At 41.5% G+C, this 60,948-nt stretch overlaps 1 long non-coding RNA gene across 1 annotated transcript; it reads right to left on the reverse strand.

The window, feature by feature from the left end:
- Positions 1–41,151: 41,151 nt before the first annotated feature.
- Positions 41,152–60,714, reverse strand: LOC124231753 (uncharacterized). Its single transcript, XR_006886668.1, has 4 exons — positions 59,432–60,714; positions 44,982–45,075; positions 44,075–44,277; positions 41,152–41,602 (listed from the first exon to the last, which is right to left on the reverse strand). It is a non-coding gene; the product is annotated as an uncharacterized LOC124231753 (long non-coding RNA).
- Between the last annotated feature and the right edge of the window lie 234 nt (positions 60,715–60,948).

A 60,948-nucleotide genomic window follows, 5' to 3' on the forward strand; every position in this document is an offset into this window, starting at 1 on the left:
GAGATGCATACAAATTTGACCCTTTCATTAAACAGATCATCCAAGAAAGTTTATTTTGCACATTTTTATATGCCTTTGTTTAAATAAACAAGCTTAAACCTGCATATTAAAGATTTCAGATTTATTTTGAAATTGAGCAGAAGAAACAATTTGGGTTTTTGTTACATAAAATAAAATGGATTTTCTATTATAAAGAACTTTAGATATTTATTTACCATTTGAATCATAAATGACTCATTTGAAGGTTATCGTAATTCAACTGAGGTGGGTTGAGAAATAAGGAAAACAAAGTAAACATTAGAAATAGATTGTGTTTTAAAAACAAGTATAATTTCTATTTGTAATTTTGTTCAGCTTTGTAATGTCCTTATATTGTATCAGAAACTCATCAAATTGTTTTGAAAATTATAGCTTTTCTGTGATTACAGAAGTCATGCGTATTCAGTTAGGAAGAGAGAGAGATGCATTCCGCTGAGATTTTCACAGCAGCAGCGCCAGGTAGATATCCTCCTTAACGACGACTCGCAAGCTGTACAAGAAGTTAGTTCCTTGAAATGCCACCAGAGGGCGATCGATCCAAAAACTGCTCCACAGGCTTCTGTGCGGTGGCGGCGCCAACCGATTTTCAGTTTTAGTTTGGGAAGACAGCAAAAAAAAAAAAAAAAGGAATGAAACATTTCTAGTCAGTAGAAAATGTATCTGCATAGGTGTTCAATTTTTGAAAAGCTTCACCGCGACCCTTGTGGAAACTCATTATACATTCCTGAATATGGCAAACCTTTACTGAGTGCTTACTATTAACTGCGATAGCTGCTATTGATAAAACTTGGTCCTCACATTTTAAGATTAATATTTTCTCTGAGGAAAGAGGCATATATAAACAAATGGATTAGGATCCAATTTGTTGTGTACACCACTGGAAATTTTTGAAAGCAGTGAAGGACAGGATTAAGTCTGCTGAAGGCAAATGAGTCAGAAGGATGCCTTCTAGAACTGGACCTTACAGAATGTGTAGACGCATGAACCTCCAAGTTAAAGTGGTGGGTTGAACATGTGCATTTAATTTTCCTCCCTCTTGAACAAACATCAAATAGGAAGTGTTTTGTTTTAAGACCTAAACCCACAAGGATTAGGAGAAGAGGAGAGGAGAAACAGCAACAAAATTTTGGAAGCTGAAAAACTGATGGATCAGTGGTAAGTGATTTCACAGACCTAAGAAAACAGCATCCCAGGCTGTCAGTGGGAAAGCTGAGAACCAACCATATTTACACAGCAAAATCTTCAAAGGGCACAATTCTTGGGCTCTTTAAGTTGTGACCACGAGTCTTGGACTGGAGGTTAAACGGAGAGAAGAGCCAACAATATAAGGAGGACCAAGGGGAAAGCTGTTTGAGAAGAAATCAGAGCCCTGGACCCTCCTGACCACAGAAGAAGTCTGGATGTTTACTCTCATGGAGGGGGATTAAGAGATCACCCCACCCAAATCTCTTCTCCACTTGGTCCCCAGAATGCAGCAGCTCAATCTTTACTCTTGAGGTGGGAGATTAGAAGACTCTTCACTGGGGAATCTGGCCACCCAGAAAGAAAATGCTTAAAGATGCTGACATTGAGGTTTCCCCAACAGCCGCCTCACCGACATCACCCTATAGTGAAACTCACAAGCTCAGAGCTTCTAGTCCGCTTTTAAATTTCCCACTCTGAATTTTGAGCAGACCACCAATGATTACCAGACATCCAATGGAAACCTCGAATACAGAAGAGAGAGACCAAATCAAACAGGCACAAACAGAAGCAGCATCTGGGAGGAAACAGAAGTTACTTAAAATTTGAAAGCAACACCTGTAACCATATCCTCAGAGAGATAAGAGGGGACATTTCATCTATCAAATAAGAACCAAGGCTATGGAAATGGAAGATTTAGGAAAAAAACTAAAAAGAGCTCTTGGAAATTAAAAACATGGTGTCAGAAAACAAACAGTCTGCTGTCCCAGGTGGTAACCACTAGCCACTACATTTAAACTTAAATTACTTAAGATTAATAAAATTGAAAATTTAACTTCTTGTTTGCACTAGTTGCCTTTCAAATACTCAAAAGCTACATGTGGCTAGTGGCTAGATATTGGAAAGCTCAGTCACAGAACATTTCCATCATTGCAGAAAGTTCTATCGACAGCACTTGAGAAGGTAAATTTGAGGACTTCTCTTATAAAGTAGAAAGAAAGGATGAAAAAAATCAAAGGGCCATCCAGGAGATCAAACAATCAAATAATCAAAGTTTCAGAAGGAAAGAAGAAAGAAAATGGAGGGAAGAAAATACTCAAAGAAAATATTCAAGAAAATTTCCTGGAGCTGAAGGCTATAAGTTGCAGGATTGAAAGAGCCCAGTAAGTACGGAGTCTAATGCATCCACTCTGAGGCATGTTCTCGTGAAATATTAGAACACTAGGGGTAAAAAGAAGATATTACACATTTCCAGACAGGAAAATGTAGAGGATGTCTAGTATTAGGAGACAGCAAGGCTTCTGACTTCTCAGTAGTAACACTGGAAGCAAGAAAACACTGGAGCAATACCTTCCAAAATCGGAAAGAAAATTATTTGGAATTTAGAGTTCTATACCTCATCAATTCTTCACAGAGCATGAGAATAGGACAAAGCTATTCGGACTACAAGGTCTCAAAAATCTTTTCTTCTATGCCTCCTTTCTCAAAGTTTTACTGAGGATACGCTCCCCAAAATGTGAGAGTCAGTCAAGAAAGAGGAAGATGCAGCATTCAGAAAACAGGAGATCTAACACAGGACAAAGGGAGCAAAGGGAATCCCCAGGATGGCGAAGGAAGACCCCAGCATGACAGCTGTGCTCCAACAAGGGACACCAGTGAAGGTCAGAGCAGTGCAACACAAGAGTCAGGCATGCTGAGTGCTATTGTCCCCCAGATCCTTGATGCTAGTTAACAGGTGGTCCAGCGAACCTGGCTGGGTTTTTATCTGTACTGGCTTTGTCTTGATGACGAGCTGATGAAGTTACTACTCTCTCCTCCAAGTTGCACGGCCATGTTAAGTTAAGGGATTCATTTCACTCCACAGAAACATTCTGCTTTGAACTACTTGAGAGCTGGAAGTAGAACATGGTAAACTAAGAAGGAGAAAATACCGTGCGACTCACTCTCTCTAACCATGTTTCTTCTGGATGTCCTGGACTCCACTCCTCAGTTCTCTCAGATGCCCTAAGGCCCAAAGTTCCCAGGACTCATTTACAACTTTGCCCACTGACTTCCAAAGCGTTCGTGTCAACAGTCATAGAAGTTCAAGCCAGACTGCGACTCGAAACTGTTCAGATTATCGGGAGCCTTCATTAAATAGGGACGATTCTGCCTTTCCTCACACAGCGAAATTTGTGTTTGCCTCTTACTTTTTCAAAACTAAACAATATGACAGCTAGGTATATATCTCTATTTTTAAAAGGCAATAAAGGAGAGGTACAGAGGGGGCTTCTAACGAACTTTTACATTCTGTTTCTCATCCTGGATGGCGGGTACACAAGACTTTGTATTATTATTATTTCTAAGTCTTGTGTGTGTATGATACATTTCACAATTTTAAAAAGCACAGAAGAGAAAAACGTCATTTGCAAAAGATTATAAACATCTACTTTGCTTTTAAACAATATAAATAATTATAAATTTGTGTGTTTTATTAAGCCATGACAAAAATAATGATGAGGAGGGATTTTCCAGGCAAAGGAGACAAGAGTACATTTCAGGGCCATGCAGAACAGTATGAGAGAAGGTGAGGAGGCTTGAAGGTTGTCTGGCCTCTTTGATCCTTGAGTATCTTGAAGGTACTCGCCAGGCCAATAGTCAAAGATGCAATGGAAGGAAATTATCCTACAGTGAAAAACATTCTTAGTAATATAGGATATTAGTATTATACATTCTTACTGGTACAACAGACGTGATCAATGGCACATCTTGGCAATTTTTCAATTAAAATGATAAAAGATTATGGAAGTATCTAGGCAGAAAATTAATACTAGAACTCTAAAAACAGAACAAAAATTAGGCTGTCCCCAGTTTTCTCTGAAATATTAAATTCCAGAAGTCAGTTGACAATATTGACAGCATTTTTAGGGGAAAAGTTTGTATCCCAAGAATTTTACACTCAGTCAAGCTTTCTGTCATGTGTGATGTAAACGGAAATTTTCAGGTATGCAAGGGCCCATAGAAAAAATACTTGAATAAGTACTTCGAGCAACTGAAAAAGAATTAGATTTAAAATGAGGATTTCATAATACAATCGTGTGTGTCTTGAAGGCATTTCTTTGGTCTTTGTCAAAATTGCTGAGCTCAACACCATAGAAACCACGTGACAAGAGCTTTTAAATCTTAGTGTGCATAAAAATCACCCGGGGAGCGTGGTAATAGTGTAGATTCTTGGTCCTCATTCCAATTTTTTGACTTCATAGATCTGGGGAGCCTCAGGATGCTCATTTTTACCTAACCCTCAGAGGTTCCAAGTAGGTATTGACGCTGACCATATGTCACACTGGAAACAAGCCAAGAGGAAACTACGAGGTTTTAGACCTGGTAACCACACAGCTGATATTAAGATAAGGAATAGAAATTTAAGTAACATTGAAAATCTGTAATCAGAGGAGCACCGTGAATCTAGGACACTGTTCAGAGACTTGGTAGATGGTGAAACAGTTTTAGTACCTTGATAAATTTAGTTTTAAATAGTTCCAAATGTATAGGAAAGTTGCAAAAGCAGTTTAAAAAATTTCCACACGCACTTCACCCAGATGCCCCAGTTTTCCTTTGCTCTTGCTTTCTCTCCCTCTTCACTCCTACCCCACCTCTCTCTCGTCTTTAGTCTTTAGTCTGTTTGGAACCATTGTGTGCAAGCTTCAGACAGGTGCTCCATCATTCTACAGCCATAAATGTGGACCTCTCCCAGCAAGGACACGCCCAGATATCGCATCGCCATAGATAGGGATTTCACTTCCTTTGGATAAAAACCCAGGAGTGGGATTGCTGGATCATATGGTAGTTCTATTTTTAATCTTTTGAGGAACCTCCATACTGTTTTCCGTAATAAGTGTACCAGTTTACATTTATTTATTTGTTTGTGTATTTGTATCATTGTGGACTCATGGCTTCTTATTTTATTCAAGGGATTATAATCCATTACTATCAAATTTTTTTATGCCCAAATTGTCCCAAGGGAGTCCCTTCAAGCCAGTTCCTGTGTCCTTTTGACATGTTCCCATCATTCTTCAGCATTTCCCTACTTTCTTATGCAACAAAAGTTTGAAGCCCACCACATATCTACCCCGGCCTGGCCCTGGAATCTCCATTTTTCTAAGGTGCCCCGGTTCCTTTGAATGAAGAATAATATTGGAAACCAGTGCACTCATTTCCACTGGGATGTCATTGCTTAGGAGCCCTCTCATGAGCAGAGCTAAAGATATACACAGACACATGTTCTATAAAACCATTTCTCTATTTGCCTATCTTTATCTGTATTAACTTTGAGTTCACATCAATATCACCAGTTTCAACCCAACACCTCAGAGTTCACCTCCCCCTACCGTATTTGTCATCTCTCCTCCCACAGTAAAAACTCCAATGCCAGTTGTTCTTGATATAGTTGGCAATTTGCTAATTCCAGTATCCCTACCATGCTTGCTCAATCTCCATGGCCCCTGCTGTGTCGTCACTCAGCTATCTTATTTATTCATCTATGCAGGATCTACCACTTATTATGCTTATTGAGAAGGAACAAGGCAACCCATAGGACACAACTGTTAAAAATTTAGCCTCATTCCATTGCCTGGAAATGTGACTTTCACTCACAAAATGAGTGAGGACCACACTGTTATAAAACATCGAATTAATTTTTGTTCTAGAGATTGGGTTGATTGAAAAAATTGTAATTTGCTTACTAGAGTCAATGAACTCTCCAGGCTTGTGTTAACGGACTCCTCATGTTCTTATGTAGATTCTTCTATGAGTCAGAAAACTCTAGGCTCCCTGAGTCTTTGCTTTCTCTTTCAGGCTGCTCAATATAAAATGTATTTTCAGCAAGTCTAAATCCAGACTCAACGGGAAAACTAGCTACTTTGCTGCACTTATCAAGTACTTTCATTAATAATGAAATAATAGTATTACTATTTTTACACATATTGACGATCAAATCCTTAAAATAGGTTTGAGAGTTAGTCAAGGCAGGTCTGTGGTCTCCACTTGATGGAGGAGAAGTGGGTGCCAAGGATTCAAAGAGCTTCCATCCTAGGCTCTCACAGCTGGGAGTTGACTGGTCCAATCAGAACCACATCCTCTACTCCACATCCGGTCAACTTCTCATCTTTCTTTGGAAAACACAGCGTAAAAAAAAGGGACTGCAGTTATATAACCAAAAAATCATACCTTTCCCAATGTATGAAAAGATTTCAGTTTTAAAAAGCAATAAGCCAAGCCTGGCCTGGTGGCATAGTGGTTAAGTTCATGAGCTCCACTTCAGGGACCTGGAGTCTGCGGGTTCAGATCGCGGGCACAGACCTACACACCGCTCATCAAGCCACGCTGTGGCAGCACCCCACATACAAAACAGAGGAAGATTGACACAGATGTTAGCTCACCGACAATCTTCTCAAGCAAAAAGAGGAAGATGGGCAACAGATGTTAGCTCAGAGTCAATCTTCCTCACCAAAAAAAAAAAGCAATAAGCCTTTTTCCCTAGAAAAATCAACCACAGAGGAATTGCTCCAAGCGTATGAAAGCACCATTCAATTTCCCTACTACATCTGCTGGAGGAAATGACAGAAACTGTATTGCCAAAGGGGTTGGATGTTAATCTTTCCATATTTTCCTTTGCATGAAACACCGTGGCCCTGTATACTTGCTGGCCTCATACTGGCCACAGTTGTCACCACACATACCTTTGCTTGGTGTGGCTGAGTTTCAAGGCATCACTGACTACAAATAAGACATCACAAGTCCATTGCTCTTCCTAAGCTGAACTCTAGTTGATTCATTCCAAATAGAGGAAAATCTCTTCCACTCTGAAAATAAACTGGAAAAGATATTCCACAACATCAAATTGATTATCCCAGGGTATTTGTTCGAGAAGGACAACTTGAGTGATTCTTTTGTTTTGGTTCCACTTACTTATTTTAAACTAACCACGTGTCTGGTTTTACATCCAGGGTCGTAACAATACCTAACATTTATTAAGCACTGTTATAAATGCTCTTCACATGCAAAAGATGTAAAAATGAGTCTCTTCCTTTCCCAGTTTTGGCTAAGCCCTGAAGACAATAAATATTTAATACCAAAGTGAGTTTTAAGACAGACCACCCCAGAGGGCTTACGAAGTAGGATATAGTTGAAAACTATTTATACAACTCTTGACTATTTCAGCCAAGTCCAATATACAAAAGAGTTGAAATTGAGAGAAAAAATTGTTAAGCAAATGTATTTGGAGACAGGTGCTCTCTGGGTCCTTTTCCACATGCACCAAAGGGGCGCGATAAGGATGCTTCCTTCTCCATCTCAAGCCAAGAAGGGCTCCTTGGGACCATCCAGAGGTCGGCATGTGTCCCCTGCAGTGAGCAGGCACAGTGGGTTGCTGTCTGATGTGCACCCAAAGCATCTGGAGGGCGAGAGAGCAGGGCAGACTAGAAGCAGAGTGAAGGAGAGTTGCTGCTGGATTAAAATCAGCCTGCACTCCCAGAATGTCGGGACAGAGGCCACGCGTGGAGCACAAGGGAGAGACGGCTGGCTTGGAGGTTTCCTCAACCCTGGCCAAGGGACTGCCTGGAGGAATAACGGGTCTCCAACAGAGATTCTATGTGGAGTGGGCAACTGAACACACACACACACACACACACACACACACGCCTGCAAGCACACGTGGCTGAGGGGGCAGCAACCAGACAGCGGCTAGGAGAAGACATTGCTGTCAACATGGGAGGTGCAGTTGAATGTCATGGTGGGAAACTCTGAAACACCAGAAAAATAGTCACTTTTCCACATTTGCCAAGCCCAGAGAGCGGGATGCCATCTTCCAAGGGCGCCGATTATGTAAGAACTTTTCTGCCCACCCCCTGACCTTTCCTCCCATCTCCACTGACGAGAAAGCCTGCTTATTAAATTGGGAGAGCAAGATTGGAGGAAAGAGAAAAGAGAATCGTGCCCCTTATCCCTGGCTTCTCCGTGGAAGACCCCAGCTAGGGGGAACTCTGGAGGAAATGGGAAGCTTTTATTATTAGATGGAACCGTAACTTCCTAAGCATCAAAATGAGACTGGGTTTTGCATCTTAATGGGGTTGTAGAACTTTTTATCATCTAAAGATAGTGGAAACATTCGAGAACTGCCTGACTTTTCATTCACGGCAGGGAAAGACTTTCTTCCACGGAAGAACTTTTAAATGGACTATAAGAAACAAAATAAAGTGCTTTCTGATTATGTCACACGAATCTTGATTATCCAACATCTTGGTCGTGTATGAATTATTGCATTTGCATAGCAACCCAATGAGGTAGGTCTATTGTTGTTCCCATTTTACAGATGAGGAAACGAGGCACAGAGAGGTTAAGTAACTTGCCTAAGACAACCCAGCAATAAAAGGTGGAGTTGGGATTTGACTACCAACTTAAGCTCTTTATAGCCACCCTATACTGCTTCAGGATGACAACAGAGTATAAATATCTGTAAAAATAGGACAACCTGGTCTGGGAGAATGCATCATGATACAGTAAGGGCACTTTAAAAAAAATCTTCTGTCTTTTTTCTGTGTTCCAGAGAAATCTCACTACTCTCTACTTGTTTCCTTATGAGAAGCCTCTTATTTGCATGATCATAATACTTTGAAATTAGATCTTTATTAACCTTTAAGCAACCTAGTAACCATTACATAATGGATGCTCACAACAGTTCTGTGCGGTAAAAGAGGACAGGTCCTGTTATTTTTATTACTATTATTATTCCCATTCTACAGATGGGAAATCTGCCTTAGTCATTGTCCTTTCAGAAGCTGCTGCCCTCTCAGGGCCGGAGCCGCCGCATGCCTGGTGATGCTCACCCCACCCACCACTACCTGAGCCTCGGATGCTGTCTGGGCCCCCTGTTGTATGCAGTTGTGGGTACCGCCACTGATGGAGCCAGAAGTAGAACAGCTTTTCTCTTCCTTCCACCTGCTCATCTTCACCTGGAGGGAGGGAGCATGAGAAATGACACAAAGGAAAGCAGAGGCGGGCGGGAGTGGAGCCGAGAACCAACAGACGCTGTCTGGCGTGGACACAGGGCTGGTCTAGCATGGTAGGTAGCCTGAAGCTGCTTCTGTTTGAGGGCTGCTATGCTCCAAGAAGCAGAGGGGTGGAGAAACCACCTACAGGTGGACGGTGGCAGCTGGGGGGCCGCGTCAAGTTCCCAAAGAGCGGGCGCAGTAAAGCCTGCAGCCGCACTCACCATCTCGCGCCAGCACCAGCAGTGGGCAGGCTGTGGGGTCTAGTGTTCAGCGACAGCTCTGGCTTGTTGCTCTGGCTTGTGGCTCTGCCAGCCGCCCGACGCCCTTTGTGTCTGTCTCTAAGGCTGCTCCTCCAGCTTTCTCACATGCCTGGGAGCTCCCAAAGAGCCTTCTAATAATGTTCTTCCTTCCTAAGGTGCTGGAGTTGGAGTAGGTTACTTACAATAAGATCCTTGCCAGATGCGACATGCGGGGATTAAAGGCGCTCTGCTCTAGCTCCCAGGAGGGAGTGCATTCCCCTTGATGTCCTCAGCTTTGCCTCATCACCTCAGGCTGCTGGGGAGGCTGTGACTGGGGCTGGGCTTAGAGGAAAGAGGGCCGCTGAGGCCGCTCATCCCACTGCTGGGGTGCAGCCGCTGTGCCTGTCTCTAGCCTTGGCCAGATGAACCTTCACCTCATTTAGCCCATCTCACAACCCTCTAGAGGCCTTGAACCAATCTTGCTCTCCCCTGGTGGTGGGGAAGGACTGAAGTGAGTGGGAGCTTGGCTCTCCCAGCCTGTTCTTTCAAAGTCAGTACCATGGATCCCAGATCATTTTACCCCCTGACACCGGCCCGGGAGACTAGGCAATATACATGAAAGTCCTAGTCCATTTTTTGGAACCCTTTGGGCCAAGAAGTGCTGGATGCACAAGTCTAGAATGAGCATTTATAGAGTATAAATGGACAGAAATTACAGATAAGGGATATTATGAGACAATAAGTAAACCCTAGTATGGGCTTTTGTGCAGGAGAATTAACAAGATAGAGGTTCAAGGCTGGGAAGGCCAAAAAAGACTGGGAACAGATTCAATTACGAAAACCGAAAATCTGTTAAATTGCCGCCCCATCTATGTTCAAAGGAAAAACCCTCCAAGAATATGGCATGATTTTAAAAGATTTTTTGTTTACATCGTAGAATGTGCACTTCTTTGGGGAAGCATATATGCTGTGTATGAATGAATCTTCAATCCAATATTTTTTATTCCATTAAATAATAATATGATGATGATGCTGATGAAGAAATCCATCAAGCACAGTGCTAAGTGATTGACACATATCATCTCATTTAAGCATCATACCTGTGGAAGGCAGGTACTAGAACTAACCTCCTTTGACAGATGATGTTGAGTCTTAGATAGATTAACCAGCTCAAGGTCGTGCTGCTAGTTAATATTTCAGGATGAACACAACATTGTGGCCCAAACCTCCTTTGTGGAGGCTTCCCTACGTATTTAATTACCTTGTAAAGCCTCTGTCCTGGCAAAGGGGACAAAGGTTCACTCTTCTTTTGTCCCAGTTGCCAGATTAGTGTTCTCACCCTGACTGCACATTAAGATCACCTGATGAGCTTGTAAAATGATGCCGATGTCCCACCCTCGTCCCGCCAAGGAAGTCAGGATGCTGTGGGTGGATATCACCATGGAGCAGGTTAAGCTAACTGCATGGATTGAGATGGAAAAAGAAAAGGGACTCTCACTGCATTGCGAATGTGTCGGTAAGTTCATGTGTAGGAGAATTCGAGGGAGAAGGGGAGAGAACTACACAATTGCTTTCAGCCCCGGTGAGTGGGAGCTTAAGTGAAGGGGTAACGGATAATGAAACAAAATAGACTCACTAGTTTTCTGTTTCATAACAAGATGTGTAATAAGTATCCTGAACCCTGAATTCCGAAGGAGAAAACTATTGAGATATCAAAAATAACCTTACTGGGGGCAGCTAGCATACAAAAATAAGGACACAAAACTAGTAAGATTAGCTAGCATTTACTGCAAAAAAATGAATGCCAAAGAGATGGTCTCATCTGAACAGATATTTTTCAAAGAAGATACAGATGGCCAACAGACACCTGAAAAGATGTTTGACATCACCAATTATTAGGGAAATTCAAACCAAAACACGAGATATCACCCCAAGCCAATCAGAATGGTTATTATTAAAAAGACAAGAAATAACAAGTGTTGGAGAGGGTGTGGAGAAAAGGCAACCCTCATATGCTGCCAGTGGGAATGTAAACTGGTGAAGCTACTATGGAAAACAGTATGCAGATTTCCCAAAAAATTAAGTATAGAACTACCCTATGATCCAGCTATTCCACTTCTGAGTATTTATCCAAAGAACATGAAAACACTAATTCAAAAAGATATATGCACACCTATGTTCATTGCAGCACTATTCACAATAGCCAAGACTAGGAAATAACCTAAGTGCCTATTGACAGATGAATGGATAAAGATGTGGTATATACATACAATGGAATACTACTCAGCCACAAAAAGAAAGAAGAAATCTGACCATTTGTGACAACATGGATGGAGCTTGAGGGTATTATGCTAAGTGAAATAAGCCAGATGGAGAAAGCCAAATATCATATGATTTCACTCATATGTGGAAGATGAAAAAAACAGCAACAACAAAGAAGCACATAGATACAGAGAGCAGATTGGCGGTTACCAGAGCGGAAGGGGGTGGGAGGGCAAAGGGGTAAAACGGTACATTTGTACGGTGACAGATGGCAACTAGACTTTTTATAGACACAATGGAGTCTATATATAATGATGTACACCTGAAATTTATGTAATGTTATAAGCCAATGTGACCTCAATAATAAAAAACCAGAAAACAGAACAAAAAACAAAAAGATGGGCCCAGGCATCAATATTTTTTTAAAGACTTCCCAAGAGATCCCAGTGTCCTGCCAGGATTGAGAATTATTGCCTCGCTTCCTTCCTCTTAATCCAGTCTTCCTACCCTGCCCTTCTCCACGATTTGGTACACGGCATATGGAATCTGCCTGTGACACGTTATTTCCAGACAAGCAAATGGCATGCAGCCCTGCAGAAGGGATGCTGTGCTCCAGCCAGCTTGACAAGCTTTCTACAGAAGGCAGCTGTTTGAGACGGAGAAGCTGAGAATGCTGCATCTCATTCCCATTTCATTCAGCTCATCACTGGGCACAGATTTGCTACAGTGTTATTCCCCATAACTGGCGCCAGCTGCACTTATAAAATGCTCAGAACAGCTTTTGGTAGCCCTCACTCTTTTTGTTTGTGAATACCCTGGTCGTTGCAGTGCTCTCCCGAAGCAGCCAGCACTAGGAAAAGACTGCTTTCATTGTGGTCAGTTTCTCACTCTTTGATTTTAAGACAGTCTGGTTTTCGGCAACTTTGCCTTCCATTCTTTGATGCAAATCTCAAGTCAATGAATAAAATACGTTAACATTATGTTCCTGTTGGAGTCGGAGTTCTGTCTTTTAAAATGGTGGTTTAAAGGTGGAGTGTTTTGGAATTACCCCTGGGGGATGTTCTGGAAATCTGTGTGGGAGTGAGGATTCATTGTCACGGTATTGGTTCGCCCTGTTGGCACCGGACAGTTCTGTCAACTTCTGAATACCCCATCAGATCTTTATCTAAGAAGGTCGAATAAACCAAATACCCTATTTATGATTATCTGAGCCCAGAGCCCAACTCCATTTTACAGATAAACACAAAATATTTTTTGTTTGGTTTTAATATACACTGAATTCCACAAAAGCAACTACGATGTAAAAAGAGGGACGATGGTACTTTATTCTGCTTGCTTTACCGAGAGCTGTTTGCCATTTCAGGAAATCCTATCACCAATTTGGGATGTTTTACTTGCCAATATGAGACACCTGTGTTAGCCTTCATGTGTAGCTGTCACCTTCATATGCGACTCTACGTATAAAGGCCCGCATATGTCTACTTCATTACATCTTCTCTTGTCGTGCCCTCATATTCTATCATTATTAATTACTTTCCTTTTATTTCTCCTTTATATTTTAGTTACAGCATTTGTTGATTTTTTTTTAAGGTATGTTGTAGGTAAGTGATATTAACTATGAAACCTACTTTAGCATAGTTAAGAAGTGTTGCAAAATATTTGTTATAAAAACTGAGTATTGGAGGCTAATAGGGTTGAGAACTCTTCCTTTAGAAGGAAATGAAAGCCTTGCATTTTAGGCTGGATCTAGATGAATCTTAAACCTCAATTCTGTATTTAATATAAGAACTTAAACTTTGAAGTATAATGTGTGCAAGTGTTTTCCAAACAATATCTGCTTTGAAGTACAAAGTTTCAAAATAAATGGAATGTTATATAGTTACATCATATACAACACATTATATATTATATATACATCATACATTGTATGCATGTATGTGTAAGTTGTTTATATACATAAAACATCAAGGACAATGCATGCCATTGTATGAATATGAGCTAATGTGGAACACTTTCCCTTCATGTAATTTAAATAAGCATTAACTCTGAATTCCAGTATTTCCTACTAACCCAGAGAGTAGGGCATACTTAAAAAAAATTCCAGCTGAGTTAGCACAATGCAGAACTTACCATGAAAACACCGTTGTCCTACTGCTTTCCTTCAACGCCTGCTAACCAGGCCCTCCCTCCCCAACCAGGCCCTACCAGGGAGACCCACACCAGTGACTACAGTGCCCGCGTTCTTGCGAAGTTTCCTGTCCAGACCCCATGGAAGGCTGCTCCTGTTTTGCTGCGGTTGCCGTAGGAGCAGCCCGTGTTGCAGGGTGATTCCATCACTAAAACAAATACACGCCAAGAGCCGAGAAGCACATTTCTGCCTTCAATACTTCAGACACCAAGGAATGAAAACAATCTGTGCAATTTAAATAGAATAAATCCCAATGTCCCCAAGGGAAGTGAGTGTTTATTTTTAGGCTGTAAGCGCCACCACCCAGGCTTTACAAGGGACACACGGAACGTCCAGAGCGGTGTGTACTTGCGGCGCTTGCACTGTGGGTTTATGGCCCTGGGCCCTGAGCGGGGCCAAGGGTTCTGGAAAGCAAACCAGCCGCGCACGGGGCTTCTCTTCCCAGCCGACCGGCCCAGCGGCCGCCTGCTCCTGCACCCTTAGCCGCGGCCGCCCTTCGCAGGGAGGGCTCAGCAAAGCCATCCTTCGGCATCCCTGGTGCGGGGCGCGGCGCGGTGGAGATTCGCGGGGCCGGGCGCGCAGGTGGAGCCGGCGCAGCGGGGCGCGCGGGCGGGTGGCGCGGCCGCGGTGATCACCAACTGGGTAGAAGGGGCACGCGCCAGCACGCGGGAGCTGCCGGTGGTGCTCCACACCCTGGTGGGAGCTAGAAGGATCCTGGCGGCGGAGGGCGCACGAGGTGAGCGCTTGCCAAGGCCGCGCCAGCGAACGAGGGCGCCCCGGGTCCACGCCAGCAGGGCGCGAGGGAGGACCTGGACTGTCCCAAGACGGCTGCGCAAACGAGAGCGCGAAGAAAAGCCTTCCCGCGCCTCACCTTGTAAAACACCGCTTAGAGCATCATGATCCCGACTTGGTTTTGGAAATGCTAGTTTTTAATCATATTATGTTATTAGTGGTTTTTTATTATCACATGTAAATATTTTAAAACAGCATTAAGTTATTAAAAAGTTCATAGACTTTTTTAAGGGCAGCTATAGTTTTGCAGAAAAATAGAGCAGAAAGTACAGAGACTTCCCATGTGTCCCGCTCCCGTCCGCACAGATTCCCCATTGTTAACATCTTGCATTAGTGTAATACATCTGCTACAGCCGACCGGTCAATATAGATACATTGTTATTAACTGAGTCCAGAGTTTACATTAGGGTTCCCTCTTTGTATTGCACTGTTCTATGGGTTTTGACAAATGTATGTCATGCATCCGTCACTACAGTATCACACAGAATAGTTCGGCTGCCCTAAAAATTCTCTGTGCTCCGCTTACTCCTGCCTCCCTCCCTCCACCAAGCCCTGGCAACCACTGATCTTTTTATTGTCTCCATCGTTTTGCCTTTGCCAAAATGTCATACAGTTGGAATCATACAGTATGTATTCAGATTGGCTTCTTTCACATAGTATATACATTTAAGGTTCCTCCATGTCATTTCATGGCTTGATAGGTCTTTTTAAAAAATCACTGATAATTCCTTTTTTTGCTTTTTGAGGAAGATTAGCCCTGAACTAACATCTGCCACCAATCCTCCTCTTTTTGCTGAGGAAGACTGGCCCTGAGCTAAAATCCATGCCCATCTTCCTCTACTTTATATATAGGATGCCTACCACGGCATGGCTTGCCAAGTGGTGGCGTGTCCGCACCCTGGATTCGAACTGGCGAACCCCAGGCCACCAAAGCGGAACAGGCAAAACTAACCACTTCACCACTGGCATGGCCCTATAATATTCCATTTTATGGATGGATATGCTACGGTTTGTTTATCCATTCACCTATTGAAGGATATCTTGGTTGCTTCCAATTTTTGTCAATTAGCTACTGGCCCTTTTTATGTATCTGTAATAAAGAGATTACAAATCAGTAATTGATAGCAGTATTTATTAGCCAAGCATGATTATTAGTGACTTACTGGATCCAAACACATTTGGGCACCCTGACATCTCTCTCACATTGTTCTAACAACTCTTCTGCTTTCGCTCCTTGTGCAGATCAGGTACGCAGTGAAATATTTTTTTAAGTTTAATTATCATAAAAATGATACCCACTTCAGGTGAACAGTTTTTCAAACATAGAATAAAGCAAGAAGGAAAAACTCACTTCTACAGGGGTCCCCAGCCCTATTCCCATTCCCCAGAGGTAACCACTCTTAATATGTTTATACATATTTTACTAGCTATTTCCTCTTCATATACACGCATATGTATATACAATATTATCTGCTTTTTGGTGACAATATATATATATGCCTTTTGAAATACATGTGTGTAAATCATTTCTAAGGACGTCCTATTTTTGTCTTTAAGAAAGTACATTTGAAAATAAAGTCTAGTGGAGCACTTATTTTAAATCCTCCTTTTGGCATCTTCAACGAGAGACTTTTGATTCCTTTTCTCTAAGATGTTACCCAGCGCCATGGGGCTAGAGCCACACTGAGCAACACATCGATATCACTCCTGAGCAGCAGAGAGTTTGGAAGGGGGCGTCATTCGTCTCACCTCCAACTGCAAGTTCTCAGATCAGCCATTATTTGTATTCTTTCATTCTCCCGATGTTCTTGGTGATGTCACCCCTGCCACAGGGAGTGACTTGTCTCTTCCCTGGTGACGAAAGTTCCGTTCAGAGTTTCTCATATAGTTCTGGGAGTTCATTTTTTGGGGAGGGGGATGATGTAACTTCCTCATGTATGTACTAATAGCACACAGGCTGTTTTTTTTTTTTTTTTTGAGGAAGATTAGCCCTAACTACTGACAGTCCTCCTCTTTTTGCTGAGAAAGCCTGGCCTTGAGCTAACATCATGCCCATCTTCCTCTATTTTATATGTGGGACACCTGCCACAGCATGGTGTGCCAAGCGGTGCCATGTCCGCACCCGGGATCCCAACCGGCGAACCTCGGGCCCGAGAAGCAGAACGTGGGCACTTAACTGCTGCGCCACTGGGCCGGCCCCCAGGCTGTTTTTTAAAAAGCCTAGGCACTTCCCTCAGATATGTGTCCTGCCAAGTGCGTCTGCAATTCTTTGGAAAATGGGACTAGGAAAAATACAAGTTCCTAACTCCATTAGGGGAAATAATAACCACAGTAGGGGGTCAAAAGGTAACCAAATGTTCATCATTTCCATATAGAAAACCCAGTCACAAAAAACACTCCCTCTTACAATCGAAGAGGTTTTTTATAGCATAAAATAGTCGTGTTTTTGCACAGGATCTTTGAAGCTGTAGGAAGATGTTGTTTTCTTTTAAAAGCCGTCTTGATACTTGAGTTTGAACATCACTGTATTATTAGGCTGCTGGGAGAGGAACGTCCTCGCCGTGTGTGTGCTCTGACGAATGAAGGGGCACGCTCCTTGGCACTTGGGGGGCTTCCACTGACGGACCCTTTCACCGAGTGGGCTTCTCTCCTTATGTTTGGTATATGAGCCAAATCAGAGTTTAGGGAGAGACCGCTTTATATAAGAAACTCCTGCCTGAGAAATTCCATTCAGTTCTTGTTAGTCTATTTCAGGAGGCTCTTGAGCATCAACTAAGTAGAAAAATGAAAGTAGAAAGAAGCCAAATGAGGGGCACTAGGAAATATGAACTCTCTAGGGATTTAGCAGCAAGGGAAGAATGATGGTTTTCACCTGAAGCATGTGGAAGATTCAGATCTCACTTACCTAAGTTGTATAGATAAATGTGTATGCATCGGAGAGGTTGGGCAATCTATTTTTTCAGTCAGCCAGCAATGTTTCCAGCAAATGGTCACATTTGTTCTATTTCTGACCTGTAAATGTGTAACATAAGGGAACTAAAGTGGGAGAAAAGTCTAAGATGGCTAATCTTCCATCTGTAAAATTCCTAACCCACTTGTGCCATAAAGACTAGGGCATGTGGAAGTGGTGGGGTGCAGAGGTGTAGAGCTGACCCAGCACATAATCACATGGTCCTCTTAGATTCCTAAAGCCCTAAAATCAGGTGGGTTATAGGGACCATTTCCCAGGGCCAAGTCTCCCACAGGTAAGTTACTAAACACTGCGAATTACTTGACCAAATGTTGTATCACTATTTAGATTATGCTTTGAGATAGTAATTAAACGAACACCTAGCTCAGGGAACGGCTTATGTATAAGCATGTGCAGGCCATTCATTGGGAAGAAGATACTCTCCAGCTCTGAGATTCTCTGATACTCTTCAGTTTGCCCACGATGTCCACCCGCTTGGTACAGGCGGTCCAAAGGGGACAGCTAGCCAGCTGCTCTGACGACAAGCTCAGGGTACCACAGCAATTCAACCCAACCAGCATAAGTAACCTGAAGATTCGTTGCTACTTCTTATTTTGAAATATCTTCAGGTTGAAGAACTCTAGCCCTCCTGTATTCATACAAGGCCAGATAAACAAAATCAAACTCCTCCCCTTATTTCTTGCCATCCACCCTCTCGGCCATCAGCAGAGAAGAGATGTTCATCTCCGTTTTCATCTGACTGAGTGGGGTGACCCCCCAGATGCTGCTGGGAACCAGTTAAGTGGGTCAACAGGCTGCTACAATCAAATGCATGTTTTAAATTTTTGTGTCCATTGGAAGGACACAGACGAGTAGGTAGAGAAAATTCTTAATTTAATTTTATTTTACTTCTCAGGGTTTTTTTTTAAGAGGAGAAAAAAATTGGTTTAAAAAAAGTTTTGTTTTGGGGTTTTCCTTTTGCTATTTATATCTGTCAAGTAGATTTTACGTATCTTGTTATGGCAATAAACTGTTATTCATGAAAAGTTATGTTGTGTTTTCTGTGTGGCTATTTTTATTAATTTTGTTATTTAACATTCCATTGAGCACCAGAAATGTGACACCTACCATCCTAATGGAACTTACATATCATTTCTGATGATCCTATTTCAACCACTTAATTGTTTTATTAAGCAATTTTAAAGGCCCATTGGTTCGCTTTAAAATTCTATGCAATAATCTGATAATTTTCCTTTCAATGTCGCTAATAAAATTGCAGGAAGGGGTTAGATATTTACAGAAAATGTCCAAAGTAATTGGGAACAATTGGTGCGTTCACATTTTAACACTTTCCATTTGCAGGGAGGGTAATAAAACCCTAAGTAATTACAGCCAAATAGCCCTCCAGCTGTGTCATTCTGCACACATAAGTCACATGCTGTCAACACTCCATCAGTCAGATGGGTCACATAGCAGTAATACATTCACGAATTCTGTATAACTATTAACAGAATATGAACAAGTAAATCCAAAAGGATTCTATCTAGAATAGGATCTATTTTCATAAAAAGAAGTGAGAACTCCAACAAGGATCGAAAGAGTTTATTTCTTGCCATCCACCCTCTCGGCAGTCAGCAGAGAAGAGATGTTCATCTCAGTTTTCTTCTGACAGGGTGGGGTGACCCCCCAGATGCTGCTGGGAGCCATATTTCCTTATGAGGGTTAAGGGAAAGAGGCCACCCATTCATTCTTGGTAGAGTCAGAGCCCTTGTCCAGTTGTCAGGGGACATGCCAGGCCAGGCTAGGTGGCTTTAGGCAAGTTGGGTTTCATTTCCTCAGCTATAAATTAAGATATGTGCCAGATGAAAAAAAAATTATACAATTCAGCAACCTGAATGTCCACAGCTACACTAAGTCTATGGGTGAAAGTTAAGTTCATGTTCGTACTAGTGTCTGAACTCTGTTACTTGTTAGTTCCCACTTACATAGCTGCAGGACCTTAGTCCCCATGTTTAAGGTTCTAGTTGTTGACAGATGCATGATAGACGAAATGGGGTGTAGACATACAATGGAATATCATTCAGCCATAAAAAGGGAGGAAGTTCTGACACATGCTACAACATGGATGAACCTTGAAGACGGTATGCTGAGCGATAGAAGCCAGACACAGAAGGGCAAAGATTGAATGCTTCCGCCTACGTGAGGTACCTCGAGTAGTCAAATCCATAGAGACAGAAAGTAGGACAGAGGTTACAAGGGGCTGGGGAGGGGGGCAATGGAGAGGTAGTGTTTAATGGGGACAGCATTTCCATTTGGGAAGATGAAGAAGTTCTGGAGATGAATGGTGGTGATGGTTGCTCCACAGTGTGAATGTCCTTAATGCCACCGAACTGTACACTTAAAAATGATTTAAATTTTATGTTATATATATTTTGCTACAATAAATAAAATAAAAAGTTGGCATTTGAAAATAAAAAAAAAATAGAAAGTTCTCCTGCTTGTTTCTAGGACACCCCAGAATTGTCTCACATTTGCTCAGAAGCAAATTTGGTCTTGTTCAGCATTTTGGCTCTCTTATATAAGTCTTCTGCACAGAAGCTTTTGAGAGTGTGATCACTTATCCACTGCCACTGCCACCAGGGTCTCCCACAGGAAAATAAAAAGGCTGATTCCTTCCTGCTTCCTTATGCTACAAATCCTCCTGCACACGAAACAGCACAGCTTCCCTTTGGGTCCTCCTGGCTCCACAGCCAAGCTGTGTCCCATGGAGGAATAGAGAAAGTACTCCTCTCCCCGGTGCACTATGCCACAACCTGGGCCCCACTGAAAATGCTTGAGGCTTGAGGCTCCTCGATTTGCTCCTAGAACACCTCCTGTCTCTAACCCACTGAACCACAGGGGCTCAAAACTGGCCCAAGAACTGGAAAGAGGACCGTACCAGGCCAGTCCCTCCATTGTCCTAACTTCTTCCCCAGGCTTCTGCACAAAAACTCTGCCCAACGACCTGCTTTAGCTAAAATAAAGAAGCAAGCATGGCCATTTACTTAAATAGAAACCCGGAGCAAAGATGGAGATGGCTAGGTCCTCACCCCAAACCTTGCTTCGATTCAGTCAGGATGACCTGGTCACAGTTCTAAAATCTGGTGCTCTTCCAGGGAGCTATGGCTCTCAGTAAGCGTTGACAGTATTTCTTCTTTCTCTCTTTTCTATCACCGGACCAAGAACTGGTTGGTCTAGTGATTGTTATTTATTAATAACCCTCCAGGTTGTCCAGAACAATCTGTCAGAACATGAGGGACACCCAGCTGCCAGGGAGTCAGCATCAAGGCGGTGGGATATAGAGGATGGAACGTGGGAGGGACCGGGTACTCTGGGAGCAGAGCAGCTGGAGGAGGTATAAATGCTTCCTATACAACGCTCAGGGTTTCTTTTATAAAGACCTGTAATGGGTTGAATTGTGTCCCCCAAAAAGATATGTTCAAGACCTAACCTCCAGTACCTGTCAACATGACCTTATTTGGAAATAGGGGCTTTGCAGATGTAATCAAGTTAAGATGAGGTCATGCTGGATTAGGGTGGGCCCTTAATCCAATGACTGGTGTCTTTATAAGAGAAAGGAGAGGGAAATTTGGGTACAGAGACACAAACACACAGAGAAGAAGGCCATGTGAAAACAGGACAAGTTTGGGGGGATGCAGCTACAAGCCAAGGAGCAACAAGGATTGCCAGCAGCCCCCAGAAGCCAGGAGAGAGGAATGGGACAGATTCTCCTTCAGATCCCCAGAAGGAACCAACCCTGCCCAGACCTGGATTCCATACTTCTATCCTCCTGAACTGTGGGAGAACACATTCCCGTTGTTCTAAGCCTCCCAGTTTCTGGTAATTTGTACAGCGGCCCTAGGAAACTAATACAAGACCCATGGGAGAAGATTTTCTCAGAATGAGGTTCTAGGAAACGCTTTGCTTCTGTTGCTATTATCTTATGAACAATGTGAGTTTAGTAACTAATCAATTTTTCTTTTTGTTTTCTTTCTTTTTTTTTTGAGGAAGATTAGCCCTGACCTAACGTCTGCTGCCATTCCTCCTCTTTTTGCTGAGGAAAACTGGCCCTGAGCTAACATCTGTGCCCATCTTCCTCCACCTTCTATGTGGGATGCCTACTACAGCATGGCTTGTGCCATGTCTGCCCCCGGGATCCGAACCGGCAAACCCTGGGCCGCCGAAGTGGAACGTGAACACTTAATCGATGTGCCACTGGGCCGGCCCCCAATTTTTCTTTTCTGCTTGGGCCACCAGAAAGTTCTGCATAGACTGTGTGACCGAACTATAGGACATTATGGAATAAATTTGTATGTGCTCATCTCTTTTCTCTTCCTCTGATTTTAAAATCTCAATATATTTTTCTGTATTATTATATTGATTTATTTTTGTAGGCTGCTACAAACTCTTTTTTTAAATTATTTTTTGGACCGAGGAGAGGAAAAAGTAGTAACTGGATAAACCTGTCTTTCTGCCCCCCTTCCCCAGGGAAAAGAGCTGAAATATTATTAGCCCAGATTATTAGCTCCAAAAAAGCCAGATTACTTTTTGAACTGAAATGACCCTCTCATTTCAGAGGTCAGAGTTCAACCTTCTCATTTCAGACCTGAGAAAATGGAAGCCTACACTTATATAACTAGATCCTAGTAGATGTCGCCATCGGTCAATCATCCTTGATTATTCAAAACACTTTTGCCAATTGGGTATCAGGTATCTAGAAGGGAGGCCGCAATAGCTGGAATTTCATACAGTATTACAGACTAATGATGCCAATGGAAATTATTTATGTTGTTGGTTATTAATAATAAGCATTTTATCCTTTAGTAAAATCAAGCTGCCACTCATCCACGTTTTTACTGTCAGATTCCCAAAGCAAAAAACTGAGTCATTTTACTTTTTGCTAATTACAAAGTTAAAAATTTCTAGCAGAAGACTTCTTGTTCCTAGACAGGGAGGGCTAGGTTATTTGGATCACTTTTAAAAAATTGAAAAGTTGAAAAAAATTGATAAGTGGGGACTCTCTGGCTAGTTTTTGGATAAAAGGTTGTTTTCAGAATAATAGTTGGGAAGGGGTGGGGGGGGTGGGGAATCAAAGCTGCATATGCCCTGAGGGAATTGAAGACAACACCTAGTTGGCCGAGGTTGTTAGCCCTGTGGCGTAAGGGGGACACAGGTCCCAGTCCAGCATAGGGGGCAGTTCTGGAAGACTGGCCCTACAGCCCTTAACAGCAAAATGCAACACCCTCTGTGTGAGTTAAGCAAAACTAAACATTCTCTTCTGCCTCACAACCACAAAAGACTAGCAGATGCTACCTCGGAGCTGAGCAGAACAGGACAAAAAAAAGGAAAGGGAAATAAATCCTATAGAAAATTGACCACAGGCCAGACCTCCCATGCATTCACATTCTGGGTACATATAGTTTGAGGGGCTGGAGAACCTCACTCCTTAAATTTGGTTTGAGGTGGTTCCCAAGTGGGAGTGTTTCTAAGACTTTGACAGCAGCAAATGCAAAGCCTTCCAGGAGGAGGCCTGTTCTTCCGAGGCCTCAGGAAGCTTCATGAACCGTCGTCGTCGTCGAGGTCAATGGCAAGCACACGGTTACAGGTAACCAGGCTCACAAGAAAGCAAGACCACATGAGGGAGAACCAACAGAAACCACAGACAGTAGAAAAGGGCCACACAGCTTTCAGGGATCAGAATTCCCAGACTCAGGTGATAGAGCCACTTTGCTTGCTGGGTTGAGAAAAATAAATGACAAAACTAAAAATATTTGCAGGAAACAGAAAACTATAAAATAACATAGATTAAGGAACCAAACGAAATTCATAGCTATTTATTATAAAATCTCTATATATTTACTACAAATTTCATATGTATTATCTGGATGGACATCTTTGGCAACAGTTTGGGTATAGCAGAAGATTAGCAAACGGAAAGTAGCTCAGCATATATTGTCAAGAATTTAGAACAGGGAGTCAAAGATATGAACAAGAAAGGGGCCGGCCCCATGGCCTATTGGTTAAGTTTGGTGCACTCTGCTTCGATGGCCTGGGTTCAGTTCCCAGGCCCCAACTTACACCACTTGTCAGCATCCATGCTGTGGCAGTGACCCACATACAAAACAGAGGAAGATCGGCACAGATGTTAGCTCAGGGCGAAATTCCTCCACAAAAAACAAACAAAAAAAAAGCACAATAAAAGCAAAGGAAGGAGACCCAGAAGGGGGAGAGATCTAACCTACATTTTGAAAAAATCTGTCCTTTAAAAACAAGGACTCAAAAGACAACAAAACCAAAATATCGTGCTTGCACCTAAAAATGTATAATAATCTCATAATACTATCAAATATGTAGGTCATCTAACATACATTTGATCAAAATCCCCGAAGGAGAGGAAACCGAGAATTGGGAAGATGCCATATTTGAAGAAATAACGACTAAGACTTTTCCAGCAAGACGGAAAGACACTATTTCCAGACCCACTACGAGAGTTACTATCAAGAAGGACAATTTAAAAATCCATACCTAGATATAGCAGAGTGAAATTGAAGAAAACTAAAAACAAAGGGGTAAGGGAGGGGAGAAGACTAGTCAGAGAAAAAGTCAGATGACTTTTGAAGAAAGGTCAGCGAGACCCAGAGTTGATTTCTAAATAGCCACAATGGCAGCCAGAAACCAGTGGTATGATATCTTCAAATGCTAATAGAAAATAACTGGCAGCTAAAAACCTTACTTCCATCAAAAATGACCTCCAGGGGCCGGCCCCGTGGCCGAGTGGTTAAGTTCTTGCCCTCTGCTTCAGCGGCCCAGGGTTTTGCTGGTTCAGATCCTGGGTGCGGACATGGCACCGCTCATCAAGACATGCTGAGGTGGCATCCCACAACTAGAAGGACCCACAAGTAAGAATATGCAGCTATGTACTGAGAGCGCTTTGGAGAGAAAAAGGAAAAAATAAAATCTTGAAAAAATTACCCTCTTCTGAAAAAAAGAAAAAATGACCTCCAAGAAGCAAAGTTTTCATGTACATTTTACAATCTTAAAGCTCTGTATTTTATAAAATCTTATAAGCACAATATCTATAAAATTATGCCCAAATATATGTGACTTGAATCATTGCCTAATAAGTCCTCACGTCTTTGTAGTCTCTCATTTCCACCTTCCTCCCCACCAAATTCTCACCACTCATAATTATCTAATATTAATTTCTCCATTGACAGAATTTTCCTTTAGGATTGAAAAAATTAGGTTGGTTTATGTTTATCATCAACAGGACACAGAATCAAGACAAAAGGATAATTCGGATAGTACGGCCCCATTTATACTTTCTCATCCGTGCGCTTTCGAAAAACAGAGGCTAACTAGATCTGTGTTTACGAGAGTGCTGTGAAAGACGTGCTCTCGAATACACTAATTGCTGGAGTCTTTGGGAAAGCAACTTGGCAGTATGTATCAAGAACCTCAAAGTGTTCATTTCCTTTGGTCTGGTGATTCCACGAGTCGGGGATCTGTCCAAGGGAAGATAGAATTCACGATTCACACACAGGCCACAGCATCCCGATACAGAAAAGTTGTTATGCAAAAGGTATGCATCAGAATATGTTAATGATCATGAAAAATTGGAAGTAACTTACAAGTCCAACAATTTAGAGGACAGTTTAAGAGAAAGTTTTAAAATTCTGATTCAGTCACACAATGGAATATTTTGTAGCTATTAAAAAGGATGCCTATGTAGTGGTAATAGAAGAAAATACTTATGATCCAATATTAAGAGGAAAAAGCAAGGTGCAAAGTTGTTTCTACAATATGATTTTTCGAATAAAAATATTTCGTGGAAATATGAAATATAAATATAAATAAATATAAAATATAAAAATGCTCTGTGGGTTACTCTTGGGTAACAATATCATAGATGTTTTTCTTCCTCTTTCTTATTCTTTCCTATACTTTCTAAAATATCTATAACAAATATATATGATTTTTATGATCAGAAAATTATTTTAAAATCTAATAGGTATTTCTTAAGCTGGGTGAAAAGACGCAGGTGTTTAGTTTATCATTTATTTTTATTCCTGGATGTGTCTATAATATTTATGTAATATAACAATAAACAGGAGCCAGCCCCGTGGCCAAGTGGTTAAGTTCTCGCGCTCTGCTTCTGCAGCCCCAGGTTTCGCTGGTTCGAATCCTGGGCGCAGACATGGCATCGCTTGTCAGGCCGTGCTGAGGTGACGTCTCACGTGCCACAACTAGAAGGACCCACAACTAGAATATACAACTATGTACTGGGGGGATTTGGGGAGAAAAGGCAGAAAAAAAAAAGAATATTGGCAACAGTTGTTAGCTCAGCTGCCAATCTTTAAAAAAAAAACAATTAACAAAACAAAAGCAGATGAGTTGTAGAGTTAGGATATAATCGTGTATAATGTTACCTAATAGTCAGAAATCAAAACATGCTGCGTTCCCTGTTTTGGCCATTCACAGACTTTAATTCACTAATAGTAAAAACAAAGAAAATAAAAGAGAAGACAAAGAAATGTGTTATTTATAAACTAAATATTAACTTAATAACTAAAAATGTATTTACATGTCAGATTGAGTGCATCCAAATTGTCTTTTTAAATAAAAATAATCTTATGTTACATCCTAATAATAAATAATACACTTAGAGGAAAAAGTTTCTATCTTCTCGTGGTTAGAGAAATATGTCTTCTCTGAAATAAAACCACTTTCATAAATTGTAATTTCGATATTATCGAAATCACACAGACACACATATACATGTACATACGTATATACGCATCAAGAATTTAGAACAGGGAGTCAAAAATATGGAAAAAACAAAGCAGAGAGAAATGACTGAAAGATACAGTGAGAAAGTCAAACATACATTTTTTAAATAACAGATTATTTAGGGTATATAACTATATTCTAAATTATAATTTTATAAATTATGCAATTTTAAAAGTACATAAATGTGGTTTGAATGAATACGGCAGTAGAAATGTGGCTTGAACATTACCTCTCTGGGGGTCTCTGAGACTCAAGGGTGGATGACAGAGAAGGCAGCTGGAGAAAGATTTTGTTAAAAGCAAATTCCTAGTCATGTGGGTTTCTACTATTTTATCCCTCTTGTCCCAATCTCTTCTTCCTCTGTATCCTTTATCACTAAGAATCGTGCTAGTCTCTCCTTCATCTCCAGCATCCATTTACCAAGTCCTGCTGATTTTACTCTGTAAACATATCTCAGATATGTCCCCTCTTTCTTGTCCTGCTCTCACTGCCATATGGAGGTCTCATTCCCATGACTGGTCTCCCTGCCAGCTTCCACACAGCTACCAAAGTGATTTCTATGAAGTTTACATCTGATGGCATCATTTCCAAGCATTCGTTCAGTTCCACAAATACTTATGTAGTATTATTTAGGTACGAGGCACGTTTTGGGTTCTGAAGATACATCAGTGCACAAGACAGATCAGGTTCCTACCCTCAAGGAACTTAATTTTTTTTCTCCCTAAAACCCCGCAGTACATAGTTGTATATGTTTTTTTAGTTGTGGGTCCTTCTAGTTGTGGCATGTGGGATGCTGCCTCAGCATGGCTTGACAAGCGGTGCCAGTCCGCACCCAGGATCCGAACCAGCGAAACCCTGGGCCACTGAAGCAGAGCACGTGAACTTAACCACTCTGCCATGGGGCCAGCCCCAGGGAACTTAAATTCTAATAGAAACAAATAATTTGAAGACAAGCTTGGATGCCCCTGTAAGCCCTGACCCCCCACGCTCTCCAGCATCCTACCTGTACACATCCCTCCATCCATCAGATCCTGGCACTTCCCTGCTCATGGTTTATGTTCCAATGGTATTCAGCTTTTTGTGGTTCAGCTTAGGTATCATTTCCTCCCTGAAAACCTTTATGAGCTTCCTGTTGGGCGAAGTCGCTCTTCTCTGTGCCTCACAGCAGCATGTGTATGACTCTATCATAGCACTGCCCACATTTTGTTAAAACGAAATGTATATGCATCTCCTTCATGAGGCTGCAAGTGGTTTCAGGAAGGAGATTTACCTTAAGCATTTTTGTACTTCCAATGTTCGATGCAAATGGAGGTAGGAAAGAACGGGAAGTGGGATTAGTAGGCTAAAAAGTGTTGGCTGTGATACTGGCTCGAGGTATCTAGACTGACGGGGCAAGTGGCACAGGAAGGTTTCCTTAGGAGGGGCAGTAAAATGGTGTGAAAAAGAAAGGTAGGTGCAAAAAGCAAAGAGCTTGCTCCTGGTTATATCTGATACTTCCTCAACATTAGTTTGTTTATGAATATGACATGACAAGGGTGTGACCTTTCCTAGTAACAAAGGAGGCTGATTGTTCTAAACAGACAACGCTCTGCAAAGGACAAAGCAAACCACCTCATTGGCCATGACCCTTGTCATTTGCCTCCCAGGTCTCTTGGTCCCTGTGAAAGTTATGGGAACAGAGAATGTGGAGATTTGATCTGGTCGTAGAGAAATCTAACCCCCATTAAAGTAAGGGTGAGGCACTCCTATGCAAACTTTTGTTTCTTTGTCTTTGTTTTTATTTATTTATTTATTTATTTATTTATTTATTGAGGAAGGTTAGCTCTGAGCTAACATCTGCTGCCAATCCTCCTCTTTTTGCTGAGGAAGACTGGCCCTGAGCTAACATCGACACCCATCTTCCTCTACTTTATATGTGGGATGCCTACCACAGCATGGTGTGCCAAATGGTGCCATGTCCGCATCTGGGATCCGAACTGGCGGACCCTGGGACACTGAATCGGAACGTGCGTACTTAACCGCTGCGCTACTGGGCAGGCCCCCAAACTTATGTTTTTTTCTTACCTCGTACTATTATTTAAACTATTTGGCTGTTAGGCCCTTTAATAAGCAATTAGGAAGCATTAAATAATTAACCAAGAGCAGCACTGAGCCAATAATGATTAACTTCAATCCCTAAATGGAGAGAAAATTGCAGTTATCTTAGTGAATGAAGAAAATAGGCAGAACACTCAACCACAATCGCTGGTTGAGCCATTAACCAAACAAGAGCCACTCTCCCCGGGCAAGGTGACATTGAAGGCCAGAAATAAACTGAATCAAATAAGCATCAACAGCACAGCCAAAAGCCACAGTGCAATGTAGATGGCGTGCAGGGGTGCAGGATCTGTATCAGTTATATTGTAAGTAGTAACAGAAAACCCCACCTTGAACATGTGTAATCAAGAAAAAGGGCTTAGGGGATCACAAAAAGGGAGATTCAGACGTAAGCAAGTGAACTCATCAGGGAAGATTAACACTGTGACTGATAACTTCAAAATTCTGGGGACTTAACAGAGTATACATTTGTTTCTCCATGAGACCGTTCAGTCCAGTGTTCCCAGTCAAGCAACAGCCCTGGGAAGCTGTCCTCCAAGTGGTTTCTCAGGCTCCTTCCGTCGTGGTTCTCCATTCAGGCAGCAGACAGGCAAAGAAGATGGAAGATCACTCATGAGGGGTCAGGCTTGAAAGCAGAGACATCAATTTGGCCCACGTTCCGTTGGCTAGAACTCAGTCAAATGGCTATACTTAATTGCAAAGGAGTCTAGGAAATGGAGTTGAGCTGTGTTTCCAAGAAAAAAAGGAAACACTGGTGAATATTTAACTACTAATTACCAGCAGCAATCGGAGTCAACTGTTTTCTAGCTTATTTCCAGAGAGAATAGAGCATCTTGGTCCCAGCATTCTACGCAAGAGACTGAGATTCACCCTGATTGGATTGCGTGAGTGGCAGGCACATCCCTGAACAGCTGAACTGATCAGGGGACTGCAACGGGCTGATGGCCTTCAGCCCACCAGAGTCCATCTCTTGAGCTGGGGGTGGGGTCAGCTTTCCCTGACATGTCTGGGCTGCATGGGGAAGAGGTAAATATCAGGAAGACAGTGTAAGTAACTTTAGGAAATGGGAACAGATGGTGGTTAGAGAACTAACAATGTCCACTCGGGATCCTAGCTCTGGAAAAACTGGGATATGAAAAGAAGTGCCAAGATAGCTCAAGGATCTGGAGCAAACTATGGGAGAGATGTGTGACCTGGTTACTCAAACTCGTGCTTGACAGGCACTTGGGCACTGGGAATGAGGCGAGAGCTCTGCTCCCGATAAAACTGTAAAGCTGAGAAGGTAGAAAGGAACAAGAGTAACTGTCCTTTGCGCTGAGCACCTGTCCTTGGGTCCCTTAGATTCTCCTGAGCCTGGGGACATGACTAAATCCATGGAGAAGAGTGGTCCCAGTTCAGAATAGAAGGCTACAGAGGCTGGAAATAAGAGAAGTTGATAGACTTAACATTCCACCATCTTTCATGAACGAAATAGAGATTTATTCAAGGAAATGAGCATATACAAACTTTCTCATTAAAAACACCAAAACTCTATTCATTATTCTGGGAAGACAGATTTTTGAACCTATTGTGTCTTCTGCTAGTACATTCAGTCTGCTTATTATTTCTAGAGAATGTCTCTAATCACAAATGAACCGATTATGCCTTTGGGCCCGGCTCAAGTAGATTTATTCATCGTCCATTCTATCACGTAAGAATATAAAGATAACTTTATTTCTAGAGTCCCACATTCCTTGATCTTGTGAAATTTTTATTCATTTTAAATATTCTTTGTTTTTCAGATTCACAGCAGCTAAATGTACTCAAGATCCTCAGATTGCCACTCTCTGTTAAGTTTTATGTTTGGGACTTTGCTGTCATCGGTCCGCAGAAAGAATGTTCGGGAAAGTTTCCCTATAAAGTTAAAAGTGCTTTGAAATCTAAAGCATATTCCTGAAACACCGTCGTGTTTTCTGGCCGAACCTGTTCAGTGAGGTTTCCCACCCTTCACTACGAGCCAGGCTGCGTGTTGACAGCCCAGGGAAGCGAGAGGGAGGGAGGCAGGATACATAGAAGAGGGCCAGGCCTCTGGAAGAAGAGAATAGTGGAGCTTTGTTCTCTCCCCCTCCACCCTGGCCAGGGGCAACTTCCAAGAGAGATCACCATCTTTTAACCCTGTCAAACCTAGAAACTACGCGGCTCAGAACAATGCACTGATTCAACAAATCTTCACTCAGTGCTTATTGGATTCCAGGCTCTGTTGTTACGTGAAGCATCCCCCAGTGAGAGGACCAAAGTATGGAAGTAATTTAAATATCATTCAATAAGTGTATAATGAGTATTGTGAGAACCACAGGATCATTTTAAAAGATGAACTAGAATCATATGTATTGACAGGGTACCCAAGATACAGAGTTGAGGGGAAAAACGTTTGCAGACAATGTCTACTATAGGTTATTTTTAAAGTACAAATAATGACCAGAGTTGGATTATGGTGGAGCTAACGAAGCTTAAGCCTCTGGAGCTCTCACTTGCACGAGTCTCTGAACTTAATTCTGTGCTTTTCATAAAGAGAGTCTCCAAAACGGCATAAGAATGTGGTACAAAAGCTGAATCATCCCACGATATTGATATACACGACAAACATTGTGGACAACCGTGCTTATCTTGGGCAGTCAGAGTATGGAGATTTCATACTTTTCTATCCAAAAAAATTGCCTCCTGCTCTTCCTTTGTAGTCATCCCTTTCTTCACCCATAATCCCCAGCAACCCTCCCTGTGTTTCCACACCTTATCTCTGAGCGAGATAATTCACCAGCTTTGTAAACAGAAATCCGCTATCCAAATAGTAGATATTATCACTACCCTATGTCCCAGTCAGCCCATGGGACACCCTCTATCATCTTCTGCTCCAAATTCTACTTTTCCCAGTTTTCCTGCTGACCAGTGTCATGACCTTCCACTCCATTCCCTTTAAGCTCTATTCCCTTGGTCTCCACGCCATCTCTATTTCTCTCCCACTCTGCTCATTTTCCGATAAAAAGCAAAGACAAAATTATATATATGTGTGTTTCTGGGACAGAGACTGCGTTTCTTACTAGTGATGAAAATTCTCCAGCACAAGAAATGTTTCTAAAATCTATTTCAAACTTAAGGCAGAGAAAAGTCACTAGTAAAATCCATAAAACCAACAGCAATACTTTTACTTTGACTAGATTATGTGCTTTTTTTGCATGTATTTTCCTTAAGGGTAATCTTTGGTGCCCAGAGAAGTTTAGGGCTATTTATTACTGTCTAAAATTGGCTTTTTGGATCAGCTACACTTTCTTAAGCATCTTAACGTTTTTTTATTTTGCATTATAAAGCAAAGGCTACATTCACCCAGCAGGTCAGTACAATTAGTAGACTATAAAATTCATGATCGTCATGGAATCAGTGGATTAATTATCTGTGATTGAACCTCATTCATGTGAATTGAATATGAAATAAGCATAACTTAACTACCCCTTGTATTAGCTCAAATTAGGTTCAGCTGCATATAACAGTGGGCCACTTTCTCTTGGAAAGGAATTTTTACAAGTAGGCAGTTTAGTGTTGGTGTGGCAAGGTGACCCAAATGCATTAAGGACTCAATCTCCTTCTGGCTGTCAGCTCTAGCATCTCTAAGGTATGGCCCTTGTACTCATGGTCTAAGAAGGCAACTAGTGCTCCAGCCTTCTTATCCATGTTCCAGGCTGGCAACAGAAGAGGAAGACTAAACACATAATACTTTCTTTATAAGGAGACTTCCCCCAGAACTACTACACAGTACTCTTACTTACATCTCCATGGCAGATACCTAGCTATCTGACTCATTCAACTGCAAATAAGGCTAGGAAATGTCATCTTTTAACTGGACTGCAATGTGCCAACCAAAAATTTGGGATCTGTTACTAAAGGAAAAGGGGAGATTAGATTGGGGGAAGAAATTTGTGTTCCCTGCCACTGTCTTAAATAACATCATGATGATTTAAGGATGTTACATCTCTTTTCATAATACTTTGAATTCCGTTAAAGGTAAAGCACATAAGAATCTCATTAAACAAAGAGGAAAACCTGGTTCAGTCAGTATAGCATATCATCAGAATTTAAACAGATCCAGTGTCAGCGACACACAAATGGGCTGTATTTGGGGAGAGGTGGCTTGCAGGGGTGCAGAATATTCAGGGAGTAACCACTGCTCCCCAACAGAACAATTAACTGTACTTATTGAGGTCCGGAGAGTGCACATCAGATCTGTGTGTCTGACTGCAGAATTTGGTGCTGGAGGACAGAAGGAAGCAGAAGGTAAGGTTTCTGTTCCAAAAGGCATTTGCATTTGGGCTGGGAGACAAGTCAAATAAATCCTTCAATTTTCATGTATTCACTATATAAGAGCTCTCAGTATAGTGATAGAAGACAATCCGTAAGTCAGTATGTAATTTTTTTTTTTCTAATCAAATGGTATAGACCACAAGTACTATAAATGATTGCATGTGGTTCTAGTGAGGAGGAAATAAGAGCATAACTAATGGAAGAAAAGATTTGAAAAGGAAAGGGCGAGGAAATCCAGATTGCAGATCAGGAGTTACCATTTATTGAGGGCTGCTATGTGTCAGGCACTTTACCAGGCGCGTTCATAATCTATGGGATAAACATTGTTATTCCAATGTTAGAGGAGGAAGCTGAGCTCAGATAGGTAATTTCCCATGGTTGAACAGCCGGCCGGGAGAGGGAGCAGAATTTGAAATCAGGTCTGTTCCAAAGTCTATGCTCTTTGCACCACAGAATTCTACATGCGGATTTCATAAATGCATTGTAATCGAAGCCTCACCAGCTGGGAGGTTCTGGATGAGTCACATTTATATGTATTCAGATTTTACCAGCTCAAAGTCCCCATTACTCATTTAAGAATTCTAATTTCACCCAATGAATCAGTCTGCACCGCTAGGCACGCTGGCCTCTTCCACCGGGGAAAACTGGCCGCCACCGACCTTGACTGCTCCATGCAGATCCCCTCTCCTCCCCACTCCTCCCTGTGATTCTCTCGGGTCTGGCAGTTCAGCAATCTTCTCTCTTTCTACATTACGCTCAGTGCTTTGGGGCCACAAGGTGGGAAGGGACTCGGTGGCATAGCCGGTTGATTGGAGCACGTGTTTCATTCACTCAACTATTTAAGGAGGGATCAGTTTTGTCACTAAGCCTCTGTGAGAGGGAGAGGCGAGCAGAAGCTGTGAACCTGACTCAACACAGACACAGCTGTTGCTCTGGTGAGAGGAGGCAGACAATAAGCACGATAATTGCTAATTGTGGTAAACGCTATTAAGAAAATAGAGCGCCGCGATAGGAAATAAGGACATGCGATGGGAGAGAGGTGGTAGGGATTTTTGCATCTAAAATGTTAGAGCTTCTAATAAGACAGCTATTTCTTTGCAAAAACAGCTTTTTTTTCTTTATTTTAACTCCCCCTGAATGCTCCCTCATTCCTGGGTAGCTGAGCAGAGATAGAACGGAACCGCAGTTACAACGCCTTCCTTGGAATCACCATTTCCTTCTAATGCCCACGCATGGTTGCAGAATCCACTTCATCCTTACAGCCTCCTCCGCCCCTTCCCTCCAGATCAGTGGTTCTGAAACCTAGCTAAGTTATTGGAATTGCTGGGAGCTCTTTCAAAAGTACAGATGCTTGGGCCCTGCCTCTAGAGACTAGAGTTAGTTTGGGATGGGTCCTGGGCATAAACTTTTTTTAAATTTCCAAGGTATTGTAATACGTAGGCAGGGGGTACAAGCCACTGTTCTAGAGCAGTGGTTCTCAAAACTTGAGAATGCATCAGAACTGCCTAGAGGGATTTGTCGTTGCTCTGCGGGCTGGTTTCCACTGCCCAAGGTTGTGGCCTGGTTGCCCCAGTAAGCTCCCAGTGGCTCCTGATTTCATCTGTGGTTCTCATGCTTAGGACAGTGCTTCTCAACCTCTAATGGGCATATGAACCACCCAGGGATCTCGGTAAAATGCAGATTCTGGGTAGTTGCCAGAAGCTGGGGGGAGAGGAAAATGAGGAATTGTTTTAATGAGCATAGACGTTCAGTTTTGCGAGATGGCAAGAGTTCTGGAGATTGGTGCACAACGTTGTGAATGCACTTAACACAACTGAACTGTACACTCAAAAATAGTTAAGATGGCTGGGGCCGGCCAGTGGCATAGCAGTTAAGTTTGCGTGCTCTGCTTCGGTGGCCCAGGGTTCCCCGGCCCGGATCCTGGGCATGAACCTGTGCGCCACTTATCAAGCCATGCTGTGGTGGCATCCCACATATAAAGTAGAGGAAGATGGGCACAGATGTTAGCTCAGGGCCAGTCTTCCTCAGCAAAAAGAGGAGGATTGGCGGTGGATGTTAGTTCAAGGCTAATCTGCCTCAAAAAAATAAAGATGATAAATTTTGTATTATGTGTGTTTTAGCATGATTCTTTAAAAATGCAGATCAGTAGGTCTGGGGCAGGGCCTGAGATTCTGCATTTCTTAGAAGTTCCCAAATGATGCCACTGCTGCTGTCCGAGGGAGCGCACTTGAAGAAGCGAGGGTTTAGGTGCATCAGGATTCCTGGGGGACTTGACTTAATGCTGACTCTCCATCCCCATCTAGATCTTGATTCAACATGTCAGAGATGGAGCTCAGGTGTAGCTGCCCTGAATGCCCCACTTGGAGAAATAATCCTTCACGGGCTTCTCCTCCAAAGGTGAGATAGAGAAATGGATTACATACACATACAAAACTGATTCTGGTATTTTATATCTTGCCTGAAATAAGAGTTTCTGTGTGTTTTATAGTTCTATAAAGTGCAATGGGCTTCCTTAGTTCAGACAGCTAGGAATGGAAAAGGTCCACAACCGGAAGAGGGTGTAGACCCTAGAATCTGGTCAGCCAGTGCCTCCTTTGGCAGCCTGAGAGTAATGACTGTCCTGGAGCTCCTGGAATACTGTGTCCCCCAGCAGATCAAACCTCAGGGCTGCACAGTGTGCCATCCCTGACTGAGTATCCCCCAGGCATCCTGTCCTATGACCAAACCACCCCCCACCCCACCCATCGCCAGTTCAGAGCAAGACTCAATAACCCACCAACCCACACCTACTCGGGGGAAGTCTCTGGAGCCCCAGAGTCATTCAAAGATGTCAGAGTCACTATTCATGTGGACCTGCTATATGACGGGACCCCCATTATCTCATTTAATCCTCTCAGCAACCCGTGAGGTATTCACTGTTTTTACGACTTTACAGAGGAGAAAATAGAAGCTCTGCTAAGTTAGGTAGTTTACCCAAAGTCAGAGAGCCGGTAGCTGACAGAGCCAGGATTTGAAATGAGCTTCGTCTGCGAGGATGCCCAGATCCTTTACACTGCAGAGACTGGCTTCCCATGGGCCAGGAATTTGGGCCAAGAGTGGATTGCAACTTAGGAGCATGAATTAGTAATAGAGCTGTGACCTGTATGCCAAGATAGAGCCCTCCATGCAAATATGCGTCTCCAGTGCTCACTGCCCCCAGCACAGAGCTCTCTGTAGGAGGGTGTCTATTTAGAGCAATTCACACTAAGGGGTAAATAAGGCTTAGCCTTCCTAGCGAATGATGTTTTGAAAAGAGTAACTTGCTAACCTAAATGGGTCCGCGGTTGGTAGACAGTATAAGAGAAATTCATGGGGGGAGAATGATGTGAGTGTTGAGGGACTTTCCTCTTAGATCAGGTCTTTGAAATGGAAAGGGACCCTATGTCATCTGGTCCCATTTTTCTTTGTTTAAAGATGAATTTCCATAGAGCAAATTGAAGTCCAGACATTGTTTAATATAAATCCCTCCATGTCAGTTTCCAATTTTTATCCACTTAAATCCCTCCCCCCACCTTATTCTAAACAGGAATTGAAGATGAGATGATTAGAATGCAGGTGTGAATGTTTATTCAGCAATTATTAAGCGCCTATTTGCCAGATTCTGAGCTCAAAATCCAAAAATCAAAATACAATGAATGGCCCCAAGAAACTCCCAGTGTGCCGGCATATTGGTGCTGAAGCAGCTGCGAGGAGGAAGCAATACAATGCCTGGAAGAGACATTTTAGCTAAGCCTGAAGGATGGCAGGTGTCCGAGTTTACCAGGCCAACAAGCAGGGGCAAGAACCTTCTAGGCAGAGAGCCAGGGAAGGGCAATTGAAAACCCACAGCAAATCATTTTCCAGGGAGCTGAGGGGTGTGAGGAAGCAGCACGATGTAGAGCTGGACCAGCAGGCAGGGCCAGAGAGCTTTCAGGGATGAAGGGAAGCATGACTGCTGGAGGTACCAGCAGAGGTGTGCAGACTGCGTCAGCGGGCAGCGGCTTAGGTGGCTGGGCAGCACCCCAGGCCCAAATTGGGAGGCTGCTGGGAGGAAAGCTGACTCAGGAAACAGTGGGACTCGCTTTCGCCTAGCCCTCATAATAGTGCTTTGTGGGAGCTGATCCTCCAGTCTGGGATCTCAGCTTGAACAGTGACATCAGAGTAATGACAAAGGATGATATAAATAAACAACTGTCAGAATTTGAATCTGAAAGGAATAGTAACGCCTTAACAAGTAGTAGAAGGATTACAGTTTATTTTTATAAAGTATTAATGCACCCCAAGTGAAATTTGAGTAAGTTAAAGGTTTTTTTCCCTTCCCTAGGTAACTCTGTTGGCTATTTCTGGAAGTGTTAACAATGACGACAAGGCAGGTGGAAATTCAGCACTCTGTACAGGGCTCACCCTGGCTGGGCACCGTGCTCAGCCCTTTATGGGCATTAACTCTCTGCACTGCTTCCTCTCAGCTGTGCCAAACCTGCTGTCTCAGCAGCATTGGACGGAATTGCAGCTTCCTGGCAGCCTCCGAGGGACCATGAGGTCAAAGTGGCCTGATTCCTGTTGGCCCAAATGCAGGGGAGCACAATGGTTTTTTTCAACCTGTTTTTCTACTGCTGAAATGTAGAGAAGTAGGAATCTCTCCTCCCACCACCCCTCCACCACCACAGGAAGACACACAAATGCAATGCAACAGCAATGACACATTTGGAAAAGACTTTTCTAAGTGAATTGGCTCTCAGAAGATTACTATGTCACGGGGAAAAAAGGCCTTTGCTCCATAGAGAATCAGAGAGTGTTTGTTAGAGTCAACGTCATAGTTGAACAGAAGCTCAAACAGATTAAGTAGCTTGGGTCTGGTTGGACAGCTAGTTAGTGGCAAAGCTGAAACTATAAATCAAATCTAACTCCCAGCCAGCATTTTCTTTTCTTTTCTTCTTTTTTTGAAGAAGACTGGCTCTGAGCCAACATCTGTGCCCATCTTCCTCTACTTTATAAGTGGGACGCCTACCACAGCACGGCTTGCCAAGCAGTGCCATGTCCGCACCCAGGATCCCAACCAGCGAACCCTGGGCCACTGAAGTGGAATGTGCTCACTTAACTGCTGCCACCGGGCCAGCCCCCCAGCCAGTGTTTTCCATTGTACCTCTCATTTACTTCCCCTCAGGCCATTTAAAAGAGAAGTATCTGGAGAAACAAAATGAGCAAAGCAGAGCTAATTATTTAATAATCAATCACACTGGTCCCTTGATTAATATGAGTAAAAGTCCCCTGAAACACCTTACAGGGAAAGCTTCTCCTGAACCATGTTAGCTGGGTCAGAGATTTCTTCTCTGATTCCTGCAGCCAACCTAAAGAAATAGCCCAGAAGAGAGCAAAATTTCAATCCAAAAAGGCATCGTGCAGGCAGAAAACTGTTGCCAAACCGAGCATTTAAGCCTCCAAAAATGGCATCTGATAATAGATGTTAAGAGCCATCTGCAGTTCAAGAGTCTAGGGATCTGCATATACTTTATAAATATTAAGATAATATTTCTCACAAACTGGAACCAATCATGAGGAATATATTTTTATATTTTATCTACGTGAAGTGCAAAATTCATTTCCCTGACTTCAACCTAAAATCTGGGTTGTAAACCATCCTTTACCGAAATTATTTTGCTCTGAATCTAAACCAATTGAAAAAAAAAGTGCCTGAAGCCTCAGATGGGAAGAAATCCATCCTCCAAAAACCAGGTCTCTTGTAAATAGAAGCTGCTAACACTGGAAAAGAAGCCTTCCAGCTCAGGATCTGCATTTCCTACTCTCTCCTGCCACATTCCAAAAAGAGGATTTCTTTAGCCATAGGGGGACAGGGTCCAGGATCAGAGAAAATTCAACTATTTGCCTTTTAAAATTATGATGATATGGTTTGATATGTGCTGACTCGCTCCCACTGCCAGGATTAGATTTAGTTTGTTAATTCACCTGAATCGTGGTGCATCACAATTAGGTCCTTTTTTGTTTTTGTGGGGTTTTTTGGTACTAAGAAGATGCATATCATCTAAGGAAGAGTGTCCCAGCTACTCTTTGGACCCAGTTACTGGACTTCCAGGAATTCACCCTAAGGAAATACTTCAGATGGGAAAAAATGCTAATCATGCAGAGATGTTTATAATCAACTTTATTTATGATAGCAAAAGGCAAGAATGAGCAACAATTCGACAGTGGTTAAATAAACTATGACAGCAATGCAGTTAGAATAATATGTAACCATTAACAGCGATACACAGCATACAAGAAGCAATCACACGTATTATGCCTCATAATTACATACTTTAGGATTTACAAATTGTTTCTATATTACATTATCTCACTTGTTCTTCGCAACAAATAGACGTAGCTCTCTCCATTTGCTGATAAGAAAACAGTCTGGTGGAGCTGAAGTGGTGTGTCTGGGTCACTCATGAAATATTCAACACTTTGACCACAATGATTTAAAAACCATAGGACACAGATCAAGATCAGAAAGATCATAACAAGTTGGAAGTAGTTTCTCCATTAAAAACAAAGTGTTTTTCTCTCTGGGTATATGTGTATGTGTGTTTCTTGGCGAAACTCCTTTAAACACTGAATTCTTCTACGATTATTTACCCAAATCATTGAAACTATATTCTTCAGCTCCCTTATTAGACATCGAAATCTTGAGATCATCTATGACATAGGGTCTCTGCTTTTTGCAGATCCGAGGCAGCCAAAACAGGTGGTTTTTATGTCTGGTCTGTCTACTATGTCCCCAGTTCTAGAACTGCTGTGGCAGCCCTCTTGCTCTCCTCCCTTTCAGCATCAAGCTTCTTGGAAGAATTGTCCACTCATATTGTGTCCACTTCTTTCTCTGAAGCCTTCTGGCTTCAGCCCTGCCACTCCACCAAGACTGTCCTTCCAGCAACATCTTTGGGGAAATCAATGGGCCCAGTCCAGAGCTTACTTCAGCATCATTGTGCAGCTCTTTGACTCTTTTGACCTTTCCCTGCTCTTCTTGTGTCTTCATGACCCAATACACAGCATCCTTCCTGAAGGCCCCCATCCTTACATGTTCATGTACACTCACCCGGGGGCCAGGCCTCAGTCCATGATGGATAGGAATCAGTGATAAATACCCCTACTCCCCACCCGAAGGGTGCTCTCAGCTGCATATTCTTCTCTGTTTCCAAGATTTCTCCTGAGAGATTAAACCCGTTGCCCATAAGGGTGACTTGCTTGACAACATGCCCTTTTTCTCTTTTTTTTTTGCAGGGGAAGGTTCACCCTAAGCTAACATCTGTTGCCAGTCTTCCTCCTTTTTCTTCCTTTTTCCTCTCCAAAGCCCCAGTACATAGCTGTGCATAGTTGTAAATTTTTCTGGCTCTTCTATGTGAGCCACTGCCACAGCATGGCTACTGACAGATAGGCGGTGTAGGTCCATGCCTGGGAACTGAACCTGGGCCACTGAAGTGGAGCATGCCAAACTTTAACTGCTAGGCCATCAGGGCTGGCTTGACAATGTGCCCTTTTGTTTGTTTTCTTCTCCTCCCTGTCTTACTTCCTCATTTCCCTACCGCTGTTTCTTGAGATCACTTCCCAAATAGACTACTTGCATTCAAGTACTTGTTGCAAGATCTGCTGTCAGAGGAACCCCAAATAAGACACTGTATTTCTTCTGGGAAGTAGCTTCTTCTTTGGGGTGCCAGAGATGTAGGCAGGAAACCTGAGTGACACAATGTACAAGGGTCAGCCGCTAAGAGGGTAGAGCAGCACAGAGGTCAGGGGAATGAATCTGGAGGAAACAGGCTGCAGCTAATGACACATAACCAGCGCAGCACCGTTAGAGGCAGACATGCTGGCTCACCATGCTTCTTTGATAGAATTCTGTGTGGCCGTTCAACTATGGGGGTATATTAGGTATTTCTCATTTTTTCTATAATAGATACACTTTACTTTTGCAATGGGGAAAAATATTCAAGAAAATGTATATGAAAAGATTAAAATCATGCTTTAAAATGAAATGTCTTCTTTATTAAAATTACACATTGTAATTTTGTGACTCAGAACAGCCCCCAATTCTCATTTGGTCTTCCTTTGAGGTCCATCCTGACTAACTCAAGGCACTGTAATTAAAATTGGAGAATCTATATAAAACAGTTACTGCACTGTCTCAGCCTAGGGCCCAGATGAAAAAAAACCACGCAATTCTAATACTGTAATTATGCTGCTGAATAGGATCAATTATATAAGCCACATATGGTTAGGAAAGTTCTGCTTAGGGGAAGCAATAGTAGAATATAATTTCAAGTCTAGCTCATTTTTAAAATACATTTTATTAAATTCTTCAGGATAGACAAATTTAAGAAATGTCTGGCCATAGATGAAAAAAGGCCAACAAGAAACAATACAATGGGTATTTGTTAGAATATGTGTTGCCAGCCCCTTCTCTCTTCAAAAGAGTCATTCTTTGACTGTTTTTTTTTTTTTTTTTAAGTTTTGTTTCAACCGATGTCAGAATTCCCAGCAAGAATCAGGCAGGATTTTACTCTTTGGATAACGGCGTGGTTTATTCTTCTGTACTTGGGTGCACATTACACAATACCCACAGCAGACTTTTCTCTCCCTGTAATTATCTCCCATCAGGACACTGGAGCACAAGGGAAAATCAGAGCATTGTTAATATTTGGTCTGGACTAAATAAATGCATTTAAATTTTTTTATTCTGGTAAAATGTACATAATTGAAATCTACCATTTTAACCCATTTTAGGTGTACCATTGACTGGCATTAACTACATTTACCATGTTGTGCAACCATCACCACTATCCATTTCCACAAATTTTTCTTCTCTAAAACTGAAACTCTGTATCCATTAACAATAACTCTCCATTTCCTGACCCCCTCAATCCTTGGTGACCTTTTCTCCCTTCTATCTCTATGAATTAGACCACTCTACGTATTTCATATAAGAAAAACCTACACTCTTTGGCCTTTTGTGTCTGGCTTATTTCATTTAGCATAGTATCTTCAAGGTTTGTCCATGTTGGAGCGTGTGTCAGAATTTCATTCCTGTTTTGGGCTGAATACTATTCTATTTTTTATATATGCCACATTTTGTTTATCTGCTCATCTTGGATTTTCCTACCTTTTGGTTATTGTGAATAATGCTGTCATGAACATTGGTGTACAAATATCTACTTGAGTGCCTAAAAATTTGATTTTTAATAGAATCTCCTTTCTAACCCACACAGCATAGGTGATGTGCATTTAAACCTTATTGAGAATTTTCCTTTTGAGATGTTAGAGCTCCAAAGACTTTATGGAGAAATCATACAGATGAAATATTTTTATGATTTTGAAAGACAGATAGAAAGTTGGTGTAAACAAAGAGAGAGGCTTAACACAAAGGAAACAAAGGTGCAGCCTAATGACAGGATATATATATCAAATACCACAACCACTGTAATACATCCTGTGTTTCTCCTTTAATAGATTTTGTCTTAGTTTCCTGGAACTGAATGTACGCCGATGAAACAGGGGAGGCTGGCTCAGTTTGAGTGATCTTAGAACGATATTTAACTTGAGTGAAAATTATTTTATTTAATACTCGTTTAAACTCTTCAAACTTATTTTGTGGGTTTAAGTAAACCATTAATTTTCTTACATAAAAGTGGACTTTGGGTTAAAAAAAAAAATCTGTTTATAGATTTGCCTATTTGCTATCCCTGGCATCTAGGAACTTTGAGAGAGATTTTTGTTTTAGCAACAAATTCTGTCAGATTTTTTTTCCACAACCTAAGTGGTTTTCTGTAAACACAGCAAGCACATTCCTCTTGTCAGAGGTTGAGACAAAACAAATAAAACAGATGGTCAGTTGTGCATCAGCCCACATGACCCCAAAATGTGATTCTTATTTTAAAAACCATACTGATGAGATTTTCAGTGGAGCAACTATGTAGCTCAAGCAACCTTTAACTGTACTGGTACCACTCCTTGTAGCTACAGGCTCCAACTGTTGCTAGGTAACCATTTTGAAAGGGACACCTAGCAACTATTAACTGCCATCTTCCTTTTCTGCTCTATCATTCTATGAACAGACAAGTAATTCTTAAGTTCAGTATAACTTCCAAAGTCCGGGAGGGAGGAGACAAGAAAGATAGAGAGATGTCAGACTATTAGTGCCTATTTACGGAAATACTTAAAAGAAAAACAGCATGCTAGTCATAAATGACTAGTTTCTAAATATTTCCATTGTCTTAGACCCCAAACTTACCACCTTCCAAAACAGCATGTTAGTGTTTTTATTTTGTGTTGCTTTCCTTTTTTTTTTTTTTCCTAAAGATTGGCACCTGAGCTAGCAACTGTTGCCAATCTTCTTTTTTCTTTTTTTTTTCTTTCTGCTTTTTCTCCCCAAATCCCCCCAGTATATAGTTGTATATTTTAGTTACTTTACATTTTTAAAGGTTATACTTCTTGGCATTTCTCCTCAAATGCAGAAAGTGTAGAATTTTGATACAAACGAAACAAAAGCGAAATTTATACTGTTTGGATCATTTAAAAAACTCTTTTGGCTAGATGATGAGTTAATGCAAATTATGCTACCGATCAATTGTTATTCCATGCAAGGGCATAATCTTTTTGTGAACAAGAGTCCACTTTATGCACCCCTTTTGTTGGCTACAGTTAAGTGCTTAAGAATATCTCAGAATGTGGGGGCTTACAAGGAGCCCCCTTACATGGTATAACTCTATACCATGAAAAGTTATGTACCCTCATTTTCTGAGGGACTGAGGTGGAGGGATAAAAGGCAGGGAGTAAAAGATACAAGGAAAATCTATGTAGTTGGGATTAATCTGTGAAAGGAAATTCAAAATAAGAGCAAGGTAAACAAGACAGAAGTTTCTTTTTCATTCCATGTAAATTAGCTGGTATGGTGGCTCCACAATTGGGAGAGGAACATAGGCTTCTTCTATTTTTTGTTTCTATCATTCTCAACCCTTGTCTGCCACCTGGTTGTGGTCCAAGACGGGTGTTCCACCTGGACGTCATGTCCTATTCTATTCAGCAGGAAAGAAGAAGAATGAAGAGAAAGGCCCACCCCTCCCTTAAGGACACTTACTGGAAATTCCACGTTCCACTTCCAAGTAGAGTGCAGTGTTGACATACAGTTTCTTTTGCCTGCAGTCTAACAGATTCCACTCATTTCCAAAGTCACTTAGGTTAACATTTTGCCCCCTCACCGCGCAGCGAAGTTATTTCATACATTGTAGTACAGATAGTTTTGTCACATTCTGCATTCCATCCTGGAATTCCCTTGACCTCCTAAATGGTTCGTAAATTTACATACATTAGGTTCATTCTTTGTGCTATAAAATTCTGTGGGTTTTGTCACATATCACTTTAAATATTAATAAAATATATCGTTTGGCTATTTGGATAAATTATATTTAATAATTTGGTATTTTAATATCAATTTAACACAAACAACAGCAAAAATTTGCTCAGGGTTGCACAGCTGTTAAATGGCAGAGCTGGGATTCAAACCCAGAGGAGAGGGTCTCCAAAGCCCCTTTCCTTCTATCATGTCATTTCCTCTCTTGAAGAATCTTAAACTCTGAGTCGCCTCATCTGATAGGGAGAAGTTTAGATTTCCCGGTGTAGAGTTGCTCGCCGTTTCCCATATATTGGCATAACGCTTCTTGGCTATCAGATCAGGTTTGGAGAGTGGGTGTGGAATGGTTTGTTTTGAGAATTGCCAACCGCCATTGGATGAAAATGGCACATTGACAGCTACTTTGGTAACAGATTAGTGATGGGGCACAGACTCGTCCAAGTTGTGGGGGGGCCTCATTAATAGTCAACTGTAAAAGCCCATCCCATCGCCCATGTTTCTTTTCCCTTGTATTGATGTCTTGGATCAGGCAGCGCCTGTTTACAATCTGTGCCACCTTCAGCTGCTCAATAACTAGCGGATGCTTCCATCCATCCATCCCTCACCACCTCATTATCCTGCTGTGCCCTCTCACCTCGCAGTTTATGATGTACCCAATAAGGTTGCTCCTCTGACTTCTGTCCAGGACGACTGACGGCTTTGGAGGCTGAAAGAAGATGGGACTCGTGCTACGGCAAAATAAGGAAACGAGCGTTGTGTCAAAAAGTTGCAGTCTGAGGAAGAAAACAACCTACCTTTTCATAGAAATTCAGCTAAAATTCAAAATAAACCACTGTATTTTTCTCTTCCCTGAGCTGCCACTGAAATGCATTCCATGGTAGAGACCGTTACCCGTCTTCCCTTATCAATTTGCCCCTTCCTGCTCAGCACCAGAGCTGTTGCATGATATCAGGCTCATGGCCATCCAGAATAATGTCTTCCAGACTTTCTAGAAAACCCTAGTTGATAAGGTTGCCTCCCACAGGGGTACAGGTTAGCAAACGTTCAGATACTGCTATACGTGTATACTGGAACTGAACAATTAAGGAAAGGGGTGGTGGATGGTCGGAGCCAGGCTACTCACTGTTGAAGCAAGAGAAGGTGGTTGGAATGATCAATGTGGTAATGAATTAGAGTTAGAGACATCTGTATGAACTCCTGTTTTGCTTAACATAGATACAAACGGTTACATATAGAAATATTTATGGATATATGTAGATACATGGGTTAGTATACGCACATATAGTTTCTTTCTCTTTCAGCTGAGAAGCAAAGGCACCCCAGAGTAACAATGAGCATATTTGTCACCCAGATCTTGATTTATTTATTTATTTTTTTGAGGAAGATGAGCCCTGAGCTAACATCTGCTACCAATCCTCCTCTTTTTGCTGAGGAAGACTGGCCCTGAGCTAACATCCATGCCCATCTTCCTCTACTTTATGTGTGGGACACCTGCCACAGCATGACTTTTGCCAGGCAGTGCCATGTCTGCACCCGGGATCCGAACCGGCGAACCCTGGGCTGCTGAGAAGCGGAATGTGCTAACTTTAACTGCTGCCCCACCGGACCGGCCCGTAGATCTTGATTTCTACTACCATTCTCCGACAAAAGGAACCAGGGCTCCTTAGAGATATGACTGATTCTAGAAGTGGGGCAGGAAATATATGCGATGAACCTGGAGCATCTTGTAGAGCCAGAAATCAAGGAAGCGCTCAAAAGAAAAAAAAAGCCCATAATGAAGGCGTATGTCAAAGGGACAAGGAAACAATTGCAAGAGCTACTGGTGGCCAAAGCTGGAAAATTTGAGCAAGAAAAGAAATAAAGAAGGATTTATTGGATTATAAACCAAAGTATTAAAAAAAAAATTCTCAAATTGAAACTGATATAAATGGCTGAACAGGGCCGGCCCTGTGGCACAGTGGTCAAGTGCACATGTTCCACTTTGGTGGGCCGGGGTTTGCTGGTTCGGATCCCGGGTGCAGACATGGCACCGCTTGACAAGCCACGCTGTGGTAGGCATCCCTCATATAAAGTAGAGGAAGATGGGCACGGATGTTAGCTCAGGGCCAGTCTTCCTCAGCAAAAAGAGGAGGGTTGGTAGCAGATGTTAGCTCAGGGCTAATCTTCCTCAAATATGGCTTCCCTGCCCTGTGAATTCTGGATAGTGAGCTAGCATTATGGAATGTCTCCAAATTCCTGTGCACTTAGTTCCACTCCTGACAAGGCATATAGAACACGTTTTTAGAAAGAAAACAAATAGCCCCCTCTTTTTTTTTTAACATCTGGAGTCTGGAACAAATATCGATTTGAACATGAGGTAGGGAGTGACATCTGAACATAAAGCTCACGTTGAAACAGACTCACCTCACTAAAGATAACAGAGATGCAGTGAACTGACTGATTAGTCACACCACCCAGCTCTAATTGTGATTACAAAAGTCACTGTTTTTTATGGGCAACACCCAATGAGCCAGACTCAACCGGAGGAATTAAGGGAGCGTTTACAAAGGAGTGCTGAATGACACCAGCTTTGTTGCTTCAGAGAACCTTCCCAAAAAGCAAACCCAACAGCCTGGAGCAAAGCAGGGGAAAAGAACTCTTTCAAAGAGGTTAAGTCATCAAGTGACAAGAAACCCAAGACCCGCAGCCAGTGAAGGGAGGGAGGGACCCAGGAGAACGGGTTCTGGAAGCACCAAACGAGATGCCAAGGATGAGCCACTGATGGAGGCAGAATTTCTAGTCCTGCTCTTAAAGAGCTGAGGTCATGTGTTTTTTCTCAATGATTTCTGAAAAAGCATTCCTTTTTCAGTAATTTTTTCCTCATTTGTATTTTTCTATGTTGCCTTTGTTAACACTCACAATTAAATAAGCAAGCAAACCAAATAAGTACCAAGTGGGAGAACACGATAGAAAACAAACGAAGACCATATATGGGTGTAACTCTTCATAATGGTTTCGTTATAGAGGGATCTGAATTGTCAGCCGCAATTAGTGTGTTACAATAGGGTTCTGTTTTACTTTAAGCTATAGGTATTAGAATGGGTAAAACTTTCAGGCATGAAAAACTAAATCCATTTTTTTCTGCAAGTGAGAGTGATTGATGATGAAGACACGATGTCTCCAAAATAAAAGTAGACACATTTTGAGTGAATTTTGTTTATCACTAAAAATTATTTTGGAGGCAGTTTATATCATATAAATGACCACTTTGGTCCTGTATGGCTCATGTAGCATGTCAAAATTTTGATGAATAATAATTGTATCTCACATTTTTATAGCTTGTTACATTTTAAGGAATGTTTCATACACTTTATCCCAGTTGTTGTCACCTTGACATCCTTTTCATCTTAGACCAATTTCACTTAAATCTTAGATACGTAAAGCTAGATCCTTCTGAAAAATAACCCCAGGGTGAAGAATACCATAAGATATTAACAATTTTGAAATAGTGTACATTATCTGGAATTACAGAGAAATCTAAAAATCATTATATCCATGGTCCTCTCGTTTTTCTCCTCGGATTTCATTCTCAGGTCGTGTCGGAAGATCCATGAACTGACACTTTGCTACAAAAGTCTCCATCTTGGCTGCACTTGAGAAGCTTCTTTAAAAAAATCACCATGTCCAGGTCACACCCCAGACCAAATTAATCAGTATTCCTGGGGGTGCGATTCTAGCATCAGTATAGATAAATGTTCCAGGTGATTCTTAAATGTAGCCCAGTTTGAGAACCACTGTCCTTATATAAAAAGAGACTTCTCGAAGAAAACGGGGTTGTGTGACCCTTCTGGTGTACTGAATTTTGGGATCATATAATTTCCAGCAATGTCTGAAGAATCAAAAGTACAATTAGACTTTGAGAAAATCTTTTACAGACACTGCATAAAGGGTTTCCCCTGCTTTTGCAATCGATTTGGGTGGAGGAATCCATTTTAAAATTAAATGAGGCACAAGCATAATGAAACTAATTGGTAACTTACTTACAGACCATATATTTCTGCCAAGACAGCAACTTACTTTGTGAAGTGCTGGATATAGATGGAGAACGAGTTCTTGAAAGAAGATTTACAGTAACTGAGTCACCACCTACTGTCACAACAAGCCAATTTCTTACCTGAGAGGCTTTCAAATTCAGGAATAGTAAACGCTTTTAAATGAGCTGTAACAAGCACAAGATATAGACAAATGACTTTCGGGAGTCAGTTGCTTGAGACTAAATATTCAAAATTCTCTAAATCTAGCTCTGACATTGACTCACTCATCGATCTTTAGGGATTTCGTTTTTGTGCTTTCATTTTGCCATCTATAAAATGGAGTATTAGCATCTGTTTCATGGAGGTATTAAAAGACTTATTTATACTGTGCTTTGAAGATTTAATATATTTAATACATGTAATTAAATTCCATGAGTGTCCCATGGAAGTTGCTGAAGATATGACTGAAGTTCATTGTTCTAGCTAAAAGTTAGACTCTCTTCAACCGTATGTTCCTTTTCAACTCTTTGTCCATTCATTGATTCAATAAATATTCAGTTGTGACCTACCGTGTGCCAAGGCCTAGGTTATTCAGGGGTGAAAAAAAAATTCCCTGTCTTTATGAAGTTATAGTCGTGTGTGGGGAACAGACAGCAAACCAATATACACCAGGTAATGATAAGCACTTGGGGAGGAGGTAGGAAGAGATGGGTAAAGAGATAGACAGTTAAACGGAGCGGGAGAGGGATCAAATTTAGTTGGGGTGGTTGGAGAAGGTCTCCAGGAAAGTTACAAGAAAAAGCAGGGAAGGAGTTCATGCAAACATCTTAGGAGAGATTTCCAGAGGGAACTGTAAGAGGAAAGTGCTCCAGATTTTCAAGAATAATACAAAGGCCATCACAACTGGGATGAAGTGAGTGAGGGGCTTTATTTTAAATTACCAACAATCCATGCTTTGTAAGAGTTAAAATAATACATCTAGACTTCTTTGCCAAGTATATGACGATGGTTTACAGGTCAGCACAGGAATTCCAAAAATGGAGTCCTGGGCATTCTGTTCTTAGTCAAATATTTATTAGTACTCATTATTTCCTACTTTAAAAAAACCACGGATTTTGTTCTCAAGGAGTACATAGTTTAGAGAATACATACATCTGTTCACTCTCAGTATGGATGAAACTAAATTATATTAGTATTAAGTTTGTGTTAGTGTTTAGGCAGATTCTATGGTGATGTTATGCCATTTTTTTTTTCACCTAGCAAAGTTGCATAGTAAGAAAAAAGTGACTCCTCAAAAATAATGACACTGGAATAAGACTCCAAAGGAATAATTTACGTTTTCTGTAGGATCTCAAATAAGTCCCTAAGTTTATTGATTAGGCTGAAAGATCATCCAGAAGAACAGTCAATGCTTTCTGGAAGTGTATAGCTTATAGAATATAGTACTGACAATGGAAAACGTACTAAGATGTTTATAATCAAAGTAATAAGAAAAGTTTTGAAAAATATGGAATATTTCAGGAAAACCAAAAAAGTATAGATAATAATATAAGGGATAGTGCATTTTTGTTAAAAAAATCTATAATCCATATTTTGATTTCACTTACATAAAGTTAACAGCAATACATGCTTATATAGCCTTGATCTTTTTTTCTCTTTCTCTCTCTGTAAATTTAATCAACTCATAGTCAAAACTGTTTCATCTCTACCCAAATGACAGATAGCATATCATTTTATCTCTAAATATTTCATTAGTACCTCTAAAAGATAGTCTTTAAAAAAAAAACAAGAACAACTGAACAATACTTTCTTTATATCATTCCATATTCACTCAGTGTTCAAATTTCCTGTATTGTCTCATAATTTTTTTTTAATTCAATGGATTTTTAAAATCTGTGGTAAAATATATACAAGATAACATTTATTATTTTAATTATTTTTAAGTGTACAGTTCAGTGGCATTAGTACATTCACATGGTTGTGCAACCATCACCACCATCCATCCCCAGAACTTTTTCATCTTCCCAAGCTGAAACTTTGTACCTATTCAACAATAATTCCTCATTCCCCTGCTCCCCGCAGCCCCCGGCAACCTCCATTCTACTCTCTGTCTCCATGAATGTGACCAGTCTAGGAACCTCATGGAAGTGGATCATACAATATCTGTTCTTTTGTGTCCAGCTAATTTCACTCAGCATGATGCCTTCAAGGTTCCGCCATGTTATAGCATGTGTCAGAATTTCCTTCCTAGTTAAGACTATTTCATTGTATGGATATACCAAATTTTGTTTATCTAGTTGTCTCATAATTCTTTTAACTATTTTATTTCAGTCTTTATTGCAAATTGACTGAATTCTTTGGGGGCCAAAACTGCACATAAAACAAGTGCTAGTGATATTTTCAAAACTCAAAGAGATGAGGAATCTAGAAATGAAATGACAGAATTTAAACCCTCTGTAAGACCTTTAGAGGCGCTCTAACAATCCAAAGTTAACCACTTCAAAAATAAGAGCAAACTGCTCTCCGCAGTTGCAGGGCCAGGTTGCTCTTTTGTGTAGTGGTTACGGTCTCTGTCACACGTAAGACATCACTGCAGAGCACCCAGCAGCAGCGAGGTCAGCTCCGGGTGCCCAGCTTGGTTGGTTGGGAAAGAGGACTGTGCTCTGTCACGTTGATTCAGTGCCCCTGGCAGAGACACTGCCCGTGTTTGTTCCCAGACAGAATTTCCCAATATATCTGAAGTCAGCTTGCAGAGCACCAAAATGCTAGGTGCCCACATCATCATCAAGTCACTTCTAATGCCATCTCTTGAAAGAACAGGTAAATGTCAGAGAGACTGATGTGAATAGATATTTTGGATCACTGACATCAAGCCGGGAATGAAAATTTCAAGATTCTGAGTTCATTATAGTTATTTATATATTGTTATATATTATTATTTATATTTAGTTATTTATGTATCTAAAAATAAATATTATTTATTATTATATACTAATATAGTCTTTAAAAACATTATACTAAGGTCAGCATCAGGATCATATAGTGATAACACTGTGTTACATCGTTCTTAACATACATTCATTTTAAAAGATCTTAATTAGATCAACTAAACTAGAAAATCATGTCTCATTTCACATAATTGCAAAATTTCCATCACTGACATAAAATAGAAGAGATTTAATAAGCTTTTTGAATTTTGTAGCTCTTTCATACGTGTACATATACAGACCCCTCCTGTAGCAAAATTCCTTATAAACGAAAGGAAATAATGATCTTCGCCTCACATTGGAGTCTGGCCTCACCAACATGAAGTCTGAGTAAACTTAACGTGGTATAAAATCAAGTTCTCTAATCAGGTAAAAATTGGGAAGATATCTATGCTGTCCAAAATATGCATATATATTAATATTGAATGGAATTTAAAGATTATACAATTCATGGGGCTATAATTTCTTTGGATTCAAAAATTGAGAACTGATGAAAGCTACGGATCTTCTCCCTAGAAAAATGCATATAATTTTGCTATAATTTCCCACATTCATGGACTTGCTGATGCACACTGTCAGACTCCAAATTAAGCATCTGATGTAATTCAACTCCTTCCTTTACTGGTTGATGGAATTAGAATCAGGGTGGCTATGCGACTCACCCAGAGCCACAAAGTGAGGTCGGGTAGAGAGGTCACTCTAGTTGCAAAGTGATTTTTACCACCACTTGGTTATGAAACTTTTAAATAAGAGTTCACCTAACTTAGATGATTGATGGAAAGGCACTATTGCCCAAAGGTATCTCCTCACTCAGCCTCTGGCAGTGCCTTAAATTCCTACATGCGGGGTCTTCAGGTTGCATACTTGTATTAACGCGGACAAGACATTAAACACTGTCCTCCATTCAAATGTCAAGCGAAAGCAAACTAGAATATGATATGGGCCATTAGGCTCAGACTCCCTCTCCCACCTTGAATTCTCCTTTGGGACTCTTGGTCTCCTCACCTGCTGTTGACCTTGATGCCCTTAGGCATCTGCCTACTTTTCCAATGCCCAGCTCCGCAGAACACAGAGGAGAGGCAAGAGAAATCTCGTGTCAAAAAAGGGAGGTGGGGCAGAAAACTCTTTCCCAGGATTAAAGTGAAGCAAATAAACCATTTCCAGAACTTCATCTCCTTCAATTTTTTTTTTTCTTAAGGAAGATTTGCCCTGAGCTGACATCTGCTGCCAATCCTCCTCTTTTTGCTGAGGAAGACTGACCCTGAGCTAACATCCGTGCCCACCTTCCTCTATTTTTTTAATATGTGGGACGCCTGCCACAGCATGGCTTGATAAGTGGTGTGTAGGTCTGCACGGGGCATCTGAACCAGTGAACCCCAACCCCCGAAGTGGAACGTGAGAACTTAACCGCTGCACCACCGGGCCGGCCCCAAGTTTAAAATAATTTTGCAGCTAAAAGTGAGAGTTCTGGGTATCTTTGGTATTGTAATACTAGGCAACCATATTCCCGACACTGAAATGTATTTAAAAATCCCCAATTTTATGAGTTTTATGCAATTAACTTGGAGAAACTGCACATGTTGGATAAGGGTTGAATGAAGACCAACAAGGAAGCTTAGATTGATATTCCAGGAAAGATGGGGATTTCCTCGTGATCATCTTTGCTCTCAAGCAAATCACAAATGGAAATACAGAAATATAACATTAAAAATAACAAGCGCTTCTTGTGATTGCCTAAACAAAATATATGTTCTTTTTGCATGATTTTCTTTTGAATTATAACTTATTCTAATAATTAAGATAATACCTACTATAAAAAATTTGGAAAACAAAGAAGGAAGAAAATAACATTGTCGTAATTCTAGCATGCAGAGATAAAAACTGCTGACAATCTGAAGCATATATATTCAGCTTTTTTCTATGAATGTACATTTACACACACACGCACATACATATAGGTATGACGTAGCTACATCAAAGTAAGGTCATGCTTTATATGAATAACTGTATCTTGAAATTTTCAGCAATGTTACAACATAGGTATATTTGAAAGTTATTAAATTTTCTTGGAAAACAATTTCTAATGGCTACATAGATTCTATCATATACGTATGCCAACATTTACCTAACCAATCATTACTCTACTGTTGGAAATTCAGGGTGTTTTCAGTTTTCCCCACTAAATATCTTTGTATGTGGACCTTTGGGTGCATCTCCATTTCCTTGGAACAACTCCTGAGAGTAGAACATATTTTTAGGTTTTTGCTGCATATTATTAAATGCTCTGAACAAAGTTGTGCCAATATACTCCTGGCTGTAATACCCGAGAGCAATCCTTTTCCCTATTCTTCCATGGATATGTATGTTTAAAAAGCTATGCCAATTTAATATGTTAAATATGGTATCCTATTTCAATTTGCATTACTTTTGAGTACTCGTGAGGTTAAACTATTTTTTTCACATATTTATCATCCATGTGTATTTCTACTAACGTAAACTGTTTTCTTTACCTGTTTTTCTATTATGATATTCATCATTTGCAAACTGATTTGTAGGAATTCCTTATATATCTTCAATATAACCCCTATATAGTAACATACAGTTATGCATCGCTTAACCATGGGGATACGTTCCGAGAAACGTGTCATTAGGCAATTTCGTCCTTTCGAGAACATCATAGGGTGTACTGCAGGGGAACAAAATTTGCCACCCCAAAATGTGTCTCTTTAACACAAGGATTACTTTGGGCAGATTATTTTTTATTTATTTTTTTTCTAGGAAGATTAGCCCTGAGCTAACTACTGCCAGTCCTCCTCTTTTTGCTGAGGAAGCCTGGCCCTGAGCTAACATCCGTGCCCATCTTCCTCTACTTTATATGTGGGATGCCTATCACAGCATGGCTTGCCAAACGGTGCCATGTCCACACCCAAGATCCAAACGAGCGAACCCCAGGCCGCTGAGAAGCAAAACGTGCAAACTTAACCACTGCGCCACCGGGCCGGCCCCAGGCAGATTATTTTTAAGAAACAAAAGACTTAGAAAGTTTTACCTGTTACCTCCCCCTTAACTGCCTAAAAGAATTCAAATAAAAAATCCTGTCTCGGGAAGCAAGCTATCACCTTAGTATAACATGAACCAGACAGTGGGGAGGGAGGAACCTAGAAAAGCCTGTTTGTTGGGCTCCCCTCTGTGTTCTTCTGTTTCTGCATGGCCAAACTCTTCTTTTCCAAATATTTTCTCCTTTTTACCTACCTGTGAATTGCCTTCCTTCCCTTTGAAGTCCCTGACTCTCCTCACCCTGAAAATATTCTTTTGTCCTTAGCTGAGGATGGTATTTAAGATGAGGGCTTCGGCCTTTTTGGTGAGTTGCAGGGTTTTCCTGGGTTTCTCCCATGTACACATGTTATTAAACTTTTGTTTTTCTCCTGTTAATCTGCCTCATGCCAATTTACTTCTTAGACCAGCCAGATGAACCTAGAAGGGTAGAGGAAAATTTCTCCCTCCCCTACAGAACTCACACAAACCTCAATGGGATAGCCTACTGCACCCCTTGGCTAGATGGCAGTCATCGTATGGGAACACTGTTGTATACGTGGTCTGTTGTTGACCAAAATGTCGTTATGCGGTGCGTGACTATTGAATATATTTCCCCGGTTTGTCATTTTCTTTAGCTTATGATGGCACTTTTTTCCTCTCATGTATCATGAAATGGCACCTGTGTTCCCAGGGTGATTTGAGCTGACCTGCTTTACAGCGGGGGCAGGTCTCATCACGTTTCTGCAGTGGGGTGAATGCAAGGGACGCAAATGAAGGTTTGGGGAGTTAAAGCTGAGGTTCTGGGGTTGAAGTCCTCAGCACCTCTGGTTTCTCCCAGATCTTCCCATTCTAATTGCCAAGAGTATACATTTTCTCGGTAAACACACTAATCTTATTTTCAAGTGGTTACAATACAGAATTTGGTTGTATTGATTTGTGTTTTTTTACAGGCTTTTTAGACTGATTTTGAGCAGTCTTAGATGGCTGGCTGTGGTCAGAAAGGCTTGTGGTATGTAATTGTGTTCTTACTGTTTTTCTCTGTCTGCTTTTGCCTAGGCAACCTTGGCCTGAAGCCTCTCTCCTTCTTGCTTTCATTCCACTTCCTTGAAAAGCTGCACGAACTGAACACACTTTACCAAACCTCCTTTGTTTCCAGGACTACCCACTTCCCACCTCATCTGCTTTGACATAACAATTTTCTTTGATGGTCTGTAACCTGCAAACTTACTTCCACATAAAAATTTCTATGCTAAGTGTCTTTTGGTTTCAAGGAAGAGAAACCAATTCAAGGGTGCTCTAGCAAAAGCAGAGGATTTACTGTAAGTCTTTAGGGCAGAGAATGTAGCTAAAACTCAAGAATACTAGGCAAGAAACCAAAGCGTTGTTGGAAATCCAAGAAATACACTCTCTTTCTTGTATCTGATATCATTTCATGTCTGCCTTTTTCTTTCTTCGTGAGCTGGCTTTCCTTTGCTCCCAAGTACCTCTGACAATCTGGAGATGGCTGCTCATGGTTTCCAATTTAAAGTGAGGACCCACAGAAAGAATGACTTTCCTACTCTCCTATAGGATAGTCCTGAAGGGTAGTAGAGTATGTCACCCCAGACTGACATGCCGCTTTGGCATAAGGATTATTTTGAGCTGAAGGCAATTAAGGAGAAGCAGACACAAGAAAAGCTCCCTGTCCTCCCCTATTTGCCTAAAAGCAGGACATAAATTTACAGAGGTGTCTCTCTTACCCTCTCAACCAGGAAGGACAAAGGTTAAGCCTCAGAGACAACTTCAGACCCTCATCGATGGAGAAGGCTCTGACTTGAACGTGCATAACAACCCTCCGTCTCCTGCACTTAACTGGCCTCCTCCGCACCTTTCTTATGTCTGCAGCTGAAGATGCCATATAGGCCAGAGTTCTAAGCCACCACTTTGAATTACTCATTTTTCCCTGGATGTTTCCCATCTATACATGAGGTATACATGTTAAGAAACTTCTGTTTGCTTTTCTCTTGTTAATCTGTCTTCTATTACAGGGGTCTTAGCCAAGAACTCAGAAGGTTAGAGGGAAAATTATTTTCCTCTCCTACAATCCCAATTCCAGATTTCTAGGATAGGGACTTTGCCCCAGTTTCAATTAATTACTTGCTTTGGATATAATTAACTGAGGGCAGGAGTGTGGGGCCTCAATGGACAAATAGCTGCTGGGAGCCCACTGCTGGGGGGACAGGGGACAGTTAAAGGGACCATTGTGAATTTACACAGATACGAAAAGTCATGCATCACATTAACTGTATTTTTTTTTTTTTTGAGGAAGTTTAGTCCTGAGCTAACTGCTGCCAATCCTCCTCTTTTTGCTGAGGAAGACTGGCCCTGAGGTAACATCCGTGCCCATCTTCCTCTACTTTATATGTGGGATGGCTGCCACAGCATGGCTTGCCAAACTGTGCCATGTCCGCACCCAGGATCCGAACAGGTGAACCCTGGGCTGCTGAAGCGGAACGTGCGCACTTAACCGCTGTGCCACAGGGCTGGCCCCGGACATTAAATGTATTTTTAAAAATCACACCCTATAATCTTCTATCACAAATTTAATGTTATATACCAGGAGATTTAAAAATAAAGCTATCCATTTTAAGAATATCATCCGTAAATAGGGGACTATTAAAATTAACAAAAAAAAAAACACCAGCGGAGAGTTTTGTCCCAGTTACCTTCAGTGTTTTTGCAGAGATGAAGCCTGGGACACAATAAGGACAAGCAGTAGGGCTGTGTGACTATGCCAAATGCAGCACGGAACCTGGGGGAGGCAGGACACGCCACCTCAAAATATGCTGCTTTGGTATATGATTATTTTGAGCAATAGGCACTTGAAAAACAGCAAATGCGAGGAGAGGCTTTCTCTGAACTCCCCTTTTCTGCCTACAGGCAGATCCTCCACAAGGAACTCAATTGTCGTAGATCCCCTCCCCAGGAGTGTTGTCAACCAGGGAGGATTGACTCATGACAGGAGAGGAGAGACACCAGGAATGACACCACAGCCAGACAAACTCTGTCACAAACTATCACTCCTCCCATCTCTTCTTCTAAGAGCCCATTCATCTTTCCTAAAAATCATTTACTCTCCCCTAAGAGGCCTACATGTCCCCTCCCCTTTCCCTATTAAGATGGTTTTTTTTTTAAAGATTTTATTTTTTTCCTTTTTCTCCCCAAAGCCCCCCAGTTCATAGTTGTATATTCTTTGTTGTGGGTCCTTCTTGTTGTGGCATGTGGGACGCTGCCTCAGCGTGGTTTGATGAGCAGTGCCATGTCCGCGCCCAGGATTCGAACCAACGAAACACTGGGCCGCCTGCAGCGGAGCGCGCGAATTTAACCACTCGGCCACGGGGCCAGCCCTTAAGATGGTTTTTTAAGCCAGAGTTCTAAGCCACCTCTTTGGGGTATGCATTTTCCCCCAGTTATCTCGCATGTATCCATGAGGTGTACAGTTAATAAACATCTGTTTGTTTTTTTCTTGTTAATCTGTCTTTTATTACGGGCATCTCAGCCAAGAACTCAGAAGCGTAGAAGGAAAATTATTTTCCCTCCATTACAAACCTAAACTGCTAGGACAAGCCTCCTATAACTTTTCCAGTTTAATCTGAGGCATGTTTTCATTTAATTTGTACATTGTGTTAAACTTGTTATTTAAAAAACTTATTTAAAAAAGCCAAAGAAGAATAACAGATTTAATACTATTCTATACTAGAACAAAACCCAAACTCCTAAGAGACAAACTTAATACTCTTAGTTTTTAAAATGTAAAATATGTTCATATAATTGTATTCAAGAACCACCAAGACCGCAGAACAATATTACCCTACAGAGGAAGAAAAGGACTTCCTCAAATTGTTCTTTAACATCTGATGAGCCGCTGCAGTTAGGGAACAAAGGAACAAAACTCAGGAGTCCGCTGCTGCTTTATCTAGACTTTCATCCAATCTGTGCTGGGAATTTTGAAACAGTATCTTTTTAATTTTATAAGAAGATCATAGCTTTTTCTTTTTACCTTTTCATTTTATTATTTTTTTTTGAGGAAGATCAGCCCTGAGCTAACATCCGTGCCCATCTTGCTCTACTTTCTATGTGGGATGCCTGCCAGAGTATGGCTTGTTAAGTGGTGCCATGTCCACACCCAGGATTTGAACCGGTGAACCCTGGGCTGCCAAAGCAGAACATGTGCACTTAACCGCTGCGCCACCAGGCCAGCCCCAGGACCACAGCTTTTGAAGACTGCCTTAATCAACAGTAGACAAGGCTTTATTTTTACACTCTGATAAAGACAACAGAGGCAGAATCTTCTCAAATTATCTTGTATTCAGGCACCCTGCACAGGGCCTTACGCAAATATTCATTGGATTAACAATGAAGTTATGACCAACTGGGATGCTTCTATTATGACACCTCATAGTCCCTCATACTGACATGGCCTTATTCCAAGGCACCTCCCATTTCATGGGATGAAGCAGAGGAGGTGGGAATCCGATTTCATTGTTCTATTTTACAGAAGAGTAAACAAACTCTTTTTTGCTACAGGAGTAATAAAATAGCAGGAAGAACACAAATGGTAACTTCAGCTTCCCTGTATTTTAATAAATACATGGCTTTATTATAAGAATAGTCAAAATTACAGTTCTCGGAGAAGATTTCACTTTTTTGATGCTATGCTATGCTTTATGATGTGTGTTATACTATGTCACCATAGACTTTGTTTCTATTTTAGAAATCCAATGTTTCACAAGGAGGATGCAATATCCTTGTGTCATTTATTTAAAAGCCAGCAGTTAACTAAATTTGTTTTTGAAAATGGGAGATATTTATCAAAACTGTGCAGACAGAAGCAAGGTCTTAAACCATTTGTCTCACTGACACCAAATCTCACAAACAAACATTACATTTCAGACTAGTAACTAAACCTCCACTACTGGGGCTGCACAATTTGTGCACTGCACACAAAGGCACCCATAGGCACCTTTCACAAAGACACAGCATATGGCTCCTCCTTGTCCATGGCTTACCTTCAGCATTAGGCACAAAAGGAGGCGGGTGCAGCCTCTCTGCTCCCCATCTTCCCTGTTCCCTCCTCCTGGACATGCTTCATCTTAAAATGCCAAGTGTGCTATAGTTAGCTTCATTTGTCATGACTATTTCACAGATGTTTTTCATTAAACTTTCACTGGAATGGTTTTCCTTCCTTTTGTCAGAAAGAGGATGTTTGCACCAGGATTGGGACTGAGAATGGTGGGGGTGGGCCAGGGAGGGGGGTCATGGACACTGCTCCTTACAGACCCCCAGGGTAAGCTCTGGAATTCTAGGTGACACTGTGGCAAATCCTTTAGCCTTCGGTGAAACAGACTGGATCCTGCAGAATGTCTTCAGCTGAAAGTACTTCCAACAGATGCTAAAAATACATTGCAGTTTATTTTTCTCAGTAGGGAGCATATGTGTTCCCACTTGACCTGGAAACACAAAGAGATCCAATGTTAAATTTAACGCTGCCCATTCCAAGATAAATTTGTTTTCTGTCGAGCAAGGGAAAGAAAAAACAACAGACATATTGGTACAATTTTGCCTTTGCTCTCTGGAGGAGTCAGTGTGTCTTGAAGAATTTTCTGTGTTCCCTGTTGGTAGCTAAGTGACCCCTCTCAGACTTCTTAGCCAATGCCGATACAAACTGGCTCGAATTCAAATCAGACAGTGAGTTCAAGGCAGATTTATTAAATTTGGGGAAAGAAGGGGGAGGAAGTTTAAGTTTTTATTTTCTTCAAACGAAAGATGTCAGATTCTTTGTACCTAATCTTAGCTCGATAATTTAGTCTTCCGTCTTTCTGGGTTTTTTTTATTTTAATGTTTTTCTCAAAAGACAGAATCTGAAATGCTCCCTAATTGAAGTATAGACTTTTTGGGGGACATATATTAAATCCTTTCTCTCTAAAACAAGCAAAGAAAGAAAGAAACAAATCAAACTCAACTTATCTAAAAGTGGCATGGAAATACTACTTCCTGCTGTCACATTTAACAACAGATGTTAATCCCAGTTCTCGTAGTTGGGGATAGCGTTTGCTTACAGCTTTTGGTTGCCCAATATGACCTTCTTCAATGTTGTAAGAGCCAAATTCACTTTCTCCTGAAGACCAGGTGTCAGCCCTGTTCTCCAGCTGGTACCACTTCTCTACAGCTTAAAATACACAGTCAGCTGACAGTGAACTAAGACCCATTCCCCTCCACCCCACCAACCCCCCAAGAAAGAGCACAGTGATTGAAACATGAGCTTTGGACTCTGTCTTGTGTTGAGTCTGGATTCGGCCACTCAATAGCTCTGCCTTCATTTTTCTCCATCTATAAAACGAGAATCATAAAGGAACCTGCTACTCACGGCTGTTGTGAAGATTAAATGAAATACTGAATGAAAAGCATACAGCACAGGGTGTGAGTGTATAGAAAACCTTTAATACATGTTAGCTATTATTACGGGGCATTATTCTTGGATACCTCGGTTGGACATGCCCAGTATCAAAGAGTTTAGATGACATGA

The sequence above is a fragment of the Equus quagga genome, chromosome 22 (genome assembly GCF_021613505.1).
Source record: "Equus quagga isolate Etosha38 chromosome 22, UCLA_HA_Equagga_1.0, whole genome shotgun sequence".
Lineage (NCBI taxonomy): Eukaryota > Metazoa > Chordata > Mammalia > Perissodactyla > Equidae > Equus > Equus quagga.